Source organism: Malania oleifera, chromosome 9 (assembly GCF_029873635.1).
Source record: "Malania oleifera isolate guangnan ecotype guangnan chromosome 9, ASM2987363v1, whole genome shotgun sequence".
Lineage (NCBI taxonomy): Eukaryota > Viridiplantae > Streptophyta > Magnoliopsida > Santalales > Ximeniaceae > Malania > Malania oleifera.
The window spans coordinates 82856325-82918924 of record NC_080425.1 but is presented as its reverse complement, the minus strand read 5'-3'; the positions used below and the strand labels follow the sequence as shown (position 1 = coordinate 82918924).

Genomic DNA, 62600 nt, shown 5'->3' with positions numbered 1-62600 from the left:
TTTAATCCTCTTCAATAATGTCGGTTGGATCACCAAGTTAGCAATGAAAGCCTAATGATCACCATCAACCAATTCCACGCCAAGACTTTCCAGATCCCATCTGATATGATGCTGACCTACTACTGCAGATATTGACGCATACTCTAACTTCCAACTCAACGCATCAGCTACCATGCTAGCTTTCCCCAGGTGATAGCTAATCGTGCAATCATAGTCCTTGATCAATTAAAGCCACCCCCTCTGCCTCATGTTCAACTCCTTCTGTGTGCAAAAGTATCTGAGGCTCTTGTGGTCCATGAAGATCTCACACTATAAACCGTACGAGTAGTGTCTCCAGATCTTCAACGCATATACTACTACCGCCAGCTCCAGATCATGCGTGGGGTAATTCTTCTCGTACTCCTTGATTTGTTGAGAAGCATAAGCAATTACTTTCCCCTGTTGCATCAGCAAACGTCCCAACCCCTTCGGCGATGTGTCACTGTAAATCACAAAACAACCATCCCCATATAGGATGGTTAAAACCACAGCAGTGACCAGTCAGTGTTTCAACTCCTGGAAACTCTACTCGCACTTGTCGATCCAATCAAATCTCACACCCTTCCTCGTCAACAGTGTTAGAGGGCCAGACAACTTAGAGAATCCCTCCACAAACCGTCGGTAATACCCAACCAGTCCTAGGAAACTCTAAACATCCTGCCCACTCATCAATTTCACTCAGTCAACCACTACTTCTATCTTATCAGGATCAACTAAGATACCACCCTTCGACATGACATGGCTTAGAAACGCAACCTGATTTAGCCAAAACTCGCATTTCTTCAACTTAGCATACAACTTCTTCTCCCATAGAACCCGAAGTACCAACCTCAGATGATTTTCATGCTCTTCCGAACTCTTTAAATATACCAAAATATCGTCGAAGAACACTACTACAAATTGATCTAGATATTTATGAAAAACCCTATTTATTAGGTCCATAAATACTGCCAAAGTGTTAATCAACCCGAAAGGCATGACCAAAAACTCATAGTGATCATATCTGGTTCGGAAAGTAGTATTCGCAAAATCCTCCATCAAAACTTTCATCTGATGATACCCTGACCGTATATCCATTTTCAAAAAGACCTGCGTTCCCTACGGCTGGTTAAATAGATCATCTATATGAGGCAATGGGTATCGGTTCTTTATTGTTACCTTGTTGATTTTGCGTTAATCATGCACATTCGCATCGACTCGTCCTTTCTTCACAAACAATACTAGAGCTCCCCAGGGCGAAACACTAGATCTGATAAAGCCCTTGTCCAGTAGTTCCTGTAATTGCTCCTTCAACTCTCTAAGTTCAGCTGGAGTCATCCGGTTTGGAGCTTTAGAAATCAGCGCCTTGCTTGGCAGTCGATCAATAGTGAACTCCACCTCATGATCATGAGGTAAATCAGGTAAGTCTTCCAAGAATACATCTGAAAATTCGTTAACCACTCAGATATCTTCAAGTTTCAAATCATCCCAAGGTGATTCCTTCATACAAGCTAGGCACCCCTGACAACCGTCCAAGAGTAACCTTCTCGCTTGCATAGTTGACAGGATCTGTAGCGTTGAACGCACACACGATCCCACGAACTCATACTCCTGCTCCCCAGAAGGTTTAAACACCACTACCTTCCTATGACAATCAATCACTGCATAACTAGAGAATAACCATCCATCCCCAGTATGACATTAAACCCAGACATGTCGTGCACTACTAGGTTCCCCAGTAGCAACCTTCCCTAAATAACCACTGGGCAGCTTCCTAACATCTTACTACAAATCGTTACACTCCTAGTTAGTGTAGCCACAAACAACCATTCATCCATTACTTGGGTTTCAACCCTACACAATTTTACAAAACTAGCAGATATAAAAGAATGGGTTGCTCCCGAATCAAATAAAATGTGACGACCTACTTAATTTCCACTTTTTTTTTATAATATAATAAATTCAATACCACAAATCTCAGCTCAGCTGATTATAATCCACCTGAACTTGTGGGTACTAGGGATATATCAAAACACATAATGGAAGCCTAAGCAGCAGGAAACGTACAATCACAATATTATAAATACGAAAACATCCATCACATTACCATAAATACTGGAGTCACTATACCCACTGTATTTCAGTATATACATCCCAAAAACAAGATCTAGGGACATTTCCCACAAAATCCAACTGTCTCTACTAAAACTTACCCTTTAAAGAGGGCAGACAAACAACACTAGATTAGTGAGGCTTTTCCCGCTCTCCTATCTGGGGCTCCTGAAAAGTTTATAAAATTTTGGGGTGAGACACCTCTCAGTAAGGGAAATAAACTAACACTAGTGTGTGGCAACATGAGTATTACGTGTTATACATGTGTCGTATAGAAACATATTTAACGACTATTATGTCATATTTGGGAAAACATATATATCATCATAACATGGCGGAACATACTGCATTTTCATAATCATATTTCATCTCATATAGTAATAGTAATACAAAAACATTCCTGGTATGTTAGCTGACTGTTGTCATGTATTGCCCCCATATGACTGGGTTATGTGGCCCGAAAGCGGGACCTGACAATGGTTGGCCGACCATTGCTAAGTCAAAAGTATAGTTTGTAAGTCAGATGGGTCTACCAGACCTGGTCCATACACCAAGGGCACTCACACACTTCTTAAAAACCACATCGACCATCCAATCTCACACCACTCCGTACAACGGCGTTAACACAGATATCATGATCATGATGACCATGGACACATAGCAATGGTACCGTGCAAGTGCTAGCCTAGACTAAGCCAACCAGGTTCTGATATCATATAACATATACTAAAACTGTGATATATGGATATCTCATATCATTAACTATCAAATCAATCATATTATTTTGCATATATACATATATCATGAAAATCATCAGCCTGTACGCCGGTATTACACATTTTATTATAGATTGGCCCGTACGCCGACAAATCATAGCACAGCCCATATGCTGGCAAATCATTTCCATAGCTCGACACGTACGCCGACAATTCATACACATAACTCGGCCCGTACGCCGACAAATCATACATATAGCTCGGCTCGTACGCCAGCAAATATATAGAAATCTCGGCCCATACGCCAATTTTCCATTATAAAATCTGTATCATTAACACATTCCCAGAAACAGTATTTCATATTAATTTTTACTCATGCCACACTAAACAAGTTTTTCGTATATTTAACATATCATCACTTTCAACAACATTTTCCCAAATATAAATCATATATATGAATATATTTACTTTCCTAAAATCAAATGCTACATATACATACATTTTCTTAAAAAGAACTAGCTTAGTTTATCCCCTTATCTGATTCCTGAAAAGCCCATAAGAAAATCTGTCCCGCACCTGCAGGGTTACCTACTCAACACCTGGAAAACAACGTTCCCCATAATGAAAGTTTAGTATTTCTACGTATACAACGCTTTCTATAACTGTCAAATAACCAAATACTGAGTAGAAAGCCTTACCCTGGATTTGGGATGGTTTCCAACTCAGCCCCACCAACGATCCGCTCCGGCAGATTGGTAGAGAACTTTCCCATAAGCGTCGTGGTGGCTTCAGATCGTCAAACCGAGGGAAATCTAGCCCAAAATCGAAGAAAGAAGGAGAAGGAGTCGAAGGGAGGAGAGAGAGGAAGTACTGTGCAGGAAATTTTAGTCAAAAATGAATTTTAGGCCTATTTAAACTGTGGCCTTCATCAACGAGCCACGTCACCTCATCAACGAGCCCAATTATATTTTCGTGGACGAATCTCATCCTCGTCGACAAGCTCCTGTTATACCCTCGTCAACGAGGAGCTGAAAAAAATTCCTCGAGATTATCCTTTCCAAAATGCAACGTCGTCGACTGCCTCCTTCTGTTTCTGGTTTCCTTTTCCCTTTTCTTTTATTATTTAAATAACATTATTCTTCGAGTCGTTACATAAAACAATAGCTCTATTCGAAAGCAATAACATGGTACCTGTCACCACGTTTCCCGCATGCTTAGCATTTGCTGGAGTAAGGGAGTACACCCTCGCCAAAGCTGTGTTTGCCTAACAGTTCCCCCTGAGGCATCTAATTACTCCCACGGTTGTAGCTCTGTGCAGGCATATCGCTCCTTTGTGCCTAACAGTTTTGGGATATGTGGCCTGGTTTGCCACAATTGTAGCAATTACCCCAGAACGGCTGACAGTCATCGTCGTGCCATTTACGACACTTGGCGCATAGTGTGGAGGATGGATCCCCCCAAGAACTTTGTTGTTTGGTATTCTGGTGATGAACTATAATTCTTCTTCTTCTTCCACTATCCCTGTCGAGGACTAGTTTGAGAACTAGAAGATACTGACCTCTTCCTCTGTTCCTGTATCACCTCATCCCCCTGGAGGTCAGTCTCAACTATGGTGGCTTCATCCACTAGAACAGAAAACTCTCGGATCTGCAGCATCCCTACAAGCTCGCAGATGTCCTTCCTCAAACCCTTCTCGAACCTCCAAGCCTTCTCATATTCGTTCAAGACTAAGTACGGCTCGAAACGAGATAGTTCAATATATCGGGCAGCATATCTTTGCACTGTTAGAGTTCCCTGAGTCAGGCTCGAGAATTCATCAGCCTTCGCGTCACGAGTGGAAGCCGGGAAGTATCTCTAAAAAAATACCTCCTTGAATCAGCTCCAAGTCATACCAAATGGACTAATTCTTTGCTTCTCAAGCAGACTCACCCTCGTCCACCATCTTTCCGCTTCTCCTACCAGCTGAAAGGTATAATAGTGAACCTTCTATTGGTCAGTACAGTGCAAAACTTCCAATATCTTCTCGATCTTTTGCACCCAGTTCTTCGCTACTATCGGATCGGCTCCTCCCTTAAACGTTGGAGGGTGCATGCTGTAATGACCTCAATTTCTTAACATAAAATGTAACATAATAAATGAAAAAGTCAACCCAACCCCGTGGGTAACGAGGACACCTGCCAATCACGGTGGAAACCTAAGCAGCAGTAAACATAAAATCTAAATCATCCATTCATAAAACATAATACCAGAGTTTACTACAACATCATAATACTGTATTTTATATACATCCTCATAAACTAAAAAATAACTATAGGATCAAACACAAAATAATTCTAACCCTAGTACAAAATCTCACCCTCCTAGCGGGGTAATACCACTGACTCCACGGCGGCTACGACCCACCAGTCACTCAGGGTCTTTTGAAAAATTAATTAATGTTGGGGGTGAGACACATCTCAGTAAGGGAAAATAAACTAAATAAAACTATGTGGCAACATGAACATTTAATGCAATTATACATACACAATACATTTCATATATCCGTAAACATTCATCATAATATACTAAATTCTCATGTACTTTCATATTTATTAGTAAATCATAAAGTACATAAAACATCTGTTATACTAATAATACTGAAACATACTCAAGATGAATAGCTAGCTAATGTCATGTATTACCCCCCATGATGGGTTGTGCAACCCGAAGGCGGGACCCGACAATGGCTGGCGGACTATTGCCAAATCAAATATGTTTGTAAGTACAATGGGCCCGCCACACCTTAATCCGGGCTGCCAAGTGGATGTCCACACTTTACTGAAAGCCACATTGATTATCCATCTCCCATCCCCTCGTGGGATGGTTAGCACTAATCTGAATGTAGATATCTAATCTACATATAGCTACGGTACCGAACTCCTGAAATTAAACTAAACTAACATCCGGGTTCTGATAACATATAATACATGATATAATAGCGGCCTCATGCCGTTCATTTTCATAAATAAGGTCTCGCACCGAAATCATAAATAGAGCCTCGTGTCGAAATCATTTCAGGTATATACATTCTGAAAATAAATCAATTATCATATATATATTCGTCAAAATCATCGTAACATAACACATCTTTTCATAATACCTGAAAACATGCTTTGCTCGTAAAATCTTTCATATCATATTACATTTCACGTAAAATAATATTCATGCCACACATACAATGTATAAAATCATACTTCTAATTCTAAAATCATAATTTTCTGACATCTCATACATATATACACGTTTCAACATAATAGCAGTATTTTTCCTAAACGTGCATTTATTCCATAATATTCAAATATCGTAAATATTTTTAGGAAATCAATTTGCTCATAAGTAATATTAATTTGCATAAAAAGTAACTGTTTTAGTTTATTCCCTTACCTGGCTATAGAGAAAACCCCTAAAATATCCTGGTCTACCCCCCCAGTGGAACTTCCTGATCAATACCCTGAAATTGAAAATTTCCAGTATTAAACCTCAGTATTTTCGCGTGTATATCATTTCCTATAACTACCACAAGCCCAAATTTGGCTTAAAAAGTCTTTCCTCAATTTTGAGATGATTTCCAACTTACTTTCACCAACGATCCACTCTAGCAGATTTGGAGAGAACTTCCCCAGGAGCGTTGTGGTGACTTCAGATTGTCGATCCAATGTAAATCTGGCCCAAAATTGATGAGAGAGAGAGAGAGAGGGCTGAAGGGGGAGAGAGAGAGAATATAGTTTACTTAGTTGTGAAGTTAAAAATCTGGATTTTTCTATTTATAGAACTGAATTCATCAACGAAACCTTCATTAATTTCGTCAACAAAATTCAATCCTCATCGATGAAATTCAGTCGGATCAAAATGCCTTTCGATATTTCTTCGTCAATGAAATTCAGTCTTCGTCGACGAATTTTCTTAAACCTTCAGCCCTGATGATTCCCTTCCTCTTAATTATTTAAATTCCATTTTTATTCGGGTTGTCACATGTGGGTAAACCTCTCTATGGTACAACCCATGGTAGTAAAAGAATGCTCACGTCTCCTAACACTGCGCTCAATCTCCCGCATAACCTACCTTGTCAAATCCTGAGGCACAGAAGGAGATTCGTCACTTGCAGTCCCCTCGGAACCACTATCTAAGTTGTTATCCTTGGGCTCTATTCTGAAAATAGGATAGGAATTGGTTAGAATTCCTATATCATACACAGTTAACACAATCATTGAAAACTAATCATGTTAACGACAACTCTCGCGGGTCTAGGTCTATCCTACCACACCGACACGAAATCATCAATAGTTTGTCGTGGTTTTACTGAAATCGTCATTCCATGAAAAACACAGAACACTGTCAATAAGTCCCCGTCTAGCAACAAAACAAACCTAGACCTACTCTACCCATTTCCTACATCCTATACTATGGTATGTACACATAAATATGCCTAACCAAGTCTACAAGACTTATCAACCTGGTTAGCTCTGATACCAAGTTGTCATGCTCTGAACCCGAAAATCCCGCATTTTCACCATATAGATTTTCCCAAATAAGTAACCAAAACATACATACGATCGTAAACTACAGGTTTACCGATCCCGATTTCAAAAATAACTGATATAAACAGAATCCTTTTACATTTTTTCGAATACCAAAATACGAACTCTATGACTCCAAAACTACGAACCGAGTTCCCAAAACCTAAACATCAAAGAACTATACTTTACTACAATTCTTACTACTACATATATACTAAAATGAAAATGAAATCAAACCCTAACCTCGGTTTTGGGTCAAAACCCAAAAACCCTCGAAACAAATTTCTACTCCGCTATAAACGTATAGATTCTCCTATTGATCCACGTGGTAACGTTGGATCGTTGATTCCGGCAATAGACGACCTAAAATCCTAGAGAGAGAGAGGATTCGAGTTATAGAGATAGAGAGAGAGGATTTTGATTTCTCTCTCATTAAGCAAGTGAAAAAGATATTTATAAGTCTTTGACCCGGCCAGCCTTGTCGATGAGATGACGTCCTTTTCGACGAGCCGCAGAAGGAAGTTCATTGACGCCAAGGTGGCCTTGTCGACGAGCTAGAGATTTACGAATTTCCCAAAATCCCTCGGTATCTCCTCATCGACGGGCTATTGAATCTCGTTGCCAAGCTACACAAAAGACTTCGTCGATGAGCAAAGAAGCCTCGTCGATGAGCCCTGCAGATTTTTACCTTTTAAATTTCCTTCTCTTATCCTCATTTATTTAATACACTTACCTCAGGTTGGGTTCTTACACAAGTGGCATTTCTGGGATATGTAGTGTCCAGAGAAGGTGTTTTAGTGGACTTGAGCAAAATAAAAGCGGTAGTTGATTGGGCGAGACCGAAAAATGTGCATGAGGTTAGAAGTTTCTTGGATCTGGTAGGATACTATCACTAGTTCATAGAGGGATTCTCTAAACTAACCGGTCCTCTGACATGGTTTACGAGGAAGAACATGAAGTTCGAGTGGATCGAGGAGTGTGAGCAGAGTTTTCAGGAACTGAAGCAGCGACTAGTTACAACCCCGATGTCAACCATTCCACCAAGAGAGGGTAGGTTTGTGATCTACAGTGACGCATCTCATAAAGGAGTCAGGTGTGTCTCAATGCAGCAGGGAAAGGTTATCGCATACGCTTCTCACCAACTCAAGGAGTACGAGAATTCGACACGCGACATGGAATTGGTAGTGGTAGTTTATGCGTTAAAGATCTGGAGGCACTACCTATACGGTGAAATGTGCAAGATTTTTATTGATCATAGGAGTCTTAAGTACTTTTTCACCCATAAGGAGTTGAACTTGAGGCGGCAAAGATGACTTTGTTGATAAAGGATTACGACAGTACCATTAGTTACCACCCAGAAAAAGCTAATGTGATAGCTGATGCTTTGAGTCAGAAGTCAGTGGGTGCATCAGTCTCGGCAGTGGGAGTTTCAGCATTGGATCAGGATAAACCTAGAAAGGTTGGGCGTGGAGTTAGTGAAAGGAAATCACCAGATGTTCATTGCTAGCCTGGTAGTGCAACCGGCCTTACGGGAAAGGATCATGACATGTAAGAACCCGAAATATGAAAAATAGGTTTTAAATATTAATGGCGGGGCAAAATTGGAAATTGCCCGGGTCAAAGGGCTATAAAAGGAAATTCTCATTTCTTACAAGCTAAGCAAACTTAGATTTTTATCTCTCTCTCTCTCTCTCTAAACCCTTCCCTATTCCTTCTCTCTAGAATTCTTCGCTGATCATTAACGAAATCGGAAAACGGAAGTTACCACGAGGATCATGGAAGGATTCTCTACAACTTCTACGGATTGGAATCTTGTTTCGAAGGTTTTCGAGTTTCGGCATAACATTGAGGTAAGGCTCGGTTTTCAATTCTGATCCGGTAGATTTGTAGGTAACTGTATTTTGAACATATTCTGTACTGTGATTTGTAGGTTTTGAAACTCGATTCGCTATTTAGGGACCTTGGAGTTCGGGATTTGCTTACGAGTTAAGGTAAAGGGAAACTGTGTTATATTGGTTATTTTTGAAATCGGACTCGGTGGAATTGCAGTCCACGGTCCTGTGTGTGGTTTGGCTGCTCATTTAGTTGGATCTAATGGGAAAAACTATGGATTTTTCATTATTGCAGTTTTGGGAAAAAGGAGGCGACGGGATGAATCCCGGGTTTTGTTGAAAATCGTGGGTATATGTTGATTTATACTGTGATATTGGGATGGCCGTGCCTTGACTTGTTTAAACTATATTTGTTTGAAAAACCATGATTTATGTTAGCTTTGGTGCAATCCCAAAAGGGGGGGTGAATTGGGTATTTAAAATTTATCGCCTAAGTTAAACCAAATAAACAGTATTACTTAACCTCGAGTCTGTCTATGCAAATGTAAACCTAATCATTCACAATATAACATACACGTGCAATAAGTAAATTGCAAAAATGTAAATGAACACGCACGATATGTTATTGAGGTTTGGCCAATAGTGCCTACGTCCCCGCCTTTGACTCGCAAGTCAGAGGATTCCACTAATAGCTTACTTAAGAGTGGAGCGACATCGTTTACAACTAGGTCAAATTAACACAGGGAGGACCTCAACCTTAACCAGGTCAATTAGCGAGGCTGACCTCAACCTACACGCCTTAACAGGATGACGCACCTAGCTTTCCTAACCGAGTCTAAGCCAATCCGGGACTATTCCAGGGCTAGTCTCCCTCCTCAGACCCGTGCCTGGAAATACAATAGTATTTAAAATACAATCAAATGGTACAATGAATATGCTTTCAAGTAAAGCAGATGTGTACCCAGATACACGCAATCACAAACACCACAGTATGATTCAATATGTAAGCTTAATGTGATCTAAATGGTTCAACTCTCAAAGGTATTTTCTATCAGTGTAATGCGTACGTGAGAGTGACAAACAGATAGTCTTTGTATCACAAGATATGTTCAATAAATAAGTTCACACAAAGATGTCTAGTCTCAAGTATTTCAATCAGCAGGATATTTCAAGCATGTGAGGGTCAAATGAAGTATATGCTTGGTTTGCAAAAGATGCGTAATCTTTGTATTCAGCAAATAATATATGAGTGAAAGAATATTGCAACAAAGACCACTATCTCATAAACAACTATCTCTTCAAATATATCTATCAATATAAAGCACACTAGATATTTGAAAATGATTTTGAAAAGATTTTGCAAACAAAATACTATAAGATCTTCTCAGGATATTGCAATGAAGGTGCAAGCTTGGAAGATCCAACAAAGTCTTCTTAGGGTAGACTTATCAACAAAGTCCCCTAAGAATCCTTAGGTTTTACTCTCAAATAAAATTGTGTCAAGCAAATAAAACAAGGAGAGCAAACCTTCCCATACACACACTCAATCCACTTACAAATGATGTACACACTATAAAACGATAAGCATGAGTGAATGGGGCTAAAAAATGAGTAGTATGGGCTTTTGGGTTTTCAGAGAATTTCCCCTAATCAAAGTAGTTAATCCATCCTTAATTTTCTCAAATGAACTCATACATATAGATATAGGAGAAAATATAACCGTTGGGGACCTATTGGGTATTCTCAGAAAAGTTTAATGATGTTTAAAACATTTTAACCCTGTTTAAAAATATTAACTGCGGTAAAAAAATCATGGCAACCCGAGAGGTCCGGTTGACCAGAATACGTTTGGTCGACCAAGTCTCATATGGTTCGGTCGACCAGGGGACTTTTGAACTGAGGTCTTGGTCGACCAAGAGAAGGAGATTTCCAAATTTTCCAAGGTTCGGTCGACCAGGCTATTTTGAACTGACTGGTTTGGTCGACTAGACCGCTGGGAATTCTCCCAAGGACCCTCCGGTCGACCAGGTAGTTGGAGAACAAAAGCTCTCGGTCGACTAGGTGGTCAAATGTTGACCAAGGAGGGTTTCGGTCGAAGAGGTCTTTGTGAACAACTTGGTTCGGTCGACCAGGTGGTCAAACTTTTGACCTAGGGAGGTTTCGGTCGACCAGGGCTTTTTGAACTACCTGGTTCGGTCGACCAAATGGTCAAACTTTGACCCAGGGAGGTTTCGGTCGATCAGGGCCTTTTAAACTACCTTGGTTGGTTGACCGAAAGTGCACCATGTGTGCATTTCGGTCCCGTTTCGAACCATGCACGCCCTATTCAAGTGCCTAATAAACAAACGTGTAAATATGCGTATCCTAGGGTCACTTGGGATCCAATTTGAAGACACCGGAAAAGTCCGATGTCGGTCGACCGAAGGGAAAACCCTAAGGTCTTTCTATGGTCATTTTCTCATTTATGGTTTGTTTGAGCTTATGTAGTAAATCATACATGTGATGTGTGTGAGCTTATTGCAAACCAAATACCTACTTACTATTTCAGACCAATTAAGTATATTACAATATAAAATTTGGTATTCGGGCTTTACTTGCTTTGCGCACATCTTTATCTTAACATTCTTAGTTCCTGCACAAAAACTCAAACACTCATTAGATACAATGAGTATTTGTCATAATCAAAACTGGGTGTGACAAATAAGGTCAACAATTTATATTACCAAGTGAGTGTAGTTTGTTTGGTTATATGAGCATGTATGTGTGTGTGATATGCGGAATTGCTGATAGGAACGCAGTTCCAGAATTACTGATAGGATCGCGATTCCAAAATGATTCCAGGTACTGAGAGTGTTCGGCTCTATATCCGAGGGCGTGTGTTTATCGCCTGCCACGTAGGCAAGAGTGACCGGCTCTATATTTGAGGGAGTGAGCCTATTCCGGTAGATCAGGCCGAAGGGTGTGGATCCACCAGTTAGCGCCAATACGATGCCATGGGAGTCAAGGACTAGCCATGTATCGGTGGCGCTGTGCTTCGCGGGTTGGCTACGGGCCAACGCCAGAATGCCGGACCGACTTTGGGCTGATGGGTGTGACGACACCAGGTTACTGATCATGTGTGTGTATTGCTACGGGGCTGTGTATAAATGGTCGTCGTGTGCGTGCGTGTGTGCACTGTGTAAATTAGTACTAGATTGCATTCAATTGCTTGTATGTTGTGTCATGATAACACTCAAATGCCACACACCCATATAACCTGTATTCTTCCTTACTGAGAGGTGTCTCACCCCTACTGTACGTACATTTTTACAGGTCCTTCGAGTAACCGGAACTATTGTCTTGGTGTAGGGAGCGTAGTGGCCGGTGTACTGCGTTAGTGCTTGGGTAAGTGCTAGGATTGTAGTTGATGGGTTGCCATTTTGAGTTGTATTTGGGCACCCAGTTTGTACATTTTGTTAGAGCTGTATTTGACTCGTGTATAGACTCTGGTATGGTACTACATATGTTGATATAGAATGACTTTTTCCACTGCATATATGTTTGTGATTGGATGTGTTTAGGGTGCCTTAGAACCCCACGGGGTCGGACCCTCATCCATTTTACTATATCTGTGATGATTTGTATGATACAGGGACAGGTTAGGTTACATTCTCACCACTGGGTCCCACTTCGGGGTTCGGGGCGTGACATGACAGCTTAGACGAAAGATACATAACTGATAGAGATTGTGAATGGAGTGCAGAATGACTTGAAATCAAATTTCAAATTCTCAGACGACGAGGTGTTGAGATTTCACACCAGGATATGTGTACCGAATGACACTGAGATTAAATGAGTCATTTTAGAGGAGGCACATCGCTCACTCCTTACAGTGCATCCAAGGAGTACGAAGATGTACAGGGATTTGCAGGAATCTTTCTGGTAGACTAACAAGAAAAGAGAGATCGTCTGTTTTGTTGAGCAGTGTCTGACATGTTAGCAGGTGAAGACCGAGCACTAGAGGCCAGTAGGACCGTTGCAATCACTTCTCATTCCTAAGTGGAAGTGGGAGCACATTTCCATGGACTTTGTTATGGGATTGCCATCAACACTTCATGAACATAATGTTATTTGGGTAGTTGTTAATAAATTGACGAAGACTTTCTATTTCATTTTGATTAAAGTCAATAATTCCATGAATAAATTGGCAGAACTCTATGTTTAGGAGATAGTCATATTGCACGGGGTGCCGATGTCCATCATTTCATATGGGGACCCGCGATTCACTTCTTGGTTTTGGAAGAGTCAGTAGGAAGCATTGGGATCTCAACTCACTTTCAGTACTACTTATCACCCACAGACCGATGGTCAATCAGAGAGGATTTAGGGCACTAGTTGACATGACCAGGGGATTGGTCGACCAAACCATTCTAGTAGCTAAAATACATCTTTCTGCCAGTGACTGGTCGACCAATGGGGTGACTAGTCGACCAGAGGCCTCAAGCCCGGCACTCCAATGGCTAGAACTCGAGCCAACCGAATGAGATTTGTTCCTAACGGCTAGTTAACGTTCATATTGTCTATTGGGCTATAAATACAAGCTATTAGGCTTGTTTAAACATGGTTTTGAATGATATTAAAGCCTTTTGATCATTCATAGTGAAAAACATCTTTTTATACAAAACTTAACACATTGCATATGGTTATTCATTACATGTGCTCGTTCTCTGTTGTTCGCTTTTTATGTTTGATTCAATTTTTGAGAGAGTAGTGTGATGATTGCGTTGTAATTGATATTAGCTCATTGTGAGGAGCATTGTTTGTATTTCTATTTTCTTGTAAGGTTCTTTGTGAACCATTGTTGTGAAGGAATATTCATAGTGAATTGTGGAATTCTTGGTTTGTGAATCGTTGTTGGTGAAGGTTCTTTGTGAGTGGGTAGGGATTTGTTCCCGAGTGTAGGGTTTGGTACCCGAGTTATAAGGCTTGCTCCACCGGTGAAGAAGTATTCATAGTGAATTGTGGAATTTTTGGTTTGATGCTAAGACATGAATGTAGGCTTGGAACCACGTAAAAATACCGGTGTTGATTTTCTTTCCATTCATTATTTATTTTATCTTGTGCATGATTTATTTTGTGTCTATTGTGTTAATTGATTGTATCATGTCGAGAGTATTTTATTTTGTAAATACATACGTATTCCGCGAAAAGAGTCCATTCACCCCCCTCTGGACTATATACTCCTGGGCTAGGATGTTTAACAGTATTTTAAATATACAAGGTCATTTAATTTTGATTTTAATTCAATACTATGTATAAAGTTAGCAATCTAATCAATAGAAACTAATTTTAGATATCATGGTAGTTATAACATCATATTATCAAAATAACTAAAAATGTAGAAAAGAAAATATAAAATAAAAAATAAAAATATTTTTCCCCTTTTTATGCAGTCATTAAAAAATAAAAAATAATTTAAATTTTATTGAAAAAAGAAACAAAAATTATTCTCCTGCTCCCTCCTGCCCTTGTCACAGTCCGCAACCGCAGCTCATCTGGTGCTATAGGACACTGACCGCAGTGTGAGGGCCAGAAGAAGACGACCTCTGCTATAAATTCAACCCTCACCCACCCTCAAGCCAGGAGGCGGGAAAACAAAAACCAGTACCGGAACTCGGAGAGCAGAGAGAGATGAAGGAGAGAGGAAGAGGGGGTCAGCCTTCGGTGGACGAGAGGTACACTCAGTGGAAGTCTCTCGTCCCCGTTCTCTACGACTGGCTAGCCAACCACAACCTCGTCTGGCCTTCCCTCTCTTGCAGGTTCGTCCGCACACCTCCTCTCTCCTCCCATTTCTTCCGTCTCTAGGGTTTTCAGAATCTCACTGCCTTCTTCACATAGCTTCTGTTCTAGGGTTTTATTGTTCTTATTGTTTAAAAAAAGGTGGAAATGCAGCGTCCAGGTTGATTTCATGGTCTTCACTTAACCACCCGGATGGGGAAATGGAAACGAATAAACCGTTGCGGGTTTTGTTTTCGTGCATTTTTAGGGAGGAAGTGGAGCACTATGAGAAGCTAGCAGCTGCTGACAAGAAACCCCGTCTTGTTTATAGCTCCCTTTGTTTGTTTATTATTGTTGCTCCAAAGAATGATATGAAGTTTATAAGGTTGCAAAAATCCACATTGTTTGAAAATGTTATCTGAAAAAATGTTTGACAAATGTACTACTGCTGCTGCTGCTGCCACTGTTTTTGTGTGGTGGGAGGGTGGGGTTTTCAGCACAATCGTGGGTGTTATTTAATCATTTTCAATTTTCATGAATCAAGCATGATACTTGTCACTCGGTTTTCTGTGGATCATGGATGAATTAACAGTTTTTTAACCTTGCTTTTCGGAGCTTGGATTTCAAACTTTCAATTTGGATTTGTCTGGATTTGAACAAAATGCTGAAAAAGTTATATTAAGTTTCATCAGATCAACACAAATCCAAATCTGGAATCCATACTCCCAAACACTACCTAAACTCATTTTGAGATGGACTGATACAGTTATACTGCTTCTTTTCTGTTAATGTTTTTTGAAAATTTTAATTTATCCTTCATTATTGTTTTTTCTGTAGATGGGGTCCACAACTGGAGCAAGCAACATACAAGAATCGCCAGCGTTTATACCTTTCAGAACAGGTAAAGCTCACTACATTATTATTTGTGTTTAAATTTGCGTTATGGTATAAAACACTGGAGGTAAAAATTTCCAGAACAATTTAAATAATGGATAAATTTCATTGGCAATGGGACAGTCATGAAGACAATTGAACTGATTATGATATTTTTTCTATTGGATAGGTAAGAAGCGGAATTACTTTCTAAAGGGCATCAGGGGAGTGCCAAGTGCTAATCCCTGTACAAAAGGAAAAAAACAAATCTGATTTTTATGTTTCTTCTGTTTGTTATATATTCATTACAATAGAAAATAACTAATGTTTGGAGTCATATGCTCCTGAACTGGGATTATTTATAAACTTTGTGAATTAATCATGGCCAATGGCGGTGAGGTTGTTTCATATACATATGTTACTGTATGTCTTGGGTTGTTTCATATGCTAATATAGTAATATATTAATTTATGATTGGGTGGTGCTGTAAGTGCCTGTTCACACCATTTATTGGGATCATGTTAGTATGCAATCTTTTCCCTGTTGTGCGTAATCTGATCTAAAATGTGCTGAACATGTTTGTTATTTCTGATTATAATGGCTTCTTATTCCCAGACTGATGGCAGTGTTCCAAATACACTTGTCATTGCAAATTGTGAAGTTGTTAAACCTAGAGTTGCAGCTGCAGAGCACATATCACAGGTGATTTCACCATCACATTTTGTTGTTCATCTTTTCATGTTTTATCCCTCCTTAAATATCTAACAATTGTTGTGAAGCGTATTATATCGTTCAATTGGATTTTTGTGGCACTGTGCTTGATCTTTCAGTTCAATGAAGAAGCGCGTTCTCCCTTTGTAAAGAAATTCAAGACTATCATACATCCCGGAGAGGTATATGAATTTTACATGCTGTTTGTTTTTCACCTTCTTTTCTCTATTTTTGATGCCTATTGAGTTGCAGACAGGTATTCACTCTCCGGGAGTGAAACTTAGATAAAACATTTGCCAAACAAAAGATAATGGGAAGTGATTTTAAAATATTAGGAACTTTCTAGGAGACCTTTGGAAGAGGCTAAATAATCATTAAAACCCACGACAATTCATATGCGGCAAGTATGACTATATGACAACTTGTTGGCCCGGGTGTGCGTCTAGAGGGGGTTTGAATAGACGTCTTTCGCGGATATAAAATTTTTTCTACAATCACAAAAATAACTTGGCAAGATGCAAGAGTATTATATCACAATTTATATTTAAGGCAAATAATAACTAGCAAACAATATGATAGAGGAAGGATAAGAAAAGCTTAACATAGTGATATTAATGTGGTTCGACACCAAGCCTGTGTCCACACCTTGAGACCGACTGAAGGATTCCCCAAATCCACCAAACAATCCTCCTTCACTAGTGGAGAAGCCTTTACAATCCAGCTGCTCACCAAGAGCTACAATAAGGTGCTCACCGAGAGTCACCTTACAAAGGCTCACAAAGAACCCTTCAACACAATGAATCAAAACAATAAGATACAACTTCAATTGCTCCTTTTTGAGCTGATATTACAAGTCAAAATCTCACACTACTCTCTTTGTGAATGGTGTGTAAGACAAGAGTAAAGAGCAAGAGAGTATGAGTAAGAATGAAAACCCTAGAAATGAATGCTCATTCAATGTGCTAAACCACAAAGTACTCAACTAGATAGAAATGAATGCACAAGACTCATATTAAAGGGCAAAAGGACGAGCAACGCACTGGAGAGCCGTTGGGCATTAATGGAGATAAGACAATTTGAAAACTAGCCATTAATACGTATCACTTCATTCGTTCGTCGACGAATACAGGGGATTCGTCGACGAGCCCCTTTGTTTTACTTTTATAAGAACCTACATGAATGTGGACAAGTTCAAAGTTGGTTTTTGTTCAAGTAAAAGTTCTATGTTGTTCAAAATTAATTTTTATCAATTTCAAGATGTTTTGGTTTGATAAAATACATTTGAAAGCCATTTTGGCATCTTATGCAGTTTAAGTGACTCAATATGCATGTGTGAACTCAGAATCATGTTCTAACCTATTATGAACTATATGCATGTGTGATTTGCTTGTCTCTTGCAAGATATCCTTGAACATACCATATGCATAGGAGTTACAATATCAATCTTACACACACAACCCAACACATATATGCAATGTAAAAATCATAAGTGTTTTGCTTGAGTGGTTGAGTTCCGGATGTGCCATATGTTGGACTTTGTTGATGGTCATTTGCTCTTTGCTTGTTCGATACATGTTTGACCCGTATGCTTGCCTTGGAGTTTTCTTGTATTTCTGAACTGAGCTTGAGGAAAAATGTTAGCATACTTTAAGAACTACTAATGGGTTGTTGTCATCAAAACAAGTTGGAATGAGAACCCTTAGCCACTAGGGCTAACACAACTTTTGTTGGTGTTTGCTTGCATGAGAGCTTAACTTGAATATTAATGTGTGATTGAGGTCCACAGATTGTTTCCACTAAATGCTTAATTCAAGTATGCATTTGATTAAATAAAAATAAATGCATTTTGTATTAACTGTTGTTTATTTTCTAGTCCATAAACCTAGTATTCAAAAGTTGCTTACCGTTGCTGAATTTTAAAATTGGGCTTATGAGACATTCATATGGGAGGTCTTAAATTCAAACCTTGGGAGCTAGGAGGGGTTTGAAAAGGTACATTTTGCAGCAGTGGGTCCTATTCTCCTTGTTCACTACCTAGGTATAATTTGCTTCATTTTTTTTAACCGTAAAGGTAAATGAATTGATCAAAGTGTATATTTACAAGTACACTGGGCATTGCCAGGCATAGGGGACAATTCAACCCCATCCCAAATACATGGCATTACATCAAAAATGAAATTATATCCTAGCAAATGCTTTAAACTACAAACTGCAAATCCAAAATGTCTAATCACATAAAGATTTACATGGAATGTATTCCAAGTTTATCAAAAATCACTCTGAAGGTTTGTCTCTGTATTACCCCAATCAGCTCCTCTGGATTAATGGATTTGTCTTCAAACCTCTTTCTGTTCCTAAAGTGCCAAAGGAAGTAAACAGTTGTAGCTAACGCAATTTTACTCCCAATCGGCTTTACTCTATTTCCTTTTGCTTCCTTGTGTAGCCATTTTACGGCCGCTTTTAAGGACGTCATACTCCTTGATATTCCTAGCCAACTCCTGATATAATCCCATACACGAGAGGAGTAAATGCATTTGAAAAATATATGATCAATTTTCTTGTATTTCTCCTTACAGAATACACATTTTAGATCATCCTCAAGGCTCAAACCCAGCTAGGTTGTCACATGTGGGGAGTTTACCTTTAATACCAAGCCACCAGGTGAAGGCATGTTTGGGTGTGCTCCCACTCTTCCATACCACGTTGTACCAGGGCACCTTATTTGCTTTATGTCTCCAGAATTTATAGCACTGAGCAGAGCTTTTGTGCTTAAGTTCCCAGTCTTCTACCAGTCTTTCTGCTGTGTCAGGTTGATTGCCACATTTCATCAAAATCTAGTTCTTGATAATTATCATTTTCTTAAACAGCGGGGAATCATCACGCTTAGAAGAAGATTCCCACAGATTAGCACCTCTCAAGTACACATGATGAACCCACCTAGACCATAGGGAGTCCTTTTTTGCGTGAACATTCCACAATTTTTGAAAGAAGTGTCATGTTCCAAGCTTTTAGATCAAAGACCCCTAGGCCCCCTGCATCTTTTGGTAAGCATACCTTCTTCCATGCCACTAGTGGCTTCTTTCTTCCCCCCCAAAGGAAAGCTCTGCACAGCTTTACGATGTGTTCCAGAACATTATTCAGAATGGGGAAAATCGCAAGCCAGAAACATTCTATTCCCTGGATTACAGAATTAATAATCTCTAGTTTACCTGCATATGATAAAGTATTTCCAGGCCAGCTTTTAAACAGGTTTGCAATTTTGTTGATCAAAGGAGAGTATTGGCTGGAATTCAATCTGGAAGCTGCAAGTGGTATACCCAAGTATCGAAAAGGAAAGTCCCCTATACTGAACCCAGTAATCTGCAAAATCCCTTCCAGCACATCCTCCTTAACTCCAGCATGGTATAAATTAGACTTAAGGGGGTTCGCTACTAGCCCTGAGCAAGCCGAGAATTCTTTAACACAGTCCATGGGGATTTGAACTGATTTGCCTCGTGAGAAGAGTATAAGATCATCTGCAAAGGCCAAGTGAGAAATTTTCAAGGCTTCACATTTGGGATGGTATTTAAAATCTGAATTATTCTCTAGCATCCTCAACATTCTTGATAAGTATTCGAGGCATATCACAAAAAGCAGTGGGGAAAGAGGGTCCGCCTGACGAAGTCCCTTTCTACCTTTGAAGAATCCATGGTACCTTCCATTTGGTCTTTAATTTGCTTCATTTGTAAATATGAATTGTGTGTTCCCACCTCATAGCTTTGTTGTAGTGTCAACTCGATTGAAATATGATCCATCGCCTCAAGTTTTAGGGGTTTGCACAATTTATTAATTTATTTTTCCTAGCAGTTGTCTTGAGGATAAATTCTTTAAATTAATATTCTAGCTTAAGACATTGTCTTATGGGTAAAATATTCGGAAAGATTACTTATCAAAATGCTTAGAAGGATGTCCTTGCTGTCCAAAAAAATTAAAAATTCCTCACTTGGTGGTTTATGTAAAACTAAAGATATCATTCTTTGATTGTTTGCATTTAGGTGAATATTAAGCCTCATCAGATCTTGTGGCTTAATCAAGTAGTGCTTTTGTTGTTCTCTAATTGATAACGTTGTTCTTTTATTTGTACTAGATTATTAGTACAATTGAGTGCTCTAGAATGTTTTAAAATTTAAATTTTGAAACATTGCAAGCATGGTTTTAAATAATGGCTGTGACCTTTACGTAATGCTGTTATGTAACGGTTTTTTTGGTTACTGATACTGTTACACACCGCAAAATCTGTAGGGAAAAAAATCACGATTGTAGCGGCCGTTATGGATTGCGACCTTTATGTAAAGGCTGCTGCGGCTGTTACATAACTGCTATAGGACTGTTACGCCAAAAAAATTATTTTATCTTTTACTTTTTCTTCTCACTTTTCCCCCCCTCTTTCTTAAATCATTCGCAATACTATGTGGCGGGAGGGGGAAAATATTATAATAAGGATGACAATGATACAAAATTTACTATTTTTTTAAATACTTACAAGAGATGCATTAATTAACAATTTAAAAATACTAAGTTGTTAGGAAAATATATATTATTTATAATATTAGTAATTTGATATTTATGTTTTATATTTTTCAACTTTGACCTTCTTTCTTTTCTAGTTATTTTATACTTGTATTATTCGTATGTCTTATGTGTAGATTAATGGTGTGTATTTTGTTTTATTAATTAATTTAGCACAGATAAGAATTTATCACACATAAGAAAAATGAGAAGTATAAATACCCACACACGTAAATTTTCTACCAATGGCGGTTTAAAAAAAAATGTAAACTTCTTGCCTTTACTAAATAACCTAGTTGAACTAAAGGATCCAAAATACACTAAAACTCTTTCTAAGAAAATTAAAAACTTAAAACATGCAAAGTATGCTAATATGCACAAGGTTGTGCGTGCTTGAAGCAAATTCACGGCCGTTACACCCGCTTCCCGTTATGTAACATTCGCTACCCCCGCTTCCCGTTATGTTACGCTACCCATTACCGTGATTTAAAACCATGATTGCAGGTGAACAGAATCAGGGAACTTCCACAGAATAGTAAGATTGTGGCTACACATACTGACAGTCCTGATGTGAGTATATTTATTGATATTGTTATTTCCAATGCAATTTTTTTAGGTTGTTTTTGCTTTTAATGATTTTGAAGTTTTTATAAAATTGAGCAAGTTAAATGAGTTCTCTAATCTTGGGAATTTCAAATCAGGTTCTTATTTGGGATGTTGAGACCCAACCAAATCGTCATGCTGTCCTGGGAGCTGCAGAATCTCGTCCTGATTTGGTGTGTTTCGTGCAAATAATGGCATTTATTCCAAGACAAAAAATCTGGAAGTCTTTTGTTTGATTATTCTAATTATTACTAATAGTTATATCATACTCTAAAAAAGGATTGATTCATTAAGGCCTAGGATTTTAGGCCTACTAGTATTGTTATGGGTGTTTTTAAGCTTTTTGACCAAGATCTTTGTTTAATTTTTTTGGAGCATCTACTTAAGTCGCATGTAATAGATTGTCTGAGGCTGTGCGGTTTGTAATGCTCATTGCACTTGTAGTGAGGGTGGATGGATTTCAGATTTAGTTTTCGTGGTATATGAGGGTGGATGTATGGTTTCTAATGCTAAGTAGTATTTTTATTGAAGTGGATCAATAGATGGATCTTAGACATAGCTTAGATGGATGATGTTGGAGGAGGCACAAGAAAGGGAATGCACTCAAATTATATTTTGGATTAATGGGTGTTTGTTTGCTGCTTTACTTTCTATTATTGTCAATGGGTGATCCAAAGAGTTGGTTTAATGGGTCTAGGATTGAGTACCAAGGTGATCCCTTATGTCCTTGATGCTTGTAGAAAGATGGTTGTGGATAGATATTTTGGTAAGAATCTCATTGTCAAAAATTATCATTATTTTTGCTTGGCTTTTGGAACTTGTAATTTATCAATCTTATTATGCTTGTGATGTAAATATGCGGTGAAACTGTTAGTTGTTAAATGACATTGAGAACTTTAGGAAGCTGTGATTTGATTTTCATGTAAGAATTTATAATTCTTCATGGTGTCATTATCTTTTTCTTAAGGTGATGTATTGTTATTGTTAACCTCAAGCACATCATTTTGCAGGTATTGACTGGGCATCAAGATAATGCTGAATTTGCTCTTGCAATGTGCCCCACTGAACCCTTTGTGCTCTCTGGAGGTTGAAAAGTTTTTTGCTTAAAGAATTTTTATGGTGGCTATGTAAATAGACTATTATTGTTTCTGTACACTGCTTATTTTTTGGAGTTGTATTGAAGCAATCTTGTTAAGCTGCATGCTAAAATGTCATTGATTTCTATAAGGTTAATTACCATTATTATTGAACTATCACATGTTTCTGTTATGTCACTGATGAAAATTGGGACAATAAAATGCTTCTCAGGGTAAAACAGGATAACCTATTCAATAGGAATTGGATGATATGATTTTCCTTGTGCCTCTTTATTGAGACTGGTGATATAGGATCTTGTTGCTGGAAGCTTGGAACTAAGGCTTAATTGAGTCGAGTAGTGCTTACTGTGTGTTTCTACCTCTTGGTTTTGTTTTGTTTTTGTTTGTTTTTCTTTTTCGTTTTTGTTTTTCTTTTGTGGGGGAGGGGTTGATAGAGCACTCATGAAAACATATGATTTTTCATATTTTGAACCCAACTAATTGCATACTCTAAACATTGTTTGATGCATTTTGTGCCACCTATATCCATCATTTACCATGCATGTTGAATTTCATATTGACATATTTTTTGATTATATTAGTTTAGTGTTGTTCTTAGTGAAAAAATATGTTAGCCATTGAGTCTTGGCTAGTTCCTTTTCCATGATAAATGTTGCAATTAATAGCTAATGAAATCATATATATGCAAATATTGACAAGGATATTTTGGCTATCTTTAGTTCACTGTTGCATGTGTGGATAGGTCAATAACCTCACAGACACTGATAAAACCTTAATATGTTTAAATAATGAACAATTTTAGGGGAAAAAATGTGCTCAGACAAGATTTGAACTAACATTTTGAGCAAATTATGCTCCATCAGCATTTGTCAAGTTTTGTGGTGCTTGTTAATGATGGGAAACAAAAATTTTGAGCAGAGGGTTGATTAAGATGTGCTATAAAAAGGGATTTGATTAATGTGGAGAGTTTGGTTCTCTTGGGGGTCTTGGATCAAACCTTGTTGCCCCCCATTTGTTAGTTATCTGCTTGTCTACTTCTCCACATGCAATGGGGGCTGCGTGTGAGGGTGGAGTTTCGGTGTGGGGATGTGTCAGCTTGGTATGCATTGTTGTTCCATTCCCCTTACAGTTTTTAGAAATTTTCGGGGAGTTGAGTCATGGATATTCGAAGAAGAAATCTTCAATGCATCAGAAAAATTATGAATATCATCATGTAATTTTGAAGAAGAAACTCCCGAGTCTTGGTAAGACTGGGGAGGTGAAATCTTGTTAGTTTTTAAAAGCAGTATTGGATGGCGTGAATCTGATGGATATTGTAACGGTATGGTGCCCAAAACCATTTTGCCAATTGCTGTGGAATGTTACAACACTTATTAGTCATGATCTCATGGACTGTTGTGGATTTAGGGAGTCAGATGAATTTAATTGTGTATTTTATAGTTTAGTTGTGATTAAAGAAAAAAATAGTGATCCTTCCTTGCCCTTGTTGTGCTCAACCTTGATAGTCTTTCCATTGTAGCATAATATTATGTATTTCTGCCTAAGTTTTTTTCTGATCAGCAAAAGTTTCATTGCAGGAAAGGACAAGACAGTAGTTTTGTGGAGCATTCATGATCATATCTCAACTTTGGCAACAGATTCAGTGTCCACAAAGTCTCCTGGTTCTGGTGGTGCCAACATCAAACATATCTCTAAGGTTGGTGGGGGTAATGATAAACCTGCGGATAGCCCTTCGATTGGACCACGGGGTATCTACCAAGGGCATGAAGACACTGTTGAAGATGTGCAATTCTGTCCATCCAGGTAGCTGGCATGATTATGTGCATAGTAATTAACTAACCATAGATTGAAATTATCTCAGTTTGGGGGCTGCATAATTATAATCCATTATTTAAAACACATTTGTTTTGGAGACTGTATTTTATCTAATTTTTAATCATTTGGTATTAAGTCTAGAAGTTGCCTTCTAAAATTTCTGGCACAAAGAGTATAAAGAAGCTCCCTTTGTTTTATCTTACAAAAAGAAAAGATATTGGATGCTTACGGTGCAACAATGTGTTCTGATTTTTCTGATCCACTTTCTTGTTAACCTTCATTTTTTTTTTTTGGTGTTGAAGTGCACAGGAATTTTGCAGCGTAGGCGACGATTCTTGCCTTATACTCTGGGATGCAAGAGCTGGCTCTACCCCAGCTATCAAGGTCTCCTTTAGTTTATTGGCTTCTATTAGTTTTGAAGTTATTTTGTCCAATATGAAAGTAATTTCCATTCAAAATTAATGGTCGGCCCATTCTTAGCCTAGGGAAAGCCTATCTTCTTGTGATAGGAATGAGCAGGAACAAGTAACTTGTAGCTAATACCAGTTGTCATTCCTAAGACCTTACCTGCTTTATTTTTTTCAAAACTCAGGAATGAATATCTGCAGAATAGAGAGATTCCAACTGCCCTAGTTGGTTCGATGACCCAAATATTTCGTTTGGTAGCCTGCTACTTATTGTCCACTGCTTCTGATAAATCAAGAGGCAATCTTTCACATGCTGCCAGGAAAGAAATTAAATTAGAAAAAATGATCAACCCTATGATCGATGCACAGATTCCATCCCCAAAAACCATATTTAACTGTTAAAGGCACTAAACATTATGCTTAATTAAATTCATTTGAATAATTTTCCTTTATTTTTAAATTCTTTTTTATTAAAAAAAAATTTCCTTCCTTTAGGTGATGTTCGTCCCAAGTCACTTGTTGAGAGCTTATAATTAGATTTTTCAGCTGCTAGTTTTGCATTTAATTGATATCTTCTGGGCTTTTTGCGGTTTTCCTGGCAGGTTGAGAAAGCTCATAATGCTGATCTTCACTGTGTTGATTGGAATCCTCAAGACGTGAACCTCATTTTGACTGGGTATATTCTGCTGTTTGTTGCAGTTGTTTTGTGACTATAAATGCACTGCATTGTGGTATTGCTGGTCATGTTCTGCACATTGCTCTGCTTTCTACCTTCATTATCGGTGGACAGAGTTGTATCTTTTAATTACTGTGGTATTTTTTCAGGTCGGCTGATAATTCTGTTTGCATGTTTGACCGCCGTAACCTTACTTCTGGGGGAGTTGGGTCACCTATTCATAAATTTGAGGGTCATAGTGCTGCCGTACTATGTGTACAGGTATTGGATTTTTTTTAACTGAAACTTCTTACTATTGCTTCAGAAGGAGTGGTACTTTGTAGAAGATAGGAGCCTTTTGGTTCTTGTTTTGTGCTTTTTCATTTTAGTTTTTATTAACAAAAATTGTTTTTGTCTTTTTTCAGTGGTCTCCAGATAAAGCATCTATATTTGGAAGTGCTGCAGAAGATGGCATCTTAAACATTTGGGATCATGAGAAGGTTTGAAGTCATAAGTTTTTACCTTCTTGTTTTTGTGCATGATAAATTAAGATGTATTTTAAATAGCCCACGAAACGTTTATGGCTTGAATGCATACTTAGGTTGCTGGAGGTAGTGGTATTAAAAAAGAAGACAACAGAAAAGCCATTTCAAATATATTTCTGTTGGCTATGAAAGGAATTTTTTGTTTGCTATAATTATTTGTTTGCAATACAAAGGAATTATGTTATTCTAGCTTCTGTTTTGAAGGGATTTTTTGTTGTTAGACAATAGTTGTACATTCATTGCTTAATGAATTTCTCAGAAAAAATCTTGAGAACTGCCACACGGGTGAAATCATGAAAAGTAAACTGTCCCGTCTGATCTGTATTCTTTTGATTCATGAATATTCTACTTGCTTACTATCCTAATTAGCTTTGATTTGAATTTGTTTTTCTTTTGAGAATGCTAATGCTGTTACATCAATGGACTATCTTTTATTAAACGTAGGAGTGATTTTAGGATTTGTCGATTTGGCGTTCAGTTATAAATTAAATATTTTCTTCTTTTGCAAGAAGGTGGCATTTTTGGAACTTCATTTTGGGGGAAATCTAAATGAGAGAGATTAATGAGATGGTTCTTTTGATCAGGTTGTTCAATTCTTTTCATGTTCATTTGTGGAGTGATAATAGGGTTTGGAGTTTAGATCCTTCTAGGGAATTCTCTTGTAAATCTTTTTTCACCTACTTGACTTGTGATTCGACTGCGGATCCTTTTGCTTTGTATCCTTTGATTTGGAAAGTTTAAGCTCCCTAAAAAAATAAAAGCTTTTATTTGGACTGCGATACTTGAAAGAATTAGTACCAATGAATTTAAGTCAGAAGAGAAGACCTAATAAGGCCCTGTCCCCCGACATTTGTGTCTTTTGTATGAGGAGTGAAGAGACTTCTGCACATATCTTTCTTCATTGGCCTTTCAGGTTGGCTATTTGGAATAAGTTATTTGGTATATTTGGTGAAAATTAGGTCCGTCCATACACTTTGAAGGCCTTTTATACCATTACTTTTAGGGATTTTGGCAAAGGAAAGGATAGGGAAGCTCTATTGTGTTGCACCATTGTGGCTATTATTTGGTGTGTTTGGTTGGAAAGGAACGCTAGAATATTCAAAGGTGTGGCTACTGCTAACAATTTTCTTTGGAGTTGAGTGGTATATCTTGCGTCGCTGTGGGTGTTGGCAAATGGTTTTTTGTTGGTTACATTTCTCTGGAAGATTTGCAGCAGGATTGGTTGGCCCTGTTACACTGAGTTTGGTTCTCTGTTTAGTCTTTATAACTAGTTTCTATTGATGTACAGGGAGGATTTCTTATTCTCCCTGTCTTCTCTTTTTTCATTTTTTTTTCCTTTCTCTTTCTAGTTTTCTGATGTGCATTCTTCTCTCTTTTAATTCAATTCTTTGTTTTTATATATATATATATATATATATATATGTGTGCTAATGTTTTTTGCTTTTTTATTTTTATTTTTGAAGTATTGAAAAGGTGTGAGTGGCTATTTAGACTACATATGTCCAGGAAAACAGGACTAAAGCCTTAACTTAAGAGAGCAAATATTAAGAAATTGCAAGGATTCTATAGCATAAAAATGAAAATAATTCTGGTAATTTCTTCAATAACAAGCATACTTACTTTCAAATCATATAAATCATTTTGTTTTATTTATGATTTATTTGAACAAAGGGCAGTGCCTAGGTGGTCCGTAAGGATTTAGGAAAGGACCTTTTGGATAAATCACTTGGATATGTTTTTGATATGATGCTTTTGTGAATGCGACCTTGAGCATTTAAGGTGTCACCAAGAGAGTTTCATGCAAATATTTTACATATCATAGGAACATGCTGCTGGTGCATTGATTCATGCAGTTCTTATGCATTTGTTATTAAATGGTAAACACTGAAAAATGATTATGTTTTGTTTTATGGCTTTTCTTGATTCTTGGTATCTTGGTTTTATTTAAGCTTTGTAAACTCTTTAGATCATTGTTGCATTTGGTTGTACGTCAGTTTGAATCAGAGAAAGGTTATGTAATTCAGCTAGTCTCCCCATGTTACAACTGTGCTAACTTCAGCTGTTCTATACATATGGCATGCATAGACTAAATCATCTTCTTTATATTGCTGTCTTTTCACGCTTCAGGATTTTTGAGCTCCATCATTGTTGACGTTTTTAAGTCAAACCACCCTTTTCAAATTTTATACTGTGTTACACATGCAGTTTTCTTTTTTGATTTTCATTGTTTGCACTGTAATAAGAGTTCATTCATTATGTTGCAGATTGGCAAAAAGCAAGAGCGCCCTGGAGCAAAATCGCCCAATGCTCCTCCAGGCTTGTTCTTCCGACATGCAGGTCACAGGTGGAAAACTGCCTATCTTTTGATAATCGTGCTCTGCAATATTTGATCGAATAAATTGCATGGATTTGCATATGTTAATCTTTCAAATTCTCAGCATGATTTGGCCAAGATATGTATGAAGTCTTGTCATATTATTACTTTTCACTATGGACATTTCTCTTATTTGAGAGGTTAATTGCTTTATTCAGGGTATATTTGTGTTATTTTATGACAGCAGATTCTTGTCAATTTTCTGGAGCAATTTCTCTTCACTCTGTTGGGCATTTTCGGGAATTCATTTTCATAAAAACTATTGAAAAATCTCATCTTTTATCTTATTTTAGTGTGGTTGTATCTCTTGCTTTATGAGATTAGAAATTTTGAGCTGTGGCTGCGTTGCACTACATTGTCACTTGAAGTAATTGATTTTATTCTTGTGTCTAGGGATAAGGTGGTTGATTTTCATTGGAATGCAGCTGATCCATGGACGATTGTCAGTGTTTCTGATGATGGTGAAAGCACTGGTGGGGGTGGGACCTTACAGGTAATTTCAGGTTTTCTCGCTTGATCTTTCCATTGATCATTGGTTGCCTAATCTGCAAGTGGACAATTGACTTGCTCTCAGCCTCAGTCATCAGTATGAGAATCATGCTTGACAACATTATGAAAAGCACCTATCTATGGTAGAACTGGGAAGCCTATTATGTTGCTATAACTGGGAAATCTACTATGTTTGTAGCGCCTTATTTTTCAATGAAATATTAAGTGAAAATGAGTTGGGGGCAAGCTATGCAAGTGTTTAGAGTTGGAAAATGGGATAGGGCCTTCCATTTTTGTAGGCCGCCAATCATAGTGTGCTTGTTTAAAAGGGGTGAAGGGTTCTTTTGGTTATGTTGTGAGCTGAAAAGGGGCATCTGGGCATGATGCCCTGAAGATGGCTGTTGCCAGCCGCTGCCACTTAAAAAATTATAAAATATCCTCACGCTATGTTTGGGAAGGCTTTGGATTTGGATTTGTATTGGATTTGCAGAAGGCGTAATATAAAATTGTACTGAAATTTGTCCAAATTCTTTCAAATCCAAATTTAAGGTCTGAAATCCATGCTCTCAAAAGCAGTATCAATGTTTTGAGATGGGTGGCAATATAGATAACTAAATGCATGGTAAATCAGTCTCAAATTATCCATGGACTTGTAGAAATGTTTTGACAATGGACTGTTTATTTTGACTGAAGCAGTGACTGTCTTAATGCAGATATGGCGGATGATTGATTTGATTTACAGACCAGAAGAGGAGGTTCTGGCAGAGTTGGACAAGTTCAAATCCCACATACTAACGTGTTCTTCTTGAAAAAATTAAAAAAAAAAGAAGAAAAAAACTTTACCAAACCAATGGTAAGGCTAATTGATTTCCCATTTACTACCGGCAAATTGTTGGGTCATTGAACATTTATTTGTAATTAGCGCTTAGTTTTATCTAGATGTGTCACTCTTGTGTAGTGTGGAAGTGCTTCAAACACATTGTGAGAGCTGGGCTACTGTGAGCTTAGTTGTGGCCTCCTTTATTTTCTGTGTTAGGAAGATTGCCTTGATGAATGTATGGTTGCAGGGGACTGGCCATACCTGATCTTGCCATGATCTCATTGAAATTCATGAACTTCAGCAGCCAGCTGATGGTCCAACTAAAATTTACCACATGCTATTAATCTGCTGTTTTCTTTTGTTGGGTGTGTTCTTGTAATTTTTTTGAACCTTCGTTGTTTTGTTGTGCATCTGTTATGTCCATAAGCTGCCTTGCCCGTGCTAATAAAAAGGATCCAAAAATGCCTTCGTTTTTTTTTTTTTTTTTTGGGGGTGGGTTTGGACTCTCCGCATTTGTTAGCAATTACCCTTAATTTATAACTCAATTTTGTTTAAAAAGATGTCTTTATTGACACTGCTCATTTTATTTTATTTTATAATTTGAAGTTATGGTATTTTTCGGGAGGGCTGTTGGGTTATTGGAAGGGTGCGTTCTTGTTAATATTTTAATGGACCAATTGAATAGAATTAAGTTAGGTTGAGTAGGATAATTATATTTGTGTTTGGTGATGGGATTTGACATAATTGGATTTCTTTTTGAGACTTTGTTGACTTTATATCATTTTGAATTTAGAAGAAATTTAAATATAATTGTATATTTTATTTTATTTAAATTTTTGCGTGTGCATATATATATATATATATATATATATATATATTTAAATCCTAGGTTTGATGTTGATACTCTCAAATATAAGGTAAGTGTGTCTAGTCAGGTTTAATGCTTGCTTTGTACATTGTACATAAAACAGGTGGATTTCGCATGGATGAATTTAGATTTTTTGTTTTAAAGAAATTAAGTATGATTTTGAATTATGTTTGTCTAAATCAATGCAAATTCAAATCTTAGGGTCAAATTGCTTAAAAGATCAAATGGTTCTATATAAGTTTCAAATTGTTTTTTAACCTTTCTTGAAAAAAAGATAATGGTTGACCTTTAAAGTTTTGCCTGATATTGTAACTCTTAATATCTTCATTCTAGCATTCTATTAACTTGCATGGCTTTACTCTTAATATTGTAATTCCAGCATTTTATTAAGTTACAAAGAATGAGAAAATATTAGGTATGTTGGGTGTATGCATTGGATTTAATAAGATTTTATTGTGTAAAAAAAGTATCTAATTTAGTTAAAATGTACACTTGATAAATTTAAAGGGAGTCCATACACATGGTGTATTCAATAATTTTTTGTAAAGACTTTTTTAGATCATGGATTTGGATTTGTGTGGATTTAAATAAAATGTATATAAAAAATTTTATTAGGTTTTTTTATAAATTAATATAAATTTAAATTCAAGTTTAGAAATTCATGTTTACAAAAATTATTTAAGGACGAAAAAATATAGAGTATTTAGATTTTATGGTGTGTGTTGATTTTTGCTAAAATATGAGTACTTTGAAAATTTCTAGCCACAAGTTTATTAAGCAAACTAATAGCTTGTTTGGTAGGATGGAATAATTATTCTTTTATTCCTTAGAATAAGTTGAAATATAGTTTCAAGTTTGTAAATTAAGGAGATAATTATTCTTTTTATATTTCTAATGATGAAATTTGAAAAAAATTATTCCTTACATATACCTTATCATGAAGTTATAAAATGTTTCACATTATTATTTGTTTTACTGTAACAACATAATTTTTATATCATAATTGTAATTAATCTGCTAAAACTAGTGTATTCCTAGGAATGGATATTCCGCAAGTAACCTAATATTAGTTATTTAATTTTGAAGATCAAAGATGAAATAGTTTAGTCCAAATTAAGTGAGAAGTTTGAAAAATAAATCTGCAATTCACAATTGAACATACTAATTATGGAGATTCTGTATTACTCAACTTCTTCTTCTTCTTCTCCTCCAATTAAACAAAATAATTATAAAATTATTCTAAATTTTTGTAATTTAATTTACATGATTAAGTCCCTAAGATTTAGTCTAAGCGGACACAAATGGGTTACAGGTATTCTTATATTAGCCTATTAGGAAGTCATTTTATGTTTTTTTTTTCAAAAATTATTATTAATGATAATTATTATTATTTTTGAAAAAGAGGGTCAAGAATAAAATTACGATTCCTACTTATTAAAAAAATAAGAACTATCACTGTATTAATGAAAAAATTATCACTCCTACTAAACCGCGATTCAATTTAGATTTACGTAAATCAAACATGAAAAGAGAAAATATGTTAATTAAAAAAAATTATATCCTCTTCCTTTAATTAATAATAGCCCATATATATAAAATTTAAAATTATAAGTGAAGTAAGGGTGCTAGGGCATGGGATTATGCGAGTGTAATTGGCAAGTGTAGGGATGGCAAAATGGGCTAACATGTTGGATTCGAGCAGATCATAAAATGGGTCGGGATTAAATGGGTTCAGTTTCGGATTGACCCATTTTTTAACGGGGGACTAATAGGTAAATCCAAACCCGTCTGTTTAATAAATGGTCACCCGTTTAAAAAATATAATTTATTTATTTTAAATTTTTATGACAATTTTTTTTTTAAAAAACAACACTCCTTCTCCTTCATTTTATTTATTAATATTTAAATAAAAAAAATAAAATGTAGAACAAGAAAAGTAGAAGACTAGGTGTGCCCTGTTGCACCTGCAGCGCGTAGGGGAATTGGGAGCGGAGATATGAGGCTTCTGCAGTGCAGAGTGAGGCTTCTCCGTCACCCGTCGGGTTTTGCCTGGGGAGTACTTGTTGACTTTTTGAGTCTGATCCTTGTTTTAATGCTGATAAAACACTTGTATCTCTTGTGTGTATATAGTGCATGAGTAGGTTTACAAATCAGCACGCACACAAATGAGAGGTACAATGGAAGCCATGAGGATCCAAAAACTTACTTCACTTGACGTATTCCATGAAAAATCAGAAGAGCAAAGAAGAAGAAGACATTTGTTATTTTATTTGTAATGCATTTAACTTGTATTTGGTTTGTAATAATGCATATCATGCATGATGGGATTGAAAGCTCAAACACAAGACCATATACTGACCTTAGGGAATCTAAATTTGCATGAAAAATCTTCTACTCATAGTTTTCACTGCCTTCGGTTAACCAAACCCTTCACATTCAAATAAGCTCAGTTGACTGCCTTGTGGGCCAAATTGTAATTTTATTCAGGCTCATTCGATCGACCCATATACGTTATAAACACCTCAGTCGACTGACCATAGCCCTTTAGCCAAAATACACAAGATTGGTCGACTGGCCAACTTGTCTCTTGAAATGCCTTAGTCAACCGAACCTACGAAGGTTTGGAAAATGTCTGTGGCCAACCGATTGGCCTCTTGCTCAATCGACCGAACCCCTAAGAAAATTAAAATTTTGCCATAGGTCAGTCGACCGACCCTCTCGAGTTGTCCAATATTTTTAGCGCTAAACGTCATTAATTTTCTAATTAAACTTCTATAAAATGACGATCGTGTCCCCAATGGTCATAATTTTTGGGAACTCTATATATAGCCCATTCTAAAGCATAATTAGCAGTTGATTAGCTTAAAAATTCTCTGAAAATTTTTTGTACTATTATTTCATATACTCTCACATATACAAGCATACACTCTTCTCTTTCTCAATATTCTTTTGCTAAATCATTCTAGAAAGAGAGCAAAAATTCATTCTTTTTATTTGCAAATTCATTTCAACTTGAAGATTGATAAAATACTTATTCTTATGGGTATTTTACGTTCATTTCAAAGCTTATACTCTCATTCATTCACTCATATTTGAAAATCATTTTTTAAAGAGTAAGCTTGAGTTCTTCCCATATTATTTGATTGATAAATTGTAACGTCCCAGAAAATAATATGCATGAAAGTGATCCTAAATATATAATAATAATAATAATAAATTAATTAATTAGTTAATTAGTTAATTGATTAATTCAATAAATTAATAAAATAGATTAACTAATAATAATAGTTAAATAATTAAATAAATAAAAGTATCATAATATATATATATATATACATAAAATAAAATAATATTTATATAATAATAATATAATAATATAATATTATAAACACACACACACACACACACATATATATATATATAAGAATCCTCTTGAGGATTCAATCCAATTGAAATCTCAAACCCCCCCCTCTACAAGCTTTGCATTGATTCTAAAAAAAAATTAAAAAAAAGTAAAAAAAGAAAAATAAAAAATAAAAAGATTAATTAATTAATAATTATTAATTTAATAATATAATATAATATAATTATATATTAATATAATATTATATATATATAACTACCTAAAGCTTCTAAAAGCTTCAGGTTAATTTCATAACTTAACCCCCCCTCACGCCTCTCAACATCTCTCTCTACGCCTTCTTCGTGTTCTCTCTCACAAATGTCTCTCGGCTTCTCTCTGTCTCTCTCTCCTCATTTTCTCGACGAATATTCGGTCGATCGAAGAATGAAAAATACCACTGGATTCCATTCTCGGCCACCAATATTTTAACTGGAGTGGATTCGTGATTAGGATATCGTAAGCACCGCTCTTGGGATAAGGTAAACTCTCTTTCTCTCCTTAATTTTTTTCAAATCTTTAGACAAATCGACGATCGGACACCACCACGGGGTCCTAACTTCGATTCTCGTCATTTTAATTAGAGCAGATTTTTAATTTGGGTTTTCTAAGCACCACTTAAAGGCTAGGATAAGGATAATGAAATTATATTCGTTAATTATTTTTTATAAAAAAAGTTTAATTAGTTATTGGGAGTGTGTGGGCTTAGGAAATGTTAAAATAATTGTAATTTTGGGGTTATGTTGATTGAACTGGGGACATGTGATTTCAGAGTTTTGAACTCCGAAACATCGTGGGTTTGGGTTTTAGGATCTTCGCAAGAATTCTCTCAGTAAGTAGGAAAGGGGAATTAAATTATGTTAGAAGTTTATGAAAATTAAAGGATTAAATTGAAGTATGATATGAAAATAATATATATGAATTTCCTAACTTATCGGGTATATATATGTGAAGTGGTAGTTTTGGAAATATCCAATGTTTTACTGGATAATTATGATATGATTAAATATTATAAAAAATCTGTGTGGCATGAAAAATAATTTTGATTACTAAAAGATAAATCTGTGAATATTTTGTATGAGGGAATGAAGTTTATATTGGGATATAAATAGATATAATGATATGAGTAATATACTGATATGTTTGAGACAAATATGTTGAAAAGAGATTTATACAGACATGTTTTTATCAGACATGATATGATAATATGTGATATACACAGTCATGATAGTTTTATACTGATAGATATGATGAACATTCATGAGTTATAGACGAGATGTGTTGCAAGCACATGAATACTTATGAGCTTGAGCACCATGAGTTACAGACGAGATGTGTTACACATGGATATTCATGTGTTTGGGCATGTTTATGAGAAATGAAAGCTTTTGGGAAAATAGATTTTTATGTAAAATGAGTGATGGAAATGAAACTCGATTGATTAATGATTTGAGAGCACGGTACCGTTGCTCATGATTAAATTAGTGCAACCACACAGCTCGGGGAGCGAATTTAAAGTCGATTGGGTCTTTAGAGAGATGTTGATTGCCCTTGGGTCCGAACCAGGCTGCGGTGGGCCAATCGTACTACAAATGAGGTATTTTGATTTACCCTGGTAGGCCAACCAGGGTTAAGTCCCGCCTTCGGGCCACATAACCCAGTCATGTGGGGTTATTTCGTGACGATGATATGAATGGGTCTCCTCATTACAGATGCAATACATTCATATGATTGTACTTTGACAGATATGATACTTTGTATACCGAAATATTCATTGAGCATGAATATATTTTCAAGAAAAGTATATGATTACAACAAATATACATATATGTTTATGGTTCCTATGATACCTTAGTTAAATTAATATTTTTATAAACATGACATGATACACCTAAACTCATTGCCACACACTGATAATAATTTATTCCCACTTACTGAGAGGTGTCTCACCCCATAGATCTTAAATATTTTAGAAAATTCGGGGCATCAGGCGGACCTAGCTCCGTGATAGAGGAGGAGTAGATTTCCATTAGTCAGGGTATGTTTTTATTTTGGGACTGGATATATGTTTGTATAGACCTTGGGGGTCTGATGACTTTTGAGAGTTGGTCTGTATATTTTTGGGAGAATGTAGTACTCTGGTATTGTACCTAGAACTTGCATGTGTTATGTTTTCCACTACGTAGACAATATATGAATATGGACAGGTGTATCCTTGGTACCCCACCTTGGGTCCGGGTTGACTTGGTTGACCTTATATTTATTATGGTATCAGAGGTATTTTGATTAAAAAAAAATAAAATAAGGCATCACAGTTTGGTTTCAGAGCCTATGTTGTTAGGTTCTGTAGACTCTAGGGTACAACGGATAACAATACCAGAGTATAGGTATGAATTTTGGTGAGGATTAAGATTGGAATTTAGGGTTCTATCTCGCAGCCTGGAGATTCCATGGTGGTTTCCGTAATTTTCTTGGGGTGACGATTTTAGGAAAGTCATGGTAAACTATCGTCAGTTCTTGTTTCTGAGTTGTAAGACTAAATCTTAATTTAGAAATGAGGATGTAAATATGATTGGTATAAGAGGATATGTTTTGGTTCTTAGATAGATAAACGCATTAGACGTGTTATGATGATAGGATTCGAAAATTGTTTCTATTCTATTTTCAAGATGGACCCTGGAAATAGTAATGCTCATGCTACTGGTGACGATGTGGGGCCCTTTAGTAGGAGCGAAAGCGATTCTGACGTAGTCCTGCGCAGTGTTGCTCAGCAGGTCATGACTGAGATAACGCGGAATTCTAGGGAGCAGAGATGCCCACTAGTTGAACAGGGTTGCACTATAAAGCAATTCACCAGAATGAATCCTCTGGCCTTTTTAGGAAGGGCAGACCCGATTGGGGCAAAGAACTGGATACAAGAGATTGACAAGATCCTAACTATACTGCTCTGCACCAATGAGCAAAGAGTTCTATATGCCACATTCAGACTGACAGGGGAGGCTAAGTGTTGGTGGTCTGTTGTAAGGCTCCTAGAGGAGCAGAGGCCGGTACAAGTAGCCCTGACTTGGGTAAGATTTAAAGAGTCTTTTTTGACTGCTATTTCCCCTCCTCTGTTAGAGATGCCAAGATGGAAGAGTTCCTGAATCTGACTTAGGGCCATTTGATAGTGCCACAACACGCTGCTAAATTCGTAGTGCTGTCACATTTTGCCCCCTTCATGACACTATATGAATTTAGGAAAACTTAGAGATTTGAGAGAGAGTTGAGGTAGGAAATTTATGAGTAGGTGTCATTGTTGCAGACAAGGGATTTTTCTGAGTTGGTGGATAAAGTCACCGTAGTCGAGGTCAGTCAATAGAGGGGTACAGAAGGACATAGTCACAAGAAGAGGCTTGCGCCTCCCAGTTTTCAGGTGAGCACTAGTTAGGTCCAGCGGAGGAGACATTATGCGGGCCAGTGACAGATAGGGGGACACCGAGTTCCTCAGGGCAATCCAACACCTCCTACTTGCCCTCGATCCTACGAGAGACATTCAGGAGAGTGCTAGGCTAGGGTAGTCACCTGCTACTGATGCGGACAGACGGGCCATATGGTGTGGGACTGTTCTGCGTTCCCGAGCTATGTGCCTGCTCCTAGACCGTACCGAGGAAATTACCCAGAACCTCGAGGTGACCAGTAGAGGAACACCGCCCTGGCATAGGTCTACACTCTGAAACCAGGAGACGCTGAGGTGACAGGAGACGTAGTGACAGGTATTGTTTCATTTTTGTCATATAAAGCTATTGTCTTATTCGATTTAGGGGCGACTTACTCCTTTATAGCTCGAGAGTTTGTCAAATTCAGTAGGATAGAAACTCAGTTGTTAGATATCAGTTTATTAGTGGCTACACTGACCGGTAGGGTAGTGTTATGTAGGAAGGTACTTAGAGACTGTTCGATCAGTATTCAAGGGAGGTTCTTGCCAACTAATTTAGTAGTCTTAGAGATGTATGATTTTGTGATAATTCTGAGAATGGACTGGCTAGTTGCTAACTACGTTAGTATTGATTATTATTAGAGAGAAGTGGTATTCAAACCTCCAGGAGAACGAGAGTACAGATTTGTGGGGACATATGTACGTACCCCACCACAGATGTTATCAACCATACAAGCGAAGAGGTTGTTATTGGAGGGATGCCAAGGATACTTCACCTGTGTAAAGGAAGCATTAGAAGGGGAGTTGAGATTAGAGGATATCCCGATAGTGAGAGATTTTCCTAATGTGTTTTCAGAGGATTTTCTAAGACTGCCTCTTGATCGTGACGTAGAGTTTGCTATCGACTTGTCTCCGAGAAAAACGCCAATTTCTAAAGTGCCGTACAGAATGGCGCCGACTAAATTAGAAGAGTTGAAGGAACAACTACATAAATTGTTAGATAAGGAGTTTATTAGGCCTAGTGTGTCACCCTAGGGAGCGACGGTATTGTTTGTGAAAAAGAAAGATGAGTTGATGAAAATGTACATCGACTACAGAGAAATTAATAAAGAGACAATTAAGAATAAATACCCACTTCTCCGCATCGATGATTTGTTCGACTAGCTACAAGGGACACAAATTTTCTTGAAGATTGACCTACGATCTAGGTACCATCAAGTAAAGGTCAGGGCGGAGGATGTTCCGAAAACAGTGTTCAGAATGCGATATGGCCATTATGAGTTCCTAGTTATGCCGTTTGGGTTGACAAATGCCCCTGCCGTATTTATGGACCCGATGAACAGGATCTTCCATCAGTATCTAGATCGGTTTGTTGTAATTTTTATTGATGACATTCTGGTATATTCAGGGAGCCCTGAGGAGCATGAGGACCATTTGAAGACAATACTGCAGATCTTGAGGGAAAGGAGACTATATGCCAAATTTGAGAAATGCAAGTTTTGGTTAGAGCAAGTAGCGTTCCTCGGGCATGTTGTATTTGGTGGTGGAATCTCTGTTGATCCGAGTAAGATTGGGGTAGTAGTGGATTGGGAAAGACCAAAAAATGTGTAGGAAGTCAGAAGTTTTTTGGGATTGGTAGGATACTATCGTCGATTTGTAGAAGGATTCTTTAAGAAGTCAGACCCTTTGAACAGATTGACCACGAAGAATGCAAGGTTTAAATGGACAAATGAGTGTGAAAAGAGCTTCTAGGAATTGAAGTAGCGGCTCATCATTGTATCGGTCCTGAAAATTCCTTTGGGAGAAGAAGGATTTGTAATCTACAATGATGCATCACATAAAGGGCTCGAGTGTGTTCTGATGCAGCGGGGGAGAGTTATAATATATGCTTCATGGTAGCTTAAAGAATATGAAAATAATTACCCTACCCATGATCTGGAGTTAGCAGCGGTGATTTATGCACCGAAGATTTGGAGGCATTATTTTTATGATGGTAGGTGTGAGATCTAACTGACCATAAAAGCCTGAAGTATTTCTTCACACTGAAAGAATTAAATATGAGGCAGAGGAGGTAGATAGAGTTGATTAAAGACTATGACTGTACCATCAGTTATCATATAGGAAAAGCTAATATGGTAGTTGATGCTTTGAGTCGAAAATTAGTGGGCTCATTAATGTCAGCCGTGGTGATTAAACATTCGATCTAGATGGATTTAGAAAAGCTTGGTATGGAGTTGGTAGAGGGAGATCACTAGGTATTCATGTCCAATATGGTAATTCAGCCCACCTTACAGGAAATAATTAAAGCTGCTTAGATGAAAGATGTGGAATTAGTGAAGATTATGGATAAAGCGCAGAATGGTCAGGGAGTAGAGTTTAATATCTCAGAGGATGGAGCTTTGAGGTTGCATACCAGACTTTGCATACCTGCTGATGCTGAGATCAAAAGAATTATCCTGGAGGAAGCATATCGATCCCTTTATACAGTGCACCCTGGAAGCACTAAGATGTACAGGGATCTACGAGAGTCTTTTTGGTGGGGCAATATAAAGAAAGAAATTGCTATATATATAGAGTAGTGTTTGATAGGTGAAAGCTGAGCATGAGAGACCGGCGGGAGCATTGTAACACTTCACATCCCCGAATGGAAGTGGGAGCACATTTCTATGGATTTTGTTACAGGGTTGCCGCCAGCACTTCATGGATAGGATGCCATCTGGGTAGTCGTAGACCGATTGACGAAGACTGCCCACTTTCTTCCCATCAAAGTTAGCTACTCCATGAGTAGGTTGGCGGGGCTGTACATACAAGAGATAGTGAGATTGCATGGAGTGCTTATGTCCATCGTCTCTGACTGAGATCCACAGTTTACGTCACAATTTTGGAGGAGTTTGTAGAGGGCTATGGGCTTTCAGCTGACATTTAGTATGACATTTCACCCTCAGACTAATGGACAGACAGAGAGGACCATACAGATGTTGGAGGATATGCTGCGGGCCTGTGTATTGGATTTTGGAGGTAGTTGGATCCGGTACATACCATTGGTCGAATTTGCTTATAATAATAGCTACCAGGATAGCATTGAGATGACACCATATGAAGCATTGTATGATCAGAGGTGCCGATCTCCATTGTACTAGGATGAAACTGGTGAAAGATAGGTTTTGGGGCCAGAGTTGGTACAAAAAACCTATGATAAAGTCAGGCTTATCAGAGACAGAATCAGAGCAGCTCAGAGTTGATAGAAAAGTTATGTAGATACTCGTTGGCGAGAGCTGAAGTTTGAAGTAGGGGATCACGTGTTCTTGAGAGTGGCATCGATGAAAGGGATTATGAGATTTGGGAAAAAAGGTAAGCTGAGCCCTAGGTATATTGAATCATTTGAGATTTTGGTCCAGTTGCCTAGAGGTTAGCGTTACCTCCTGCATTGGCTAGAATCCATGACGTATTCCATGTAGCTACGTTGAGGAAATACGTCCCTGATCCTTCATACGTGATCAGTTATGAATTACTGGAACTCGGAGATACCCTGTCTTATGAGGAAGTGTCATTTCAGATTTTGGACCGAAAAGAATAGGAATTACACACGAAGAGGATCCCATTGGTAAAAGTACTCTGGCGCAACCACGCAATTAAGGAGACTTCATGGGAATTAGAGGAAAAGATGCGTCAGAGATATCTGTACCTGTTCAGCGGGACCCAGAGATAGACTAGTAAGAATAAAAGTAAATGACAGTGTACATCAATTGAATTGTACAGTATAGGGTAGTTAGTATTTTTGGTTTTAGGTTATAAATGGTTTTAGGAGAATTTTATTTTATGTGATTGATTGTAATCTCCTAGGACCCTATAGTAACTACAGTATTCCTCCGCCACAAGTAAGAGTTATTAATAAATTTGGGACGGAGCCGCTATATGGGTGACTGCCAGCTCTTCCTAGAGTCGAATAAACATCTTGATGATTCCTAGAGGAGATTGTGATAAGAGTAGGATTATATTTAAGAAATTTGAAGGACGAAATTTTTATAAGGAGGGGAGAATGTAGTGATTTAAAAATAAAATAAAAAATAATTAAATAATAATAATTATTAATTTAAATAATATAATATAATATAATTGTATATTACTATAATATAATGTAATATTATATATATATATATATATATATATATATATATATATTAAACTACCTGAAGCTTCTAAAAGCTTTAGGTTGATTTCATAACTTAAACCCCCCCTCACGCCTCTCAGCATCTCTCTCTGTGCCTTCTTTGCATTCTCTCTCTTAGACGTCTCTTCGCCTTCTCTCTCTCTCTCTCTCTCTCTCTTTCTCCTCATTTTCTCGACGAATATTCGGCCGATTGAAGAACAGAAAATACCACTGGGTTCCATTCTTGGCCACAAACATTTTAACCGGAGTGGATTTGTGATTAGGGCGTCGTAAGCACCACTCCTGGGATAAGGTAAGCTCTCTCTCTCTCTCTCTCTCCTCAATTTTTCTCAAATCTTTAGCCAAATCGACGATCGGACACCACCATGGGGTCCTAGTTTTGATTCTCCTCATTTTAATTGGAGCAGATTTTAAATTTGGGTTTCCTAACCACCTCTCCATGGCTAGGATAAGGATAATGGAATTATATCCGCTAATTATTTCTTTTTAAAAAAGTTTAATTAATTATTGGGAGTGTGTGGGTTTAGGAAATGTTAAAATAATTGTAATGCAGGGGTTGAGTTGATTGAATTGGGGAAATGTGATTTCAGGGTTTGAGCTCCGAAATGCCGCAGGCTTGGGTTTTAGGATCTTCGTAGGAATTCTCTCAATAAGCAGGTAAGGGGAATTAAATTATGTCAGAAGTTTCTGAAAATTAAAGAATTAAATTAAAGTATGATATGAAAATAATATATGTGAATACAAACATGCTTGGGAATGTTTATAAGAAATGAAAGCTTTTGGGAAAATAGATTTTTATGTAAAATGAGTGATGAAAATGATAACCCGATTGATTAATGATATAAGAGCACGATACCATTGCTAGTGATTAAATTAGTGCAACCACACATGTAAAGACCCAAAAAATTTAATTAAAGAAAGTAATAAAAGAAAAAAAATGAAAGAGAAAGGAAAAGGAAAATAGGGATCAACAGGGGTTCCTCGAATCAACAGGGGTTTGTCGACGAACCAATGGTCTTCGTTAACGAATGTCCCTCTAGGTATCGTCGACGAAGTACACGTGTTTCATTGACGAGAAGATACCGAGAGTTAGGGAATTTCAGAGAATTTCATGTTCATCGACGAACCAGCCTCCTTGTTGATGAAGTGCCTTCGTGGGCTCGTCGACGAATCACTTTAACTCGTTGACAAAGCCTGGCCTATAAATAGATTTTTTGTCATTTTCCAGCAACAATTTCTCTCTCCTCTCGTTCTCTCTCTCTACCCAACGATTTTCTCTCTCTCTCTCTCTCTCTCTTCTATTTCGGCTTCATTATAGCCCGGATTAAAGATCAGAAACCACCATGAGGTTCGTGGGAAGATTCTCTGTAACTTAGCCAGAGCGGATTGTTTGTTTGGAGTTCTTGGGCACCATACCAAAATCAGGGTAAGTGAGGTATTTTAGGGTTTTATGGGTTATTTGAAGTATTCGGAACCTAGGAAGTATTAAATGAGAATTTTTCTAGGAATTAAGTTGATTAATTTGAGGAAATGTGAATTTCAGGCTTTTGAGTTGCAAACGCCGTGGAGTGGTGATATGATATTTTAACTATGTATATTATGATATGAATAATAGACGAAACTGTGTGGCATATGAGTTATACTGAGAATATGTTTGAAACTGATTTATGTGAACTGCATGGTGAATTATGAGAATATGAGACAAACATATATTGAAATTTTTTGTGAAGAAAAGAATATAAGAGAAACCCAGTGATGTTTATATACTGAACTGTAATGATAAGAGAATTGTTTTATTGAGAAATAATGAAAAGTGATATATCGAAGGGTATTTTCTGAGAAATGATGAAATATGTAACATGGATATGTTTACTGGAAAAATTGATGGAACATGATATTTATATGTATAGAAATGATTTCTATGATAAATGTGGCAGTATAAAATAACGATATGTTTTATATTGAGAAATGTTGAAATACGTAAAATGAGAACCTATTCTGAATATTAAAATGTGAATATGGAAATGTGAATATTGTAATGTGAATACTTCAATATGAATATTGAAATGAGAATATGAAAATGTGAATGTTGGAATGTGAATACTGCAATGTGAATATTGAAATGAGAATATGAAAATGTGAATGTTGGAATATTGAAATGAGAATATGAACCCTAGGGACCAGTGCACCCACACTGTCTGGATAGAAGTGTAGGGGGTCCAGCCGACTGCCTGCGTGAGGTTGAAGTAAGGGCGTCGGACCTGCAGATTTGCTGTGGATGCCTGCAGATGTATTTGTAGAGGATGTTGTTTTTGACTTTGTTTGGGTTGATCAACCAGGCTTAGTCCAGCCTTCGGACTGCACAACCCGTACCATGGGGATGTAAATGGCGTGTTTGTCACAGGAATTGTCTGATATGCATATTTGTTAATTTATGTGAATACAGTTAATTAATAAGATAACTTCGAGGGCTTACTGAGAAAGGTGAGTGCCCTGGTAGCAGTAATGGTACTAGAGTAGAGGGAAGCTACTTGTATGGGCGGGTAATCTTCCCTATCCTCGACTAATTGTGTGTGTGAGTGTGAAATAAGAATGTTTTCATAAATGTGTTTATCTGTTTGGTGAACTGGTTATTTTCTGTACACTAAATGTATACTGGCCATACACTGACATTAATTTAGTCTTTCCCTTACTGAGCTGTGCCTCACCCCTACTTTACAAACTATCTTTTCAGGGAATCTTAGAGATCGGGTCTAGCAGGCTAGAGGAGTCGGGCTAGTGGTGTAAATTTTATGTAGGTAGTGTGTAGATAGAGATTTTATTTTTGTTTAGTTATATGAGATATAATTATGTGGAAATGGATATATTTGTGTATAAAGATAGTTAGAACTCTGGTAATGTAATTTGAGGATTTTGTATTTTATTTTCGTTGCGTATGTGTGTTTTATATTTGATGAATAAGGTATCAGATACACTGACATCACTAAAGTAGCACTCCAAGCCCACGTGGCAGGTTGGGGTCGTTACATAGACTCTAGAGGGAACTCTACCCTTCACAGCTTAATCGACTATTTAATACCAACACTCTCTCTAAGACGTGTGGTTGCACTAAGTTCTTCATAACTCTCGCAATGGTACTGTGCGTACTATGGTCCACTAGAGTTCTCAAACCATACATTACAATTTAATATTAATATTCTGCTCTGATTAAACAATTCGAAATACAATATAGTCCCAAAGCATTTCAGTATTTCAACATATTATACCTATTTCATAACTCAACACAGTATTTTCTTTTTTTCCTCATGCCACACTATTTGAATAATACACATATTTATATAACTAATGAATAATAAGTCAATCCATGTTCATTATTTGCTTTATTGAAAATATAGGTTAAATTATATCCACAATTTATCTAATACTAAAAAATAAGTGTTAGTAAGAAAAACGGAGATAATTAACCTTACTCACCTTGACCAATTTTTAGAAAATGTATAACAGTTCCAACCAATCATTTCGACTAGTCAAATTATCCAGGGAATCCATTACTTAATTTTTGTAGCCTTTTTCTTTACTTTAATCGGTTCATTTTCGAAAATAATAGCTATTAACACAACCCTAGGCTCAAAACCTCAGTTTAAACGGTTGGCTTTCAAAACTTGCATGATAATCATATATATACACATATAATTTCCATTTTAACTGGTAGAATTTACAAAAAAACTGGCTTAATCTATTCCTCTTACCTTATTCACGAAGACTGTGCCTGTAAGATTCCTAAACCGATGCCTATGGCATTCAGAGTACAAACCATGTAACCACATACTCCAGTATAATCAGCTAAGTCCCGAAATAATAATTATTTTAATATCCCTAGGCTCAAACACTCTCGTTAACCAGTTAAATTCTAAAAACGGGGGTATGATCTACTTCCCATATTTAAATTTAATCTCTAATATATTAAAAAAAATACTTTAATCTAATTTCAAAATATTCTCAGAATTCTAATTTAATCCAATCCCTACAATTTAACTTAATTTCAAAATGTTCCCAAAAAATTCAATTTAATCAAATTCCAGCAGTTTAATTTAATCTCAAAAATATCTCTAAAAATCCAATATAATCCATTCCCTACAATTTAACTTATTCCCAAAATACTCCCAAAAATTTGATATAATTAAATACTATAATTTAATAACTAATTGCTACATTTTAATCGGTTAAATTTTTAAAACAACCAACATAATTTGTACTCCTCACCTTAGCCTCGGAGTTGTGCCTAGAAAACCTAGTTCAAAAAGTTACTCCGCTAGACTTGTAGAGAAACACTCCTAGATCATCATGGTGGTTTCTGATCGTCTGTTTGGCTAAAGATTGGGGAGAAATTGAAGAGAGAAAGTGGGTTTACCTTATTCCAGGAGTGGTGCCTACGACGCTCTTACGACGAATCCGCTCCGGTTAAAATGTCGGTGGGAGAGAATGGAACCTAGAGGTATTTTGTGTTCTCCAATCGATCGAGAATCCGCCAAGAAATTGAGGAGAGAGAGAGAGAGGTGGTAGAGGAGAGAGAGTTGGCGAGAGAGAGAAGCACAACTCTCTGTAATCCTCTTTTCCTAAAGCTAACTTCAGGAGTAAGATATATATATATATATATATATATATATATATATATATATATATCTATCTTATCCCCATAAGATCTTATTACCATTATAATACTATTCACTTAATTTGTTTATTAAATTAATTTAATATAATAATAATGATAAATTTTTTTTCAAGTTACTACATAAGATCTTTGAAATACACTTAGAAAAGATTATATATTTGAATCAAAGATCATATTTATCATTATCTCTCATATTATTTTATAAATATATTTTTGAGAGATTTTATATAAACTCTATTGAGCTTAAACTCCCATCATACTAGAATGCATTGTTTTTATTGTTGTATACATCTGCTTATTGAAGTTGTACTTTACTTGTACAAAAAGTTTTCATCTTTGTATTCCCGGCATGTGGTATTATCGGAGGAGGAAGACACCATCCTGTAAGGTGTATCGATTTGGCTTAAGCCCGGTTAGGTGAGCTAGGAGTGATCCATCCTGTAAAGATTAGTGGTACCGGTTTGACTCAGCCTGGGTAATTGAACTAGGAAGACACCGTCCTGTAAGGTGTCAAGGTTTGGTTCCACCCAGTAAGTGAACCAGGGAGTCTCCGCCTTGTAAGGAGAGGTTGTAAACGGCCTCACTCCGTTCGGTTAAGTGAGCATTTAGTGAAATTATCAAGTGGGTTGAATTGAGGCAAGGACGTAGGCAGGATTGGCTGAACTTTGATAAAAATATTGTGTCATTCTCTCTTTCCCTATGATATTTATGTTCTGCACTTGTATGCTAATATTTGACTTGTAACAACCGAAAAAAAAAAAAGTAAAAAATTATTAATTAAAAAATTAATTAAAAAATTATTATTATTAATTAACTAATTATTATTAAGAAAATTAATTAAATGAAGAAATTTAAGGATTTTGGGTATATATAAAAGTAAAGTATGGATAAAGGAGAAAAAAAAAGAAAAGAGACTTAGTGGTTAAGTCTCTTATGGAAGCACCTAGAACAAAACAAAAGCAGGAACTCACGCTGGCGCAGACAGAAAGAGAAAAAAAAAAGAAATAAAAAAAAATTCTCTCAGCTCACGTTCTCCACTCCTCTTCTCTTTACGATTTTGCGGCGGATTTTTGCCCAATTAAAAATCCGAAAATACCACTAGACTCCATTCTCTGCCATTGACATATTTACCGAAATAGATTTGTCGTAGGAGTAACGTGGGCATATCTCCTAGGGTAAGCCAAATTCTCATTTTTGTCTTAATTTTTTTAAAATTTTAAGCCAAATGGGCGATCGGACACCACCACGAGAATCTAGGGATGATTCTCTACAAATCTAGCGGAGCGAATTTCTCATGGGGTTGTTGTGGAAATAGCCCCAAAACTAGGATAAATGGGTTATTTAGAAATTAATTGGTATTTAATTATTATAAATTAGAAAAGGTTAAAATAATATTTTATTGGGGTTGATTTAATTGAATCAGGGTTCGGGTGAGCGTTGCGAGTATAATTTTGGGAACCCTGCAGGCGTGGTTCAGGAAATTAGGTAAGGGGGAATAAAATTATATCAATATTTTATTAAGGTGAACTGATTATTTACGAGTATATGAAATTTATTATTTATTTATATGATTTTTTTTGAACAGCTTGAGTACTGGAAAATGATGATTTTGTTTAAGATTTATATTTGGGATAATTGCGTATGATATTAAATTCGTGTGACATGAGAACAATTTTTCCTAATAAATTGAATATGAATTACTGTGACATTTGGGTTTGCATGTGGAGATGTTTGGAATGATTATGACATGATGAATAAATTGTTATGTTTGACTCCTGTGTGGAAATGTATTGATCTGTTGGATACTGTGTGGGAAATGAATTGATCTGTTGGATTCCTATGTGGAAATGCATTGATGCGTCTGTGTGAACTAACTGGTTTGGTTATTCGTATGCATCTCAATATAATGTTGGCATGAGGAGGTTGTTATTGGCAGGTTGAGGAGCTTGTCATATTGTCATTTATATGGGGTAGGACATTGGTAAGTCGAGGAGCTTGTTCTACTGATGTATGACGGGTAGGTCATGGGGATTGGATACTGGTGAATAGTGGTGCCTATGTGGGCCATGTGTTGCGGAAGCTGGAGTGGTGCCTGTGTGGGCCACGTTATATCCTGTGTGGTTAATGGCACTTGTGTGGGCCATGTTGTGTACCCTGTGTGGATAATGGTGCCTGTGTGGGCCATGTTATATCCTGTGTGGATAATGACGCTTGTGTGGGCCATGTTATGTGCCCTGTGTGGGCCACGTATAGATAAGAAGTACGTAGGTGCCTGTGTGGGCAACGTACTGACATGTACGCAGTTGTTCTTTGTGGGCCACGTACTGAGGACATTGAAAGATGAAGTATGAGATGCATGATTCCTGTGTGGATGTGTTGTGCGCATGTGAATTTAAATATAGCATAAAAATAATTGTGTAACATATTGTGAATGCATGTGTGTGCATGCGGCGAGGTAAACATACCACCGAGGGCTTGCTGAGAAAGGCGAGTGCTTTTCTAGGTAGTTTCTTGGTATCAGTGCAAATGGATGCTACTTGTATGAGCGGGTAAACATCCCGATCCTTTGAAACCTTTGCCTTTAAAATAATAAAGATGTGTATACTGGCGGCAAGGTAATTCTTCACCTGAGGGCTTACTGAGTAAGGTGAGTGTTCTGGTAGGTAGTTTTTAGTACTAGAGTAGAGGGAAGCTACTTGTATGGGCGGGTAATCTTCCCTATCCTTGGGGACTTTCGCCTGCATAAAAATTATGTACTTGTGCATATTGGATGTGTGTATGACATTAGATGTCGGGAATGTTATTAATGGTACATTTTCTCAGTTATTATTGATATTATATGAGAAGCAGTTTATTTTGATATGTAAATATTAAAACTCATTTGTCACACACTGTTATAATTTATTCCACCCTTACGAAGAAGTGTCTCATCTTAGTGGATTAACAATTTTTCCAGTTCTTCTGGATACCGGGCTTGAAGGCCTAGGCTGGGATTGTATTTAGTGGTTTCTTTTTGGGGTATTGTGAGATACTGGTATACATATACAAATGTATTTGTACTGGGTTATGTTTTAAGTACTGGTTGTGGATACAGATATCTGGATGTTGTAGTGTTCGTTTTTTGGTTGTTATATAGAACTTTGGAATTTATTTGAGGTTATTTATTTATGTTCCGCTGCGTACATGTTAATTATGGTATCAGATACAGGTGATTGGAACACGTTGCACTTGGGCCCCACTTGGCGGGTTTCGGGGCGTCACAAGACTTGTTGGGAATGCTATATTTGTTTTAGATATTAGCATACTTGATTGTTTGGGAATTGGAGATTGCTTAGAAAAGACCTTAGGTTGCTATATACTGATTGTGGTTTTGAAATTAGAGAAAAGGCGACCTAGATTTTTTAAATACCCAATTCACCCCCCTGTAGTAACCCGATTCAAGAAAATAAAAGAAATAAATAAAATAAAAGAGAAAGGAAAAAGGAAAAGAGGAAATTGGTTTGGCCAGGAGAAAACCGGTGACAGTTTTGTGAGGATTATAAACACCATCGATGGTTTTCTTGCAAGTAAACAACCAAGAGCTGATTTAAGGCCAAACCTTCCCCGGTTTGGTCAAGCCTAGAAAAAACGGTGACGGTTTTCCTATGGGCCTGTTTACTTAAAGGCTAAGTTACTTTTTTTTTTCATAAGTTACATTTTCTCTCTCTTTCTCTCTTTAAAAATTAGGGTTTTGGTTCTTTCTCTCTCTCTAGCTTGGGAACCCTCCACTGGTGCATTCTGGTTCTCTCTCCCTTCTCCCGGCACGTAGGCCGTTGATTTTCGGTGGATTCGTGCGGTTAGAGTTTCGTGGTTTTGAAGGTTTGGGCATTTTCTTTAGGAACAGATAAAGGGATTATATTATGTAAGTTGTTTTTGAATTATGGACCGATTAAATTGCAATTTATGTTTATAGAAACGATATACATGATTTTCTGAACGAATCAGTTATATGGAAATGGTCGTTTGGACTTTTATACTTTTTTTTGGGAAAACTGACGTGATTGGTTTAAAATCTCCTATTTTCAATAAAATATGTAGTTTGAGTTAAATAAAACCCTGGAGATGCTCAGACCTTCTTTTCAACAACTTGTATGTTTCCCCGTCAATTTATTTATTTATGGTTATCTGATGAAAATTATGTGGCATGAGAGCAATTTTTAAATGACATACTTGAGCAAAATATTTTCACTGATATTATATAGTATGATATGATGACTATATGTTGAGTTTTGATATAACGGGTGAGGGCTGAGTTTTGACATAACGGCTGGAGGCCGGGTTTTACTTGACAGTCGGGGGTCGAGTTTTATTGAATGACAAGTTCTATATGAAATGAAATTTAATACAATTTTTATTGTGTAAATTGCCATATCTGATTTTAGAACCTTGTGGATATGAAATGTGATATTACGAGCGTGGTACCGTAGTTAGATTTGGGAGGAGATGCAATCACACAGGGATGGAAATGTGATATAGGATAGTCAATTGGAGACCTGAGCATGGTACTACCCCGAGGAAAGTGCCGGGGCCGCCCCATTTGATGCAATTCCGGGTGACCTTAAGTTGGCACAATCGTACTTACAACCTTTTTCTGACTCATCTATGGTTGGCCGACCATATGTTGAGTCCAGCTTTTGAGCCGCACAACCCGTCATGGGGGGAACCATGTCGTATGAGTATGTGATAGCATGACGATGCTATTTCAGTAGTCCAGGTTGTATCTTTTATGCATATATGGGCAAATTTACTATAAAATGGGCTATATTGAGCCAACAATTTATTATTCTGAAATTATGTATTTTCAGATATATAGTGCATTATAGTTTTAAAAATGCCATTTCATATGCAGTTAAATAATGGAAGTTTTATCTTCACATGGGAACTCATGCTAGCTACACACTGATAATAATATAATTTGTCTTACTAAGAAGTGTCTCACCCCATTATACAAATCCTTTTTTAGGTCCTTTAGGGAATCGTGCCTAGCTTACTATGGGGGAGGGATTTTACTTTTGGGGTGATAGATAGAGCTGGTGAGTCACCAACGATTTCATTTTGTTGTTTGGATGGGTTGTATAATATAGACAGGTAGTTGTATGTATATATTTGGGAACATTTAGAACTTTGGTAAAGTGTTTTGGTGTTTTAGTATCTTCTGTTGTATGGTTTTAATTCCAGCAATGATAGGTGCACCCGGGATTCCTTGGTTAGGGCGGGTTGCAATATATATATGTGTGGTATAAGAGAGACTTATATGTTTTACTATCACTCCTGGCCCACGAGGAAGGTCGGGGCGCTACACCCCCTCTTGGGAATACACCATTACTCTCAATTGGTATCAGAGCCTCGTTGCAAAAAGCTTAATTGCTTATGTTAAAGATTGTAATGGCTTATGTTGGTATATCCCCGTTTTATAAGGGAAAATTCTCTACATGCCCTCCAATGTTTTATAGTGGAAATTTCACCGTTTGGAAACTTAGAATGACTATGTTTATCAAATCATTGAATTGGAGGACTTGGAGAGTAATTGCTCAAGGGAATGTTGTGCCTATGAAAAATTTGTTAATGATGTTGAAATTCCCAAATTAGAAAACGAGTTGAATAAGAACGACATGAATTTAATGCAAATAAACTTCAAAGCCATGAATATTCTATTTTATGCTTTAGATACTAATGTCTTTTATGAAGTCATGGCATGTCAAAGTGTTAAGGAAACAAAGTAATTTACGAAAAACAACACCTTCTACCACGTTATTTGAAAGGTATCCTTCGGATGGATAGGTGGGGTCTTATTTCCGTTTGTCGTTAGTTCATCTCTAGAGTTTCGTTTGATGTATTTCGTTTTGTTTTTGGTTGTTTTTATGTTTTTAACTCCTTCGTTAGTTATGCTTAATTTTGTTTGTCTTAGTTTGGTTGGTTGGTTTTAACTTGTAACCACGGTATTCCTCCGCCAAAAGTGAGGGTTTATTAATAAATAAATGGAGGTGCCGCCCTCTTTTACAAAAAAAAAAAAAGTGTTAAGGAAATATAGGAAGAACTTGAAAAAAAGGCATGGATAAACCAAGCAAGAAAAAGCTATCACTCCAAATGATTCAAGCTCAAAAGATCATGAGGGAGAAAATTGGTGCTTTATAGCTTTAATAGACGAAGAGGTAAATTCCTCTCCTTCTACTTGCTTAAATGACCCATGCAATGATTTTTGCAATAAATCTTATGATACCTTTAGTAATGAATCTTATAGTGAATCAAATGACGATTACATGCCAACTTATGAGGAACTTAAAAAGGAATATATTATAACTCATACGTGTCTTGTTAAAATAAATAAAAGATAAACTACTTTGAAAAATAATAATGAGACTTTATTGAAAGATTTAGAATCTAAAATTCTTGTTGTAAAAGAAAAGAATTTGAAAATCATAAAATTAGATAACAAGAATGCAATGTTGGAAAAAGAGTTAAAAGATTTAAGATCCCAAGTTTTTATCAAAAATAAAAAGGATCTTCAAATATCTGAACTTGAGTATACAACAAACATGATGACCAAAGAATTCATAAAATTACAAGGTGTTTGCAAAGGCTTAAAAGATCTAAAAACTCAAGGCCTGGAAAGAAAAAATGAGGACCAAGTTAAGATCATCAATACATTTACTAGGGGCAAAAAAAATTTTGACAAGCACTTAGGTTCACAGAAGATGACCTTAGACAAAGAAGGTATAGGGTTTAATGGAATTAAAAATAGGAAGAGGAAGAACCTATACATGGGGTATTTTGTAAGAGAATCTAAACATTATATGTGATGACCTAAAAATATATATACGATTAAAGCATAATAATAATAATAATAAAATAATAAAAATAGTCATTAAGTTAATATCAACACAGAAGTGCTTTTCTGTAGGATCCTTGATTCCATGTTTGATGCCTAAGAAAGACCTTGTCTTAGCGAGTACTCAGAGACCATTGCGGCTCAGTCGCTCCTTGGAGGTCGGTCTGGTCAAAATGGAATTTTATAAGATAAACAGGATAGACACTGTTTGTACACGTAAATAAGTACATGTACATAAAATAGTGTTTTGACAGACATAATTTTTTGAAATATATGGTAAAATAATAATAATAATAATAATAATAATAATAATAATATAGGTATCCTATGTGGGGCTCACATGAGTCCCGAAGTCGTGTGGGGTCCACATGAGTCCCGAAACTATGTAGGGCTCATAAAATCGTGTGAGGACTATTGGAGTTATGTATGACCCACTTGAGTCTCGAAGTTGTGTGGGGCCCATAAGATCAGGTGGGGCTCATATGAGTTTTCGAAATTCGAATTTAATTCTTTGAAAAAAAATAATACTAAAACATGGCTTAAAAATAATAACAATGATAATAATAATAATAATGATTTAAAAAAATTAATTAATTAATTAATTAAAAATTAATTAAATGGGAGTGGTGGCAATCACTCCCACATGGCCTCCATCCCTATCCCATACTTAACCTATACCTAGTCCATCCATTGTCCATTCTTTAATTTTAGAAAAATTATAATTTCACCCCTCTCCCCACACTTTCACAAATTCCATTTCTTCCCCAAAATTTTCCTATAAATAGGAAGCTCTCAACCTTCATTTTTTACAAAAATTTTCAAAGGAAGAGAATGATTAGTGAGTGAAAGAATTAGCGGTGGAGAGAGAATTTTTGAGTAAGTTCTCACTCACCTACTCTTTCTGATCTCATTTTTTAGAGATATTCATTGTGTTCATAGCACAAAGTAAAATAAGAGGTAAGTAAATTTGATTATGTTAGATTTTTACTTAAAATTCATACCCGAGTTTATTTGAAAGTAAATTTTGATTATGTTAGTTAGTTTCATAAAATTCTCTTGAGTTTATTTTTACGCATATTCAATTATACTAGTTTTATCTTTAATATACTTGCATTTATTTTTGAGTTAAGAAATGTTCTAAACCCCTCGGGTATTTTACATCATTAATTTCTATTCAAGAAAATATTTTTAACACGAAAATTATGTGGTAAAAGTTTATTTATACGTTGCATATTTCACGAAAATATGAGTAAAAATTATATGAGTTGATTTTTTTTACGCTGCGTATTTCACGAAAATATGAGTAAAAATGAGATTTTCATGATATTATTTTAATTGTACAAATTATATAATAAAATATTTTTAAAACCCCTTATGGCAAAGAAAGTTCAAAGTTACAGATGCTCGGTATCGCAGCTTAAATTTAAACATATCAGAATGCACCCACACTGTTTACAGAGTGATTTTATTTGGTAGTGGATTTCTCCTAAGTACACACCTGGGTCGGACGAGGGTTTAATAGGGAAAATCTCACTTAATGATGATGTACGTTGATTTAGTTTGGCCGGCCAGCCAGGTAAGTCCAGTCTTCGGACCGCACAACCCAGTCATGAGGGTAAACATGACTTACGATTAACAGGCCTAAGGGTGGTTTTTACAGTACGTGTATATACATATTTAATTACATATACAGAGCTATTAATGAATTGAAGGAAAAATGTATGTTTATGTAAACATGGACATTTTTGTGCTTAGATAATGATTTAGTAAGGAAAAGTATATTTATATATATACATGATTTAGTATTATAGTTATAGTTTTAAAAGTTAAAAAGTTCAGTTTAACAGTTATAGTATATGATTATATAATTTTACTAATAGTAAAAGTTTTATACAGAAATTTTTAAATTTACATTTATTTTTAAAGTAGTTTTAAAGTTATAGTATTAAATATTATTTTACGAATTAAAATATTTTGAAAGCTCATTTTGGCCACACACTAATAATAATCTTATTTACTTACTGAGCGTCGTCTCACCCCAATCATTATTTTACATTTTAGATCATTTTGAAGAGTGTACCAGAAATCTGGCGTAGCAAGTGCGTGGGTGGGAATAGAAAGAGTAGAGCAGAATAAAAATTTAATATAATATATTTATAATATGTTTGTGTATTTTAGAATTTTAGAAGTTTGCATTTTAATAGTTGAGACATATATTTGTAACAAAGTTAATTAGTGCTTTGGTAATAAAAATAATTTAGATTTATTTGCGTCCGCTGAAAAATTTATATGTAAGAACCCATTCGGGTTCGGGTCCTTACATTATGCTAGTACCTTCTTCGGTCCATATGCTCACACCACCAGCATCCTGTGTAAAAAGAAAAGGCACACAAAATTTGATTGCTCGTTTAAAAGGAAAGGTGTGAAACCCAAACAATTCTAGACAGTCAAAGAACCTCCTAGTTCTAACCCATTGAGACTCAAAGATAGAAAAATGGTATGGGTTATCAAGAAGGCAAACCTATTAGAACCAAAAGAAGAACAAGTTGTTGGCCTTACAAGGCTTAAAATTTTGTTTTGATGATAACAAATTAGAGGAACTTAACATATTTGGTTAAGTGATAATATTTTAGGACTCAAGTATGTGAATACAAGGTCAAGTGCTCACAAGGATCATTGAAAGCTTATACTCCAAAGAAAGACGATAACAAATGAAGGATAATTTAACATGTGTTTGTTAGAGTGATGATGTTTCAAGAATCCTTAAAGTCAAAGTTCAAAAGAAAGAAAAGCAATGAATGTGTAAGATCACTAAGGACTTCAAAACCCACATTTATATTTAAAGTGATCCAAAGATAGTTCAAGCAACACCAACATGAGAAAAGTGTGTGGAAATCTAAAGCTGACTCAAGCTCAAGTCAAAAGGGACACAAAGAAAAAATATAATGGAAGACTTCAAGCTTAGAGTTTTAGGCTTTAAGACCAATGATGTAAGTAATTCATATTGAAATATCTCATGAAAATATTTTGATGCTCTTTAGGAGTTATTGTGACTTAGAGACCTTATTTTTAAAACCCCGAAAAATTTTTTATAAGTAATGAAAGTAAAAGAGCAAAAAGAGTTTTTGAAAACTAAACTAAAAAACTAGAATTTAGTTTGCCTAGACGACTGAAGTTTAACTTCAGTTTACTGAAGAATTTCATCAGAAGACTGAAGATTAAGTTCAGTCTGCTGAAGAATTTCATGTTGAAATCCTGAAGAGGTAGTACACCCTCAGAAGACTTGTAACGACCCGAAGAATAATGGTATTTAAATAATAAAGAGGGAGTGAAATGGAAACAAAAACAAAAGGAGGCAGAAGACTTCGCTTATGAACGCTTCACTTTCGTCGATGACGTTACACTTTGGATGTAATAACCCAAGGAATTTTCTCATGGCCTCGTTGACGAACACAGGGGATTCATCGACGAGGGTACAAGAGGGTCTCATCAACGAGGGCAGGTTTTGTCAACGAGAAGATACCGAGAAGATGTTTTGGGTGATTCTGAATTTCGTCGTCAAAGGGGAGAGTTCATCGACGAATTGCTTTTTAGACTCGTCGACGAGATGACGTGGCTCGTCAATGAAGGCTGTAGTATAAATAGCCCTTAACTTAGTTTAATCGCAGAAATTCAACGCAAACCTTCCCCCCCTCTCTCTTTCCTACCGTCTCTCCTCCATCTCTCTTTGATTTTGGCCTTGTAAGTCGCCGGATTGACGATCTGAGGCCACCACGACACTCCTGGCAAAGTTCTTTCCAAGTTTACCAAGGCGGATCGTCGGTGGGATCGAGTTGAATTTCTCCCCAAAATTAGGGTAATTCCTTTTATTCATCTTTTGGCCTTCTGGAAGTTGTAGGAAATGGTGGAGACAAAGAAATAATGATATTCTTTTCTGGCGTATGTTGTTTTCAGGGTGTTAAGCAGGAAGCCCTGCGGGTGTTGGACCAGTATACCATAGGAGCTTTTCAATAGTCAGGTAAGGGAAACATGCTATGCTAGGCAACCATATATGATGTCAGTACAAATTATATGCTTGTATTAACTTATGATTCAAATTATATATACAGTTTTCAGAGCCTGGTAATATTAATAACTATTAGTGTGGCATGGGTTATTCATATAATAGTACTGTACTAATATATATTATGAACACTATGGTTACAGTTTACTAATAGAAATACTATGGAAATATTCATTCTCAGTAGTTCCTGAATATTATGTTTAACAGTACCATAATGCCCTGAAATTTAGTTATTGAGACTAATTCAGATATATATATTTTAAATTAGAATATCAGATAGTTTATTTAGATTTGCATATACACTTTACAGGGTTATGGTTATTTTAAAAACCATAAAAAAGCAGTATATTACGGATATCAGCTACCTATATAGTATCAGACCCTGATGGATCAGATAGCAGAGCATGGTACCGTAGCTACAAACATTCAGTTCAGAGTGCAACCACTTTACTCAAATAGTAAGTGGTATGAGGTTGATTGTGCCCACGTTGGGACAGACTCTCCATCAGATATGGATTGAGGGGGCTGATCAGACTGTCGGAGTTCAGTTGACTTACCTTGGTAGGTTAGCCAGGATAGGTCTCGCCTTCGGGCCACACAACCCTGTCATGAGGCGTTAAATCATAACATACAGCCATCCAGGGAAATTTCTCAGATATTATGAGTACTATCAAACTTTCAGGAATAGCAGTATTAATATGAGAAGAAATTTCATACAGATTAGCATGTTAAGTTATGTAGTTAATGGTCTTATTATATGTTATGTAATATCAGCATTTTCAGATTCAGTTATTCATACTATTCTTAAAACAAATTATTTTTACCAGACTATAGCTCAGTGGCCACACACTAGTCATAGCATGTTTCGTCTTACTGAGCGTTGGCTCATCCTAGTGTTGAATTGTTTTTCAGGTGAACCAGCTAGGCGAGCGGAGTAGGCTCACAGGTAGAGGGGCTGTTGTACTGCCCTTTTTGAGAGTGAGTATTTTTGGGTGGCATGTTTTTGTAAACCCTTGGTATCAGTAAGGGTAGTTTCGAGATAATAGTGATGGTTGTATATCGTGGGTTGATTTGACACTCTGGTATTATATTATGTGTGGATTTATTTTATATGATTGACCTTTCACTGTTTAGGTTAATGATTGAATTTAAAATTAGGGAAAAAGATTTTATTTTATTGTCAGGTCGTTACAAGACTGATAATCCAATCAACTGACCTTGTTTCCAGTTAAATTTTTCAGTGTTTTAAAGAACTTCAGAAGATTGAACCCGATATTTCAGTCTACTAAACACTATTAACGACTACATTTTTTAAAATGTTTTAAAATTCAAACTAAGGTTTTGTTCCTCAAGGAAATAACGAATACCCCTAACTGTCTTAGGGACAGGTAATTGGGAAATTAGCTCTACCTTGGCCCTGTCAACCTCTATACCACGCTCAGAAATCAAATGACCAAGTACTAAACCACTACTTACCATGAATTGACAATTTTTCCAATTCAAAAGCAAATTCTTTTCCTCACATCTTTTCAAAATAGCAGTCAAATTTTTCAAACAAATATCAAAGGACTTACCAAACACATAAAAGTTATCCATGAAAATTTCACATATATCGTCTAACATATAAGAGAAAATACTCATCGTGCAGCGCCGGAAAGTAGCAGGTGCATTGTATAGACCGAATGACATTCTACGAAAGGCGAAAGTACCGAAGGGACAATTGAAGGTAGTCTTCTATTGATCCTCAGGTGCTACAACAATTTGATAATAACCAGAAAATTCATCTAAGAAATAGCAAAAGGATATGCCAGCTACTTTTTCGAGTATCTGATCTTGGAAGGGTAACGGGAAGTGATCTTTTCGGCTAATCGAATTCAATTTATGATAATCAATGCACATTCTCCAATCCGTTACTTTCCTATATGGGATCAACTCTCCATTAGCATTTTCAATGATAGTCAAACCAAACTTTTTGGGAACTACTTGTGTCGGGCTTACCCATTTGCTGTCGTAGATCAGATAGATGATGTCGACAACTAATAATTTCAGCACTTCGTTCTTTACCACCTCCTTCATGGTTGGATTCATCTTTCGTTGTGCATCATGAACTGGTTTAGCATCTCCTTCCAAGAATATGTTGTGAGTACAAATCGAGAGTCGATAACCTTGATGTCTGCAATGGTCCATCCTATCGCTCCTCGACGCTTCCTTAGTACCTACAATAACTCAGTTTCTTGTTTAAGAGTAAGGTGAGAAGAAATTACCACAGGGAATGTGTCTTCTGCTGGACCCAGGAAAACATACTTCAGCTCTTCAAGCTATGGTTTCAGCTCAAGTGTCGGAATTTCTTCTTCTGATGACTTTATAATTTTGGGCAGGTCAATAACATCAAACATTGGCTTACGCCAACTATTCGTGTAACTTGCCTTCAACAAGTGAAGGGAATTATCTATCTCTGGAAACTGTCCTTCTGCTTTTGTAAATTTTTCATCAAATACCTCAAGCTGTTCAAAAGAGTCATTTTCAAACGCGCCATCAACATCAGTACTGACAATAGCTTTGAAATATCCAAATCATCTATTACATCAACTACATGTGTTTTTGCATCATCGCACCCACTTGACATCTTATGAGCATTGAACACCTTCATTTCCAATGTCATATTTCCAAACGTGAGCCTGAGTACTCCGCTTTGACAATTAATCAAGGCATTAGAAGTAGCAAGGAATGGTCGCCCAAGAATAACAGGGGCCTGATATATGGTGGAGACAGGCTGCTGCATGTCCATAACAACGAAGTCCACAGGGTAGTAAAATTTTTCAAATTGAACCAATACATCCTCAATAACACTTCATGGAGCTTTTACGGATCTACTGCCAACTATAGCATCATAGAATTTTTCTTTAGCTCACCGAAACCTAGTTGCTCATATATCAAATATGGGAGCAAGTTCACACTACTTCCCAAATCAAGTAAAGCTCTTCCGATACGAGATTCACCAATCATGATAGAAATAGTGGGAGAACCAGGGTCTTTGAGTTTCTGAGGAGTCTGACTAAGTATCAACACACTAACTTGCTCGGTTAAGAAAGCCTTCTTCTTCACGTTCAATTTCCTTTTTGCTGTGCACAGATCCTTCAGAAATTTCACGTATGCAGGAATTTGTTGTATGACATCCAGAAGTGGAATGTTGATCTTCACCCATTTGAAGATTTATTGAATCTCAGTGTGATACTTATTCTTCTAACCAGATGTCAACATCTAAGGATAGGGTACCACATGTTGATATTCCTTAACTGTAACGACTTGTTTATTTACCATATATATATATATATATATATATATATATATATTTATATATTTACAATAATATTCTACATGCTCTGATACCATGCTGGGGGTAAACTCAACCATAAACCTAAGTAGCAAGAAGCAAAAATCATATAAACATAACCATAAATCATTACATGCAATACCAGAGTTCAGAAAAGTTTTTCCCAAAATATACACATATGTCAGTTTTCCAGAAATTCCCTCAACTATACTGGGATATACAAAAACATTCCCAAAATGTACTCACTCTCTGACAGGGCACTACAGACGCCCCTCTACCTGCGAGCCTAGTCTGATCGCCTACCTGGATCACCTGAAAAATGTTTCAACACTGGGATGAGCCAACGCTTAGTAAGACGATATATGCTATTACTAGTGTGTGGCAAATGAGTTATCATATTATAAAAATCTGCTTACATATTGTGACGCCCCGATTTTCATACAATTTTTTTTTATAATAAATAAATAATCACGTCATAAATCTACAACATCCATAAATCGGCCACGTCAACAATCCTAGTACCATTCATACAACCCGACCCGCATTGGGTACCGGGTAAAAAGTATTTTATTATATTCAACCTAACAGCAGAAGACAATATACACATATCAGTCAGAATACAATACCTAGAGTATCAACATACATACAAATATTCACACTACCTTCCCATACTAAAAATTACTATTCAACTCTAGGGGAATTACATCTCCCCTAGTCCAAAAACTCACCCTGTGTATCAGGGTCTCAGCTCCCTACTATCATGGAGCTCTATCACCCGGCCGGTCCCTGTTCCCTGAAAAATTTAGATAAATTAGGTGAGACACATCTCAGTAAGAAGGAATAAATTATTTACAGTGTGTGGCCAAATGAGTACAATTATAATACACTTTACTTTTCAAATCACCATTTCATCTGAGAAAATACATTGATATTCATATACACATAATCATATAGATATACAACACAAGCTTTTATAAGCTTTAAAATCATTTATCAAATTCAATGATTTCCAACACATATTAACCCGCAAAGTTCCTGAGAATAGGGAAGATTACCCGCCCATACAGGTAGCTTCCCTCTGCCCTAACATGTTATGTAGCCGGGTATGGCCACATCATATACCCATCAGGGCACTCACCTTACTCAGTAAGCCCTTAGGCGGAGAGTTTCACTTCGCCTTAATTATTTATATTATTAACTCACACTGTTTCATTTCTCAATTTTATCATTCTTTATTTCTCAATTTCTATTCTCTCTTTCATTCCTCATTTTAACCAATTTAATCATTTTTTCACTTTTCATTTCCACTTTACTTTCTGGCTCATGAGTATCCTCGGTATCAAATACCAACATTGCGTTTGTAACTCATGGCCACCCTGAGGATCTTTCTATACACGCCATGCTTCCCCCCATGGTCAAGGTTGTGCGGCCCGAAGGCTGGATCTAACCGTGGTTGGCCGACTCGGTTAGATCAAATATCATATCACATATTGCGTCTGTAGTACGACTGGCCGGCCTAATACCCTGATCCGGACTCAGGGGGTCCAACAACCCTACACAATGGCACAGTTGACTGTCACGCCACACGCTCCAAGAGTCCGTGTGGTTGCACTAACACCACTCGCAATGGTACTGTACTAAATATCATAACCATCTAACAGGGTTTACCACCACATACCCGCAATCATTATGCGGTATTGACATTTCATCAATTATATTCCAGGATATTACAATTCAGTTCAATATAAATATTCTCATTATTTTCTGTGCACATTTCATCATCTCGTAATATCATATATCATATTTCATGTATTTTTCACATTTTCCCAAAATACTCATTTCTTATGCAAATAATTTCCACTCACAAATAAATACCACATT

The 62600-nt window shown here is 36.6% G+C and overlaps 2 protein-coding genes across 2 annotated transcripts; one reads left to right on the top strand and one right to left on the bottom strand.

Moving 5' to 3' along the window:
- Positions 1–4361: 4361 nt before the first annotated feature.
- Positions 4362–4937, bottom strand: LOC131163537 (uncharacterized). Its single transcript, XM_058120130.1, has 2 exons — positions 4857–4937; positions 4362–4700 (listed from the first exon to the last, which is right to left on the bottom strand). Exons 1-2 carry the CDS (start codon positions 4935–4937, stop codon positions 4362–4364), a joined length of 420 nt encoding a protein of 139 aa, XP_057976113.1.
- A 9775-nt stretch (positions 4938–14712) lies between these two features.
- Positions 14713–30288, top strand: LOC131164917 (WD-40 repeat-containing protein MSI4-like). Its single transcript, XM_058122461.1, has 15 exons — positions 14713–15032; positions 15829–15892; positions 16480–16566; positions 16695–16757; positions 21628–21693; positions 21825–21899; positions 22737–22812; positions 24401–24626; positions 24941–25022; positions 25648–25721; positions 25871–25982; positions 26126–26200; positions 28510–28589; positions 29013–29112; positions 29822–30288. The coding sequence occupies exons 1-15, from the start codon at positions 14905–14907 to the stop codon at positions 29915–29917; spliced, it is 1404 nt and encodes a 467-aa protein (XP_057978444.1). The 5' UTR covers positions 14713–14904; the 3' UTR covers positions 29918–30288.
- The last annotated feature ends 32312 nt before the right edge of the window (positions 30289–62600 follow it).

Excerpts from the sequence above, each read along its gene's own strand:
- LOC131163537 (XM_058120130.1), bottom strand. The coding sequence starts at position 4,937 with ATGCACCCTCCAACGTTTAAGGGAGGAGCCGATCCGATAGTAGCGAAG. Across the intron at positions 4,701-4,856 it reads AGATCGAGAAGATATTGGAA|AGATACTTCCCGGCTTCCAC; the intron begins GTTTTGCACTGT and ends GTATTTTTTTAG.
- LOC131164917 (XM_058122461.1), top strand. The coding sequence starts at position 14,905 with ATGAAGGAGAGAGGAAGAGGGGGTCAGCCTTCGGTGGACGAGAGGTAC. Across the intron at positions 16,567-16,694 it reads CTGCAGAGCACATATCACAG|TTCAATGAAGAAGCGCGTTC; the intron begins GTGATTTCACCA and ends TTGATCTTTCAG. Across the intron at positions 26,201-28,509 it reads ACATTTGGGATCATGAGAAG|ATTGGCAAAAAGCAAGAGCG; the intron begins GTTTGAAGTCAT and ends ATTATGTTGCAG.